This window comes from Leucopleurus acutus (assembly GCF_964270905.1).
Source record: "Leucopleurus acutus genome assembly, chromosome: 3".
In the NCBI taxonomy this organism is placed as follows: Eukaryota; Metazoa; Chordata; class Mammalia; order Artiodactyla; family Delphinidae; genus Leucopleurus; species Leucopleurus acutus.
In genome coordinates, this window is record NC_139145.1 from 149064503 (window position 1) to 149136591 (window position 72089).

Sequence of the window (72089 nt, forward strand, 5' to 3'; positions counted from 1 at the left end):
GACGAACCTAGGAGCAGGACAGGAATAAAGACTGAGACGTAGAGAATGTACTTGAGGACACAGGAAGTGGGAAGGATAAGCTGGGACGAACTGAGAGAGTGGCATGGACATGTATACACTACCAAATGTAAAATAGATAGCTAATGGGAAGCAGCCACATAGCACAGGGTAATCAGCTCAGTGCTTTGTGACCACCTAGAGGGGTGGGATAGGGAGGGTGGGAGGGAGATGCAAGAGGGGGGAGATAAGGGGATATATGTATATGTATAGCTGATTTGCTTTGTTATAAAGCAGAAACTAACACACCATTGTAAAGCAATTATACTCCAATAAGGATAATAAGCAATTATATAATAAGCAATTATACTCCAATAAGAAAAAAAAGTAATTACTGAAAGCTATCATGGCACGATTTGCTGAATCACTGAATTCAGATTTTTTTAAATAGACCTGTTTATTTCTAGAGAACTGTTTATTTTTAATAGAGATGTGACTGTTTGAATCCAAGTGGGGTTTTTTGGTCCATTTATATATCCTAATGCTAAGGCTGTGTCAAATTAACAGTTAGCTGTGTATCAGACACAAAGAAATAGTAAGAAAATAGACTAAGTTTAGGGGCACTCTTAGCTTTATCAGAGTTCTTTAGTTGAAGAATTCATGTGCTGAATATATTGCAAAAGACTTTTTAACTTAGGATCAAGACAGATTTAACCCTGGCCCCTCTACTTAGTAGCTGTGTGACCTGGGCTGGTCACATATTGTTTCTGATCTCCAATTCCCTCATCTGGAAAATGAGAATGAAAATGCATGTCCTGTATCCCTTAGGTCATCGTTGAGAGACAAAAGGAGATCATGTGTGGGAAAATACTTCTAAATTATCAACTGCTTTTCTGTGGAAGAAGATGGCCAAAGAAGAATGTACACTTCCTCTGGAATTATGCCAGAGGCCTTAACATGCTAAATATCTAAAAATTGAACTCAGCCTTCTTCCTTTCCTGTCCTCGGAGTCTTAAGTTTTCTAAAAGTAACTCATAAAATTAGTGCTCCACTGGAAATGCAATTTGATTTGAGTAATATCAGCATTGAGATGCCCCTTGGAGGCCAAGGGTGTTTCCTCTTTCACACTGCTGTGAACGACATTCATGTGGTCCTGAAAATTACTCCAATATCCCATGTCTCTAGACTGCAGGTTTTTTCTTCTGATTTACCTAGGTATTACCTTCCCCATATCTCTGCTTGTGAATTATTCTCTCCTGCCCAAGCCACATTCTTGACAGTAGACATCAAGTTAATTGCTATTCCTTCATGTATGATGCTCCAAGCCCTCTGAGTAACAGCACTTCATTAAACAGAGCTACTCTAGTCTTAGTAAAATGACAATGGGTCACACCATAAAGATGGAATTTTTCCAGAGATCTGAATCATAGCATCAGAATTGACTGCAGAAATCATTTCCCGAATGGTTTATAAGATTTTTTAATAGGACATGCCTTTTATAAAATGAAATCATGGGTAGCGCACCATATAAAAATAGATATAGTCAAAAATGCTTTGGCTGAAGAGGGAGGCAGAACCCTAACATATTACTCAGTCTTCTTGTTTCTTTGAAGATACTAAGGTTCCACTAAACCATTTGAAAACTACTTTGTATAGTCCAACCTCCTCTTCCCTCCAGTGTTTCACTCCCTCCTACAATATTCAACCTTTTAGCACTCCCAGTGATGTCTTTCTTCCCAAGGAAGGCCATCTTATTTTTGGACAGCTTTAGTTGTTTGTTCAGAAAGTTCATTTGTATGTTTTGTTGGTTTCCTTATAACTTCTGTTTGTTGAACCTAGAACAAAACTAGATTGTGCTCTATTTAACATATTTGAGTCAATGATCATATTTCTCTGAAAACTTTTTTTTTTTTACAAACTAAGTATCTCTGATTTTTTTTCAAATTTCTCATAATGAGAGAATATATGGTACTAATCTCTTTATTCAAATCTGTTTCCTTTGGGTTTGCTTCAGTTTGTCAATGTCAGTTTTAATTTGTTGCCCAGGACTGTGAACAGTAATTCCTATCTTGACTGCAACCATCAACTTTTTCATTTTGAACATTCTGTTTCTGTTAATGTGGCCTATAATTGCATTTGATTTGGAGGAGACTCATAGAGCTTAGTCACCAAAACCCCAATAATCTTGAATAGACTACTACAGAGCAACGTGTCTCATGTTTCAAACTTGTAAAAAATGTTTTTATGGTTTCATGTGGTCGTTTTCCTTTGCTCTGGTTCATAATGTCAGTCACACAATTTTGTTAGAAAGACTTCCAGATCCTTGTCATTTATAGCATCTAGTTTATGGGATTTGGTAAATTTATGACTGTATATTTGTTCACATTTTATTCTGTCACACAGACACCATCTTCTTAGTAATGTCCTATAGATCTTTGTTGGTATAAATTTTGTTGTAAAAAGATTTATTATTTCAGGTTCAAACTATATAATCATGGCTACCCATTTATGTCTGACACAAAGAACTTTCCTACTATAGAATTTTTAAGGTTTGGAGAGGGCCAACTATAAGCCTGAAAGAATAGGAAACCTGCTAAGCTGATTTGGTTATACTCCCATGGTTCTATGAGTATGTAATTTCAAAAATCCACCTCCAAACCAGGGGTTTTATCTACTGTTAAGTAGATGAATTTTTAAGCACCAGAAGATCAGTTTGAATTATTATTCTTCCCTAGGAATTTTCTCAACTGTGGGGGTTTCAACCAGATACTTTGCCTTCCTTGAACGTACTTTCAAGTGGTTTTATAATATTTATTCAACATTATTTTCCATTAGTTCTCTATTTTTAATTGTTGCTAACCATTTCAATGTGTAGCTATTACATGGTGCAGAACTGAATTGTCCACATTAATGTCTAAGGAGACCATGAACCATTTTGTTTGCTGCGTGGTCAGACCTGGTATTCATGGCAGGTTTTCTGAATATTTCTGATGAAGTCTTTAAGCACATGTAATTCTGAAAACACACTCCCATTCAGTAAGACTTATACAGGATGGTAAGCCCAACATGGCAGAATGTTTCTAAAAAATTCCATAAACATTAAGCATATTTATGTCATAGCATTAAATTTGGTCAGTTTGAAACTTACCGTATTGTAGTATAAGAGGCATTTTGTTTGCTTGTGTTTACTTTCCCAGTAGTAAATGCATTTTGGTTAACCACAATGGCATACTTAGTCAAGACATTTATGTCAACAAATCCTACTGCTTAACAAAGTCACATTCTTAGTTTCTAGGACAGCAGACTGGATTCTAAGTAATAAGGTGTTTATAAGGTGTGCTGTAAATCTGAGACTATAAACATGTCTACTTTCTGTTAAACCTGCTGCTGTGCATGAGGTACAATAAGCTCCCTCTTCAGCTTTACGGTGGCCAGTAAGTTAGCTTGCCAGTCTTGATTGCTGTTGATTCTACTGTTCCCAAAGTCTCCTGCCAAGCTCTTGACCTAAGTCACGCTCTCTGGTGATGTCATAATGCTGCTAAGAATTTGCTCATTCACTCTACCTGCAGGGATGCCCCAAGAGTCACATACCTTCCCTATTAGTCACACACTAGTTGGGGAATAACATCTTGAAAAAAGCAACGCCTCTCCTCCTAATTTCAAACGTACCACATTTTTAGATCTTTCATAATGAACTTATGGATATAGTTAGATGATTGTTACCTTTATAGAAATTATTTTTCACATGGCTTCTTCTCAAGAGTTAACAGAACTAATTTTGTTTTTTTGACAAAAACAAGATTTTCTCTGCATTCATAAGCAAAACCTATTTCAATTCAACACATATTTCTAAAACACAGAGCCTGGTATTTGAGATTATCACCATGGTTACTGATGCCAAACATCTGGGGGAAAGAGGGGAAACTGGTAGTAGATCTGAATGTTTAAATTACATGATGTCAAACATACCTTTTTGGAAAAATCTAATCAATTTTAAGTTCTTCATTTTTCACCAAATATTGGGTATTTCTATAGGTATACCTTGCATCTTGCCTTACTTTACACTTCAATTACCTCACCCAAAGTGTTCATAGAATAATGTTCCGGAGATCCTGTTAAATCAAATATAAAAACAAAACCAAACAAAGAACAAAACCTCAACAAAAATTCTCTAAAATCCACTGGATTTGAGCTCAGTCCAAAACAAAGAGCTCGTGTACTTGTACACTTTTTCCTTCTCAGATGGACACTATGAAGATAGCATCAGTGTTTTAACCAGGTATGAACAATGGCCCAAATACAAATGACTAAAAACCACAAGTTAATTCCTCATGGACCATAGACTTGGAGCTTACCTCTGTCTTTGATATGTCAGAATGTTTCCTCTGACACTTTACATTTAATAAAAGAGTGTTTTTTTGGAGAATATTTTCTTCTACCTTCAGGAAGAACATCAGCAACTAAAATCTTTGACCAAAGATTTAAAGGCTATTTCTGGAAAGTTCTTTGATTTATCTTGTCCACAATTATATACCTACACATTTGACACTCAATTTGACAATTAACATGAATTAGGCAAAAAACATTTCCTTAAGCAGTTTTTCAAACTTCAGAGATATATAGATATTTTGCAAAAGAAAAAAGTTCTTGTGGATCCCCCAACATTAAAATATTTTTATCATAATGTTAATTAAATTGATTTTATATAATGAAACCTAAATAAATGTATGAGCAAAAATAAGCTCATGAAATCCATAAAATTCAATATTAATTTAATGTGAGTTATATGGTTTCTTTAGTGATACAGATTTACTATTTAACCTATGAATATGACAAACGTTTTAGTGACTTTATGGTTCATGAGGCCAAATCCATGTCTGCTTTTTCTTACCATTGTGTGATCTTAGGAAATATTTGAGGAGAAAATGAGATAATGGTTCTTATTAATATGGACAACTTTTAAAATATTGAGCAGACCAAAGATGTACAATACCTTTACACTGAAAACTATAGAACATTATTGAGAGAAGTTAAGAGGAGCTAAATAAATAAATAGAAGGACATACCAGTTCATGGATAAGAAGATTCAATATGTAAAGTTTATTACCCATAAACTAATATATCAATTCAGTGTAATCCACTCAAAATCCTAACAGGTGACTTCTCTGCAGAAATTGATAAGATAATTCTAAAATTCATATGTAAATGCAAAGGCTTATGAATGGACAAGTAAATCTTTAAGAACAATAAATTTTAAACCTAGAGGCCTTACTATCATATATTAAGACTCACTATAAACTATACTCATTATAAAAGTGTGGTGTTGATGAAATTATAGGCAACCTGAGAAATGAAACAGAACAGAGAGTCCATAAACAAAGAAATATATGTACATTCACCTGATTTATGGCAAAGGTGATGCTGCAGTGAAGTGCAGAAAGTATGGCCTTTTCAATATATATTGCTGGGTCAATTACATATCCATACCAAAAAAATAAAAATGTTTCTTGACCCCTACTTTACACCATACACAAAAATTAATTTCAGATTGATTGCAGATTTAAATGTGAAAGGTAAAACAAATAAAGCCTTTTAAGTGAAAATAAAGACAATATCTTTGTTCCCTTGGAAGAGTCAAAGATTGCTTAAACAGGACACTAAAAGCCCTAACCATTAAAAAAAGTAAAATCTATAAATCTTTAATAAAGTAAAAACAACATAATAAAAGCATAGTGACTTCTGCTTCTGGAATAGATTGAGTAGCAGGGACAAGATTTATACTCCCAGTTGAAATAACAAAAGAAAAAAAAAGGAAAGAAAACAGAAAACAGACAAAATATATGAAACTACCATTCTTGAGACACTAGAAATCAAGACACAAAGGGTAGTGATCCCTGAGAAATGGAGAGCAAATGAAGCAAGCCCTATTATTACCCTGGCTTACTCCCTTGAGAGAGTTTACAGTCTTCAGTTCAAGTTGGGGGAACCCAAGTGGAGCCTAGAAGACTCCCTGAGTTGAGGAGACAGAACTAAGTGTCCAGGAGGCCAAGGAAGTTAAAGTTAACAGGACAGAGTACTGAAGAGGACAGAGCTGTACAGAGAAATAATTTTAGAGATAAGTATTTAACTGAGTGCTGATTGGTGTATGAATATGAGGAAACCACCTGAATTCAGGAAGAGAGACTATTACAGGATACAGTGCTCAGCCCTTACACAAGGTCAGAAATAGTGCCTTTTTGCACTAGCCAGACTGGTAAACCTGATGATTCACAAGACATGGGAAATAATTCAAAATGAAGTTGCTTCAGTAGAAGGAAAGAAATTTAAAATTAGCCTTAGATTAAATGCTACTCTGATTCCACCTAACAACTCTTAAAAGCTAACGCAAAAGGATCAAGCTGTTTCCAAGTAATTTAAATGCAAAGCTTAAGAATACAAAATATTCAGAACCCAAGAAGGTAAAATCACAATGCCAATTAAGTTGGCATATAATTAAAGATTACTAAGCATAGAAAGAAGCAGAAAAATACATCCCATAATGAGGACAAAAATCAACTCAAACCAAATCAGAATGACACAGATGTTAGAATTAGCAGATGGGCATTACAAGGTGATTATTATAACTGTATTCCAGATGTTTAAAAAATTAAGTAGAGACAGGGAAAAAATTAAAAAAACCTAAAGCAAACTGATAGAGGTGAAAATAACAATGTCTGAGATGAAAATTACACTGTTTAGGATTGGCATTTTAGAAAAGATTAGTGAACTTGAAGAGAAAGTAATGGAAACTATCCAAATGAAAAACAGAGAAATTCTTAAAAATTTAAAAAATTCTCAGTGGGATTTGGCACAAGTTCAAGCAGCCTAATATATGCATAACTTGAGTCTGAATGGGGCACAAGATACAGTTGAAGAAATAATGTCCAAAAATGTTCCAAATGTGATGCAAAAACTATAAACCCATAGAAGCAAGAAGCTTCCTGAGCCCTAAGCACAAGAAACATGAAAAACACTACACCAAGGTATATCATAATCAAGTTGCTTAAAACCAGTAAGAATACCAGTGAGAAAGAGAAAATCCTAAAGTCAGTCAGAAGAATAAACAACATGTTATGCACAGAGAAACACAGATAATGATGACATCAGATTTCTCATTAGAAACAATATGAGAAGACAGCTACATCTTTAAAGTACTAAAAGGAAAAAAAAAAACTGTCAAACTACAAATTTTAACCCAGCAAAAATATCTTTTAAAATAAATATTCAGGGCTTCCCTGGTGGCGCAGTGATTGAGAGTCCGCCTGCCGATGCAGGGGACACAGGTTTGTGCCCTGGTCCGGGAAGATCCCACATGCCGCGGAGTGCTGGGCCCGTGAGCCATGGCTGCTGAGCCTGCACGTCCGGAGCCTGTGCTCCACAACGGGAGAGGCCACAACAGTGAGAGGCCCGCATACCACAAAAAAATAAATAAATAAAATAAATATTAATCACTAGCAGATCTTCAGATAATCAAAAATAATACTAGATAGAAAATTAAATCTACACAAAGACATGAATGAAGAGCATAGTGGTAACTACATGACAAACCAATTGGTAAATAAGTAAGATTTTTCTTATTATTTAAATATCTTATTAAATACAATAATAACGATGTTTGTGTGATGCATATGTATAAATAAAATACAGAACAAAAAACTAGCATTAAAGCCAGGAGGATAAAAATGAAAGTATACTACAGAATAGTTCTTATAATATATGTGACGTGGTATAATATCACTTGAAAGTAGATTGTGATAGATTAAAGATGTATGCTATAAACCCTAAAGCAACCACCTATATGATGAAACAAAGAGTTATAGTTAATAAGCAAGCAAAAGAGATAAAGTGGAATCATTTTAAAAAACTTAATAAAAACACCATTAATTAAAAGGCAAAGGCTTTCATACTGGATTTAAAAAAAGTCAATACTCAACTATATACTGCTTACAAAAAAATTATTTTAAATATAAAGACACAAATAGTTAAAAGTAAAAGGATGAAAAATGATATACCACACTAAAAGTAGTCAAAAGAAAGCTAGAATGACTATAATTATATCAGAGAAAGTAGATTTAAAACAAAGACTATTTCCATGGATAAAGAAAGGTCATTTTATAATATTAAAGTAGTCAGAACATCAAGAGGACACAATTCTAAACATGTATCTGCCTAATAAAAGAGCTACAAAATAAATGTAGAAACAGACATATTCACAAATAGAGATTTCAATACTGTTCTCTCAGTAATGGATAGAACAAGTACACAGAAATTCAACAAAGATACAGAAGATTTTCATAATATTAACAACCAACTTGACTTAACTGACATTTTAAAACACTCTACTCAACAACATCATTCTTTTCAAGTCCACCCAGAACATTTACCAAGATAGACCATATTCTGGGCCATAAAATCAAGTCTCAATAAATTCATAAAGATTCAAGTCATATACAAAGTGAGAGAGTGGCATGGACATATATGCACTACCAAACATAAAATAGATAGCTAGTGGTAAGCAGCCGCATAGCACAGGGAGATCAGCTTGGTGCTTTGTGACCACCTAGAGGGGTGGGGTAGGGAGGGTGGGAGGGAGGGAGATGCAAGAGGGAAGAGATATGGGGACATATGTATATGTATAACTGATATACTTTGTTATAAAGCAGAAACTAACACACCATTGTAAAGCAATTATACTCTAATAAAGATGTTAATAAGTAAAATGAGACCCCCCCCCAAAAACAAGATTCAAGTCATATAAAGTATGTTCTCTGACCACAGTGGAAATAAATTAGAAATCAATAAAAGAAAGAGGTCTGGAAACTCTCTAAAGAAAAAAGAAAAAACAATAGAATCTATATGACACTATTATTTAACTCATGGGTGAAAGAAGAAACCAAAAGGGGAATTAGATAATATTGTGAACTGAATGAAAATAAAAAACACAGTCATTGAATGTTGCTAAAGCACCTATTAGAGAAGAATTTATAGCATTAATGGCCTATTGTAGAATATAAGAAAGGTCTTCAATCCATAACCTCAGCTTCTACCTTGAGAAACTAGATGAAGAACAAAACTAAGGAAATAATAAATATTATAATGAAAATAAGTTAAAAGAAAAACAATGGAGAATATCAATGAAACCAATAGCTGGTTTTTGAGAAGACCAACAAAATTGAAAAAACTCTACCCAGACTGACCAGGAAAAAAGAAAGAAGGCATAAATTGCTAATTTGAAGAATGAGAGATGATATCACTGTAGATTCAGTCTCTACAGATATTAAAAACGTAAGGGAGGAGAGACCTTCAAGATGGCAGAGGAGTAAGACATGGACATCACTTTCCTTCCCACAAATACATCAGAAATACATCTACATGTGGAACAACTCCTACAGAACACCTACTGAACACTGGCAGAAGACCTCAGACTTCATAAAAGGCAAGAAACTCCCATGTGCCTGGGTAGGGCAAAAAAAAAAAAAAAAAAAAAACAGAGACAAAAGAACAGGGATGGGACCTGCACCTCGGGGAGGGAGCTTAAAGGAGGAAAAGTTTCCACACACTAGGAAGCCCCTTCACTGGTGGAGATGGTGGTTGTGGGGGGGGGGGGGAAGCTTCGGAGCAACGGAGGAGAGCACAGCAACAGGGATGCAAAGGGCAAAGCGGAGAGGTTCCCACACAGAGGATCAGTGCCGACCAGCACTCACCAGCCCTAGAGGCTTGTCTGCTCACCCGCCAGGGCGATCGAGGGCTGGGAACTGAGGCTAGGGCTTTGGAGTTCAGATCCCAGGGAGATGACTGGGGTTGGCTGCATGAACACAGCCTGAAGGGGGCTAGTGGGCCACAGCTAGCCGGGAGGGAGTCCGGGAAAAAGTCTGGACCTGCCTAAGAGGCAAGAGACCATTGTTTCAGGGTGCACGAGGAGAAGAGGTTCAGAGCACCGCCTAAACGAGCTCCAGAGACAGGCGCGAACCACAGCTATCAGCGCAGACACCAGCGATGGGCATGAGACGCTAAGGCTGCTGCTGCCGCCACCAAGAAGCCTTTGTGCAAGCACAGGTCACTCTCCACACCTCCCCTCCCGGGAGCTGTGCAGCCCGCCACTGCCAGTGTCCTGTGATCCAGGGACAACTTCCCTGGAAGAACATACGTCATGCCTCAGGCTGTTGCAATGTCACGCTGGCCTCTGCTGCCGCAGGCTCGCCCCGCACTCCGTCACCCTTCCTCCCCATGGACTGAGTGAGCCAGAGCCCCCTAATCAGCTGCTCCTTTAACCCCCTCCTGTCTGAGCGAAGAACAAACGCCCTCAGGCAACTTACATGTAGAGGCAGGGCCAGATCCAAAACTGAACCCTAGGAGCTGTGCGAACAAAGAAGAGAAAGGGAAATCTCTCCCAGCAGCCTCAGGAGCAGTGGATTAAATCTCCACAATCAACCTGATATACCCTGCATCCCTGGAAACCTGAATAGACAATGAAACATCCCAAAACTGAGACAGTAGACTTTGGGAGCAACCGTAGACTTGGGGTTTGCTTTCTGCATCTAATTTGTTTCTGGTTTTATGTTTATCTTAGTTTAGTATTTAGAGTTTATTATCATTGGTAGATTTGTTTATTGATTTGGTTGCTCTCTTCCTTTTTTTTTTTATATAGATGTATATATGTTTTTCCTTTTTCTCTTTTTGTGAGTGTGTATGTGTATGCTTCTTTCTGTGATTTTGTCTGTATAGCTTTGCTTTTACCATTTGTCCTAGGGTTCTGTCTGTACTTTTTTTTTCTATATAGTTTTTAGTTATCATTGGTGGATTTGTTTTATGGTTTGGTTGCTCTCTTCTTACTTTTTTTTTTTTGCCATATGCGGGCCTCTCACTCTTGTGGCCTCTCCTATTGTGGAGCACAGGCGCCGGACACGCAGGCTCGGCGGCCATGGCTCACGGGCCTAACCGCTCCACGGCATGTGATATCTTCCCAGACCAGGGCATGAACCTGTGTCCCCTGCATTGGCAGGTGGACTCTCAACCACTGCTCCACCAGGGAAGCCCTTAATTTTTTTTATTTTTAATAATTTTTTTATTTTAATAACTTTATTTCATTTTTTTCTTGCTTTCTTTCTTCTCCATTTTCTTCTGAGCCATGTAGCTGACAGGGTCTTGGTGCTCCAGCTGGGTGTCATGCCTTGTGCCTTTGAGGTGGGAGAGCCAAGTTCAGGAAATTGGTCCACCAGAGACCTCCCAGCTCCATGTAATATCAAATGGCGAAAGCTCACCCAGAGATCTCCATCTCAAAGCTAAGACCTAGCTCCACTCAATGACCAGCAAGCTACAGTGCTGGACACCCTAGGCCAAACAACTAGCAAGGCAGGAACACAAACCCAACCATTAGCAGAAAGGCTGCCTAAAATCATGACAAGGTCACAGACACCCCAAAAAACACCACCAGACGTGGTCCTGCCCAGCAGAAAGACAAGATGCAACCTCATCCACCAAAACACAGGCAACAGTCCCCTCCATCAGGAAGCCTACATAACCCACTGAACCAACCTTAGCCACTGGGGGCAGACACTAAAAACAACAAGAACTACGAACCAGCAACCTGCAAAAAGGAGCCCCCAAACACAGTAAGCTAAGCAAAATGAGAAGACAAACACACAGCAGCTGAAGGAGCAAGGTAAAAACCCACCAGACCAAACAAATGAAGAAGAAATAGACAGTCTACCTGAAAAAGAATTCAGAGTAATGATAGTAAATATGATCCAAAATCTTGGAAATAGAATGGAGAAAATATAAGAGACGATTAAGGACGATCTAGAAGAAATAAGAGCAAACAAACAATGATGGACAATACAATAAATGAAATTTAAAATTCTCTAGAAGGAATCAATAGCATAATAACTGAGGCAGAAGAACGAAAGACAAAATAGTGGAAATAACTACTGCAGAGCAGAATGAAGAAGAAAGAATGAAAAGAATTGAGGACAGTCTTAAAAAACTCTGGGACAATGTAAAATGCACCAACATTTGAATTATATGAGTCCCAGAACAGGAAGAGAAAAAGAAAGGGACTGAGAAAATATTTGAAGAGATTATAGTTGAAAACTTCTCTAATGTGGGGAAGGAAATAGGCAATCAAGTCCAGGAAGTGCAGAATCTCATACAGGATAAATCCAAGGAGAAACACGCCTAGATACATATTAATCAAACTAACAAAAAATAAATACAAAGAAAAAATATTAAAGCAGCAAGGGAAAAACAACAAATAACACACAAGGGAATCCCCGTAAGGTTAACTGCTATCTTTCAGCTGAAACTCTGCAAGCCAGAAGGGAGTGGCAGGACTTATTAAAAGTGATGAAAGGGAAAAACCTACAACCAAGATTACTCTACCCAGCAAGGATCTCATTCAGATTTCACAACAAAATTAAAACCTTTATAGACAAGAAAAAGCTAAGAAAATTCAGCACCACCAAACCAGCTATACAACAAATGCTAAAGGAACTCCTCTAGGCAGGAAACACGAGAGAAGGAAAAGACCTACAAAATCAAACCCAAAACAATTAAGAAAATGGTAATAAGAACATACATAGCAGTAACTACCTTAAATATAAATGGATTAAATGCTCCAACCAAAAGGATTAGACTGGCTGAATGGATACAAAAACAAGACACGTACATATGCTGTCTACAAGAGACCCACTTCAGACCTAGAGACACATACAGACTGAAAGTGACGGGATGGAAAAAGATATTCCATGAAAATGGAAATCAAAAGAAAGCTGGAGTAGCAATTCTCATATCAAACAAAGCAGACTTTAAAATAAAGACTACTAAAAGAGACAAAGAAGGACACTACATAATGGTCAAGGGATCAATCCAGGAAAAAGATATAAAAATTGTAAATATTTATGCACCCAATATAGGTGCACCTCAATATATAAGGCAATTGTTAACAGCCATAAAAGGGGATATCAACAGTAATACAGTCATAGTAGGGGACTTTAACACCCCACTTTCACCAATGGACAGATCATCCAAAATGAAAATAAATAAGGAAACACAAGCTTTAAATAACACATTAAAGAAGATGGATTAATTGATATTTATAGGACATTCCATCCAAAAACAACCTAATACACTTTCTTCTCAAGGGCTCATGGAACATTCTCCAGGATAGATCATATCTTGGGTCACAAATCAAGCCTTGGTAAATTTAAGAAAATTGAAATCGTATCAAGTATCTTTTCCAACCACAATGCTATGAGACTAGATATCAATTAGAGGAAAAAGTCTATAAAAAATACAAATACATGGAGGCTAAACAATACACTACTAAATATCCAAGAGATAACTGAAGAAATCAAAGAGGAATTCAAAAAATACCTAGAAACAAATGACAATGAAAACACGATGACCCAAAACCTATGGGATGCAGCAAAAGCAGTTCTAAGAGGGAATTTCAGAGCAATACAGTCCTACTGCAGGAAACAAGAAACATCTCAAATAAATAACCTAACCTTACACCTAAAGCAATTAGAGAAAGAAGAACAAAAATACCCCTAAAGTTAGCAGAAGGAAAGAAATCTTAAAGATCAGATCAGAAATAAATGAAAAAGAAAGGAAGGATACGATAGCAAAGATCAATAAAACTAAAAGCTGGTTCTTTGAGAAGACAAACAAAATTGATAAACCACTATCAAGACTCATCCAAAAAAAAAGGGTGAAGACTCAAATCAATAGAATTAGAAAAGAAAAAGGAGAAGTAACAACTGACACTGCAGAAATACAAAGGATCAAGAGAGATTACTACAAGCAACTATATGCCAATAAAATGGACAATTTGGAAGAAATGGCCAAATTCTTAGAAGAGTACAACCTTCCAAGACTGAACCAGGAAGAAATAGAAAATATGAACAGACCAATCAAAAGTACTGAAATTGAGACTGTGATTAACAATCTTCCAACAAACAAAGCCCAGGACCAGAAGGCATCACAGGCGAATTCTATCAAACATTTGGAGAAGAGCTAACACCTATCCATCTCAAATTCTTCCAAAATACAGTAGAATGAGGAATGCTCCCAAACTCTGATTTGGCCACCATCACGCTGATACCAAAACCAGACAAAGATGTCACAAGAAAAGAAAACTACAGGCCAATATCACTCATGAACATAGATGCAAAAATCCTCAACAAAATACTAGCAAACAGAATCCAACAGCACATTAAAAGGATCATACATCGTGATCAAGTGGGGTTTATCCCACGAATGCAAGGATTCTTCAATATGTGTAAATCAATCAATGTGATAAACCATACTAACAAATTGAAGGAAAAAAACCACATGATCATCTCAATAGATGCAGAAAAGGCTTTGGAGAAAATTCAACACCAATTTATGATAAAAACCCTCCAGAAAGTAGGCATAGAGGGTACTTACCTCAACATAATAAAGGCCATATGTGACAAACCCACAGCTGACATCGTTCTCAATGGTGAAAAACTGAAACCATTTCCAGTAAGATCAGAAAAAAGACAAGGATGTCCACTCTCACCTCTATTATTCAAGATAGGTTTGGAGGTTTTAGTCACAGCAATCATAGAGGAAAAAGAAATAAAAGGAATCCAAACTGGAAAAGAAGAAGTAAAGCTGTCACTGTTTGTAGATGACATGATATTATACATAGAGAATCCCAAAGATGTTACCAGAAAACTACAAGAGCTAATCAATGAATCTGGTAAAATAGCAGGATATAAAATTAATGCCCCAAAATCGCTTGCATTCCTATACACTAATGATGAAAAATCTGAAAGAGAAATTAAGAAAACACTCCCATTTACCACTGCAACAAAAAGAATAAAACACCTCAAAATAAACCTACCTATGGAGACAAAACACCTGTGTGCAGAAAACTATAAGACACTGATGAAAGAAATTAGAGATGATACACAGAGATGGAGAGAAATACCATGATCTTGGATTGGAAGACTCAATATTGTAAAAATGACTCTAATACCCAAAGCAATCTACAGACTCAGTGCAATCCCTATCAAACTACAAATGGCATTTTTCACAGAAGTAGAACAAAAAAGTTCACAATTTGTATGGAAACACAAAAGACCCCAAATAGCCAAAGCAATCTTAAGAACAAAAAATCGGAGCTGGAGGCCTCAGTCTCCCTGACTTCAGACTATACTACAAAGCTACAGTAATCAAGACAGTATGTATGGTAGTGGCACAAAAACAGAAACATAGATCAATGGAACAAGATAGAAAGCCCAGAGATAAATGCACGCACCTATGGTCACCTTATCTTTGATAAAGGAAGCAAGAATATGGAATGGAGAAAAGACAGCCTCTTCAATAAGTGATGCTGGGAAAACTGAACAGCTACATATAAAAGAATGAAATTAGAACACTTCCTAACACCATACACAAAAATAAACTCAAAATGGAGTAAAGACCTAAATGTAAGGCCAGACACTATAAAACTCTTAGAGGATAACATAGGAAGAACACTCTTTGACATAAATCACAGCAAGATCCTTTTTGACCCACCTCCTAGAAAAATGGAAATAAAAACAAAAATAAATAAATGGAACCTAATGAAACTTCAAAGCTTTTGCACAGCAAAGGAAACCATAAACGAGATGAAAAGACAGCCCTCATATTGTGAGTTAATATTTGCAAATGAAGCAACTGACAAAGGATTAATCTCTGAATATACAAGCAGCTCATGCAGCTTAATATCAAAAAAACAAACAACCCAATCCAAAAATGGGCAGAAGACCTAAATAGACATTTCTCCAAAGAGGATATACAGATTGCCAACTAACACATGAAAGAATGCTCAACGTCATTAATCATTAGAGAAATGCAAATCAAAACTACAATGAGATATCACTTCACACTGGTCAGAATGGCCATCATCAAAAAATCTAGATACAATAAATGCTGGAGAGGGTGTGGAGAAAAGGGAGCCCTCTTGCACTGTTGGTGGGAATGTTAATTGATGTAGCCACTATACAGAAGAGTATAGCGGTTTCTCAAAAAAACTAAAATTAGAACTACCATACGGCCCAGCAATCCCACCACTGTGCATATACCTTGAGAAAACCATAATTCAAAAAGAGTCATGTACCACAGTGTTCATTGCAGCTCTATTTACAATAGCCAAGACATGGAAGCAACCTAAGTGTCCATCAACAGATGAATGGATAAAGAAGATGTGGCACATATATACAATGGAATATTAGCCATAAAAAGAAACCCAATTGAGTTATTTGTAGTGAGGTGGATGGACCTCGTGTCTGTCATACAGAGTGAAGTAAGTCATAAAGAGAAAAACAAATACCATATGCTAACACATTTATATGGAATCTAAAAAGAAAAAGAAAAAAATTGTTCTGATGAACCTAGGGGCAGCACAGGAATAAAGACAAAGATGTAGAGAATGGACTTGAGGACACAGGGAGGGGGATAGGTAAGGTTGGACGAAGTGAGAGAGTAGCATCAACATATATACACTACTAAATGTAAAATAGATAGCTAGTGGGAAGCAGCCACATAGCACAAGGAGATCAACACCGTGCTTTAGGACCACCTAGAGGGGTGGGATAGGGAAGGTGGGAGGGAGATGCAAGAAGGAGGAGATATGGGGATATATGTATATATATAGCCGATTCACTTTGTTATAAAGCAGAAACTAACACAGCATTGTAAAGCAATTATACTCCAGTAAAGATGTTTTTTAAAAAAAATAAGGGAATATTATGAACAACTTGATGTCAGTGAATTCTACAACAGATGAAATAGGCAAATTACTTGAAAGTACAAACTACAAAAAATGAAGAAAAAATAGATAAGTCAAATAGCCCTGTCTAATAAGGAACTGAATTTGTAGTTAAGCTTTCCTATAAAGAAAACTTCAAGCCCCGTGATTCCACTGGAGAACTCCACTAAACTTTTATGGAAGAAATATCAATTCCACATAAACTCTTCAAAAAACATTAAGAGAAGGGAATATTTCCCAAATCATTCCATGAAGCCATAATTGCCCTAGTACTAAAACCTAATAAGGCATTATAAGAAAATAAATCTTCCGACCAATATCATGAACATAGGCATAAAAATTGTTTACAAATTTTTAGCAAATCAAATCATGGCCAAGTGGGTTTTAGGAATACAGAGTTAGTTTAGCATTTGAACACCAATGAATGTAATTCAATATATTAAAAAAACTGAAAGATAAAAAAACAGTTCATCTGAATAGATGCAGAAAAAACATTTAACAAATCAAATATTCATTCCTGATAAAAACTCTCAGTAAACTAGGAATAGAAGGGAACTTCTTCAGTATGATAAAAGGCATCTACAAAAAAGCTATCACTGGCAGCATACTTTAATACTGAAAGACTAAATTTGTTTCCCTAAATTTAAGAACAGGACATGGATATTCATTCCCACCCCTTGCTATTCAGCATTATACTGGAGGATCTGACCAGTGTATTAAGAAAGAAAACAGCCATCTATATTGAAAGAAAGAAGTAAAATTGTCTTTTTTCCTAGATAAATGATCATCTATGTAGAAAATCCAATAAACTCTACAAAAAAACTAATAGAACTAAAAAGTTAATTTAGCAAGATTTCAGTATGCATAATCAATATATAAAAATCAATTGTAGTTCTGTATACTAACAATGAACAGTTTAAAGTTGAAATAAAAAATATCATTTATACGTGCATAAAAACATGAAACATTTAGGTATACATCTGCCCAATATTGTACAAGACTTTAGTGCAGAAAACTGTAAAACATTTCTGAGAGAAATTTAAGAAAACCTAAATGTACCTGTTCATGGATTGGAAGATTGTTAAAATACCAATTAAGATACTGTTAAGATATCAATATTGTTAACATATCAGTTCTCCCAAATTAATCTGTACATTCAATGCAATCCCCGTCACTATTTTTAAGGCAAATATTTAAGATTTCTGATAATAAACACTGAAGTGGGGCTCAGCTTGCTTGTCTATGTTGGCCTTTTCCATCACTATGGCCTTGGTAAGTGTTGTGGTCACACAGCATATGGCCTCTGATGTAATATTCTTTGGGCCAGCACAATCTTTGATCTTCTTTAATAGGTTATGTTTTGAAGACTCAGCACCCCCAGACACTGCTAAAATACTAGCTTTGAGAGAAGTATTTTTATTTTAACATACATTCTGGACAGCCCTGCACTATACTTTCTCCATCAGAAAGAATGGAGAATATGCAAAAACACAAAAAGGCCAGATTAACAGTTGCATATTTTGTACAGTAACTCAGGGCTGTCCAAGAGAATATAGAAGGGAACTCTCCACCTTCAGTTTCACAATATTGCCTCACACTTTCCCTACTCCCAGAGGATTTTTGTTCCTTTCAACAGATACTGCTGTCCTACACAAATTTTTAAACTTTAATTTGTTTGATGAAAAACAATGCCTTTTTAACTAGAACATACTAATCATATCTCCATCTATTCTAAATGTTGTTAAACAGCTATTATTTCACTGCTCTAAGAGGTTATTAGGATGTTTGCCTCCACCTTAAATGCCTCCAGACTGCCTGTTTTGTTTTGTTTTGTTTGTTCTATTTTGTTTTCTCTTCCTTCCAAGTCCATGTTATTTGTCACTGCGGGTTGCCCAAATTGTTCTTGACTTATAAAAGCCCTCTTTTTGTGTCCTCTAATTTGTTTCCTCCAGTGTACTCTTGGGTTGGAAATCAGACCACTTACCTTATTAAAATTCTATATAAAATAAAAGTTGACCCTGGCTGCATGTCAGAAGATCTCTTCAATGGAGTTGAGGGCCTCAGTTTGTGTTGCTAGAAGCTACTTCAGTAGCTCAGAGGTCTTTCCCCTTCTTTTCAGGTAGTTGTTAGCAATAGCTAGGAATGAAAGATGACTGACAAGTGAGTCACTATCATAATAGAATTATTTAGAAAGCAGGATATTGAAAACTACCAACCATAGCGCTAGTCACACATAGTGTTATAGGCCTTTATGAAGGTCAGGGTAGACTCCCTTTATATCTCCTCTTGGCAAATGCCTATGCTATGAATTGGAAGCCACACTAAAAAGCCCTGTAGGCTTGCTGCAGTCCTCCAAGTCCAACAGAATAGACAGAGATTTCATTGTTCTTAAGTGTTATATTGCCAAGAAAGGTTGAATGGCAAATATTCCTGGAAGTGATATCACATTTAGCTAAATCAGCTGTCAATATCTGACTATGAAGTAGTTTCTCCAATTAGGCACCATACAAAGCCCTCACAGGACATAAGGCTGGCAAATTCTGAGAGAAGGGGGGAAGTGGTGCTTGACAGCCAGCATGAGGGTGCTGGTACCTAGAAATGGGAGGATAAAGAGGGAGTAGTCTCTTTAAAAGGGGAAAGAAAGCATTGTGAAACTTCACTTCCCTCATGATTTTGCTAATGATAACTCTGGATATATGCATGCTTGTTTTATAATCACTTTCAAAGGTTATGTGAAAAAAGTCATTTGCAGTTCCTATAGATCTTATTAGACGGAAAAACTTCTCCCTCTTCAGCATTTTCCTGAGTCCTTATAAGTCTGTTAAACTCATCCAGACATAATTTCAAACCAAAACTACTTCAAAACATAGTTTGCATTAAGGGAGCAGAGGTCTTAAAAGGCTGCTGAGGAAAAGCAGTTCTTCATATTATACATGAAGTATATTTTTATACATATTTAAATAAATAGAAAAAATTTAGTTAGCAGAGACTGACCAAATACTCACCAAATCTGTTTATTCTCCTAGGCACACAGCTAAATTACATTTACCAGACCATTAACATTCTAGACTATCTAACTAATTCTTACTCGTGGAATGAATAAAAGTGAAGAAATTAAGACTGTAACTTTACCATACTTGTTTTCTTTTCCCTCCATCTGCTGGTTAGATGACACTAAGGCAACCTAAATAAGCCAAAAATTGAAGGTAATATGACCACAGCATAGGGAGAGCAGAGCCCCATTACAGAACCTCATTGGATTATAAGTGAGAAATAAACCTTTGCTGGGTCAAGCACTGAGATTTGGTGTTTGTTTATTTCAGCAGCTAGTATTATTTAATGCTGGTTAACAAAACTTTTTAAAAAAGAAAAATATACATCATATTTGGGTAAAGAGATTGCCTCATTCGTGGACTCTTGAGGCAAAATCACAATGTGTGATGAGGCCTGCTTAGTAGGGACTGATATCTTATCCTTCAGTTATTAATGCTCTCAAATAAAACCTCCAGAGACCCACAGAAGAGGCTAGAAGTCACACTATACAATGTCAGATCTGCAGATTGGGAGTAACACAGGAATAGCATTACTCTTAAGAATTGGGCTTCAAGTTGAGACTCTGTTATGTGGCTTGAATTGTGATCATGCCACTTATTAATCATCTTATCTTGGGCATCTGGTTTAGTACCTCTGTGCCTTGGTTTTCTTATCTGCAAAATGAAAAAAAAATAATAGTACCGGGAGGAGTTTCAAGATGGCAGAAGAGTAAGACATGGATATCACCTTCCTTCCCACAGATACATCAGAAATACATCTACATGTGGAACAACTCTTACAGAACACCTACTGAATGCTGGCAGAAGACCTCAGACCTCCCGAAAGGCAAGAAACTCCCCACGTACCTGGGTAGGGCAAAAGAAAAAAGAATAAACAGAGACAAAAGAATAGGGACGGGACCTGCACCAGTGGGAGGGAGCGGTGAAGGAGGAAAGGTTTCCACCCAGTACAAGCCCCTTCATGGGCAGAGACTACGGGTGGCGGAGGGGGGAAGCTTCGGAGCCGCGGAGGAGAGCACAACCACAGGGTTGCGGAGGGCAAAGCGGAGAGATTCCCGCACAGAGGATCGGTGCTGACCAGCACTCACCAGCCCGAGAGGCTTGTCCTCTGGGGCGGGAGGGGGCTGGGAGCTGAAGCTCAGGCTTTGGTCGGATCCCAGGGAGAGGACTGGTGGCGTGAACACAGCCTGAAGGGTCTAGTGCGCCACGGCTAGCTGGGAGGGAGTCTGGGAAGAAGTCTGGACCTGCCGAAGAGGCAAGAGACTTTTTCTTCCCTCTTTGTTTCCTGGTGCGCGAGGAGAGGGGATTAAGAGCGCTGCTTAAAGGAGCTCCAGAGACGGCTCACAGCTATCAGCACGGACCCCAGAGCCGTGCAGGAGACACTAAGGCTGCTACTGCAGCCACCAAGAAGCCCATGTGCAAGCACAGGTCACTCTCCACACCTCCCTTTCTGGGAGCCTGTGCAGCCCGCCACTGCCAGGGTCCCGTGATCCAGGGACAACTTCCCCGGGAGAACGCACAGCGTGCCTCAGGCTGGAGCAATGTCATGCTGGCCTCTGCTGCCGCAGGCTCGCCCCGCACTCCGTCACCCTTCCTCCCCCAGCCTGAGTGAGCCAGAGCGCCCAATCAGCTGCTCCTTTAACCCCGTCCTGTCTGAGTGAAGAACAGACGCCCTCAGACAACCTACACGCAGAGGCAGGGCCAAATCCAAAGCTGAACCCCAGGAGCTGTGCGAACAGAGAAGAGAAAGGGAAATTTCTCCCAGCAGCCTCTGGAGCAGCAGATTAAATCTCCACGGTCAACTTGATGTACCCTGCATCTGTGGAATACCTCAGTAGACAACAAATCACCCCAAACTGAGGAGGTGGAATTGGGGAGCAAAGATTTTTTTTTCCCCTTTTTCTCTTTTTCTGTATGTGTATGCTTCTGTGTGTGATTTTGTCTGTATAGCTTTGCTTTTACCATTTGTCCTAGAGTTCTGCCTGTCCATTTGTTTGTTTGCTTTTTAACTATAGTTCTTAGCATTTGTTATCATTGGTGGATTTATTTATTGGTTTGGTTGCACTCTTCTTTCTCTCTTTTTTTTATTTTTTAAAAAAATTTTTAATACTTATTTTTTATTTTAATAACGTTATTTTATTTTATCTTCTTCTTTCTTTCTTTCTTTCTTTTTCTCCATTGCAGAAAAAAGAAAAAAGAATGAAAAGAATTGAGGACAGTCTCAGAGACCTCTGGGACAACATTAAATGCACCAACATTCAAATTATAGGGGTCCCAGAAGAAGAAGAGAAAAAGAAAGGGACTGAGAAAATATTTCAAGGGATTATAGTTGAAAACTTCCCTAATATGGGAAAGGAAATAGCTAATCACGTCCAGGAAGCACAGAGAGGCCCATACAGGATAAATCCAAGGAGAAGCATGCCAAGACAATTATTAATCAAACTATCAAAAATTAAATACAAACAAAAAATATTAAAAGCAGCAAGGGAAAAACAACAAATAACACACAAGGGAATCCCCATAAGGTTAACAGCTGACCTTTCAGCAGAATTTCTGAATACCAGAAGTGAGTGGCAAGATATATTTAAAGTGAGGAAGGAGAAAAACCTACAACCAAGATTACTCTACCCAGCAAGGATCTCATTCAGATTTGACGGGGAAATTGAAACCTTTACAGATAAGCAAAAGTTAAGAGAATTCAGCAACACCAAACAGCTTTCAACAAATGCTAAAGGAACTTCTCTAGGTAGGAAACACAAGAGAAGGAAAAGACACACAATAACAAATCCAAAACAATTAAGAAAATGGTAATAGGAACATACATATCAATAATTACCTTAAATGTAAATGGATTAAATGCTCCAACCAAAAGACATAGACTGGCTGAATGGATACAAAAACAAGACACATAGATATACTGTCTACAAGAGACCCACTTCAGACCTAAGGACACATGCAACTGAAAGTGAGGGGATAGAAAAAGATATTCCATGCAAATGGAAATCAAAAGAAAGCTGGAGAGGGGCTTCCCTGGTGGTGCAGTTGTTGAGAGTCGGCCTGCTAATGCAGGGGACACGGGTCCGAGCCCTGGTCTGGGAAGACCCCACGTGCCACGGAGCAACTAGGCCCATGAGCCACAGCTACTGAACCTGCGCATCTGGAGCCTGTGCTCCACAACAAGAGAGGCCACGATAGTGAGAGACCTGTGCACCGCAATGAAGAGTGGCCCCCACTTGCCACAGCTAGAGAAAGCCCTCACACAGAAACGAAGACTCAACACAGCCAAAAATAAATTAATTAAAAAAAAAAAAGAAAGCTGGAGTAGCAATTCTCCTATCAGAGAAAATAGACTTTAAAACAAAGACTATTACAACAGACAAAGAAGGACACTACATAATGATCAAGGGATCAATCCAAGAAGAAGATATAACAATTGTAAATGTTTATGCACCCAACATAGGAACACCTCAATACATAAGGCAAATACTAACAGCCATAAGAAGGGAAATCGACAGTAACACAATCATAGTAGGAGACTTTAACACCCCACTTTCACCAATGGACAGATCATCCAAAATGAAAATAAATAAGGAAACACAAGCTTTAAATGATACATTAAACAAGATGGACTTAATTGATATTTATAGGACATTCCATCCAAAAACAACAGAATACACATTCTTCTCAAGTGCTCATGGAACATTCTCCAGGATAGATCATATCCTGGGACACAAATCAAGCCTTGGTAAATTTAAGAAAATTGAAATCGTGTCAAGTACCTTTTCCAACCACAACACTATGAGACTAGATATCAATTACAGGAAAAAGTCTATAAAAAATGCAAACACATGGGGACTAAACAGTACACTACTTAATAACCAAGAGATCACTGAGGAAATCAAAAAATACCTAAAAATAAATGACAATGAAAACAGGATGACCCAAAACCTATGGGATACAGGAAAAGCAGTTCTAAGCGTGAAGTTTATAGCAATACAATCCTACCTTAAGAAACAAGAAACATCTCAAATATACAATCTAACTTTACACCTAGAGCAATTAGAGAAAGAAGAACAAAACAACCCCAAAGTTAGCAGAAGGAAAGTAATCTTAAAGATCAGATCAGAAAAAAATGAAAAAGAAATGAAGGAAATGATAGCAAAGATCAATAAAACTAAAAGCTGGTTCTTTGAGAAGATAAACAAAATTGAAAAACCATTAGCCAGACTCATCAGGAAAAACAAAGGGAGAAGACTCAAATCAATAGAATTAGAAATGAAAAAGAAGTAACAACTGACACTGCAGAAATACAAAGGATCATGAGAGATTACTACAAGCAACTATATGCCAATAAAATGGACAACTTGGAATAAATGGACAAATTCTTAGAAATGCACAACCTGCCAAGACTGAACCAGGCAGAAATAGAAAATATGAACAGACCAATCACAAGCACTAAAAGTGAAACTGTGATTTAAAATCTTTCAACAAACAAAAGCCCAGAACCAGATGGCTTCACAGACGAATTCTATCAGACATTTAGAGAAGAGCTAACACGTATCCTTCTCAAACTCTTCCAAAATACGGCAGAGGGAGGAACACTCCCAAACTCATTCTACGAGGCCACCATCACCCTGACACCAAAACCAGACAAAGATGTCACAAAGAAAGAAAATTACAGGCCAATATCACTGATGAACATAGTTGCAAAAATCCTCAACAGAATACTAGCAAACAGAATCCAACAGCACATTAAAAGGATCATACACAATGATCAAGTGGGGTTTATCCCAGGAATGCAAGGATTCTTCAATATGTGTAAATCAATCAATGTGATAAGCCATACTAACAAATTGAAGGAGAAAAACCATATGATCATCTCAATAGATGCAGAGAAAGCTTTTGACAAAATTCAACACCCATTTATGATATTAACCCTCCAGAAAGTAGGCATAGAGGGAATTGTCCTCAATATAATAAAGGCCATATATGACAAACGCACAGCCAACATCATCCTGAATGGTGAAAAACTGAAACCATTTCCACTAAGATCAGGAACAAGACAAGGTTGTCCACTCTCACCATTATTATTCAACATAGTTTTGGAAGTTTTATCCACAGCAATCAGAGAAGAAAAAGTAATAAAAGGAATCCAAATCAGAAAAGAAGAAGTAAAGCTGTCACTGTTTGCAGATGACATGATACTGTACATAGAGAATCCTAAAGATGCTACCAGAGCTAATCAATGAATTTGGTAAAGTAGCAGGATACAAAATTAATGCACAGAAATCTCTTGCATTCCATACACTAATGATGAAAAATCTGAAAGTGAAATTAAGAAAACACTCCCATTTACCATTGCAACAAAAAGAATAAAATATCTAGGAATAAACCTACCTAAGGAGACAAATGACCTGTATGCAGAAAATTATAAGACAGTGATGAAGGAAATTAAAGTTGATACCAATAGATGGAGAGATATACCATGTTCTTAGATTAGAAAAATCAACATTGTGAAAATGACTATACTACCCAAAGGAATCTACAGATTCAGTGCAATCCCTATCAAACTACCACTGGTATTTTTCACAGAACTAAAACAGAAAATTTCACCATTTTTATGGAAGCACAAAAGACCCTCAATAGCCAAAGCAATCTTGAGAAAGAAAATCAGAGCTGGAGGCCTCAGTCTCCCTGACTTCAGACTATACTACAAAGCTACAGTAATCAAGACAGTATGGTAGTGGCACAAAAACAGAAACATAGATCAATGGAACAGGATAGAAAGCCCAGAGAAAAACCCATGCACCTGTGGTCACCTTATCTTAGATAAAGGAGGCAAGAATATACAGTGGAGAAATGACAGCCTCTTCGATAAATGGTGCTGGGAAAACTGGACAGCTACATTTAAAGGAATGAAATTAGAAGACTCCCTAACACCATACACAAAAATAAACTCAAAATGGATTAAAGACCTAAATGTAAGGCCAGACACTATCAAACTCTTAGAGGAAAGCATAGGCAGAACACTCTACGGCATAAATCACAGCAAGATCCTTTTTGACCCACCTCCTAGAGAAATGGAAATAAAAACATAAATAAATGGGACCTAATGAAACTTCAAAGCTTTTGCACAGCAAGGAAACCATAAACAAGATGAAAAGACAACCCTCAGAATGGGAGAAAATATTTGCAAATGAAGCAAGTAACAAAGGATTGATCTCCAAAATTTATAAGCAGCTCATGCAGCTCAATAACAAAAAAACAAACAACCCAATCCAAAAATGGGCAGAAGACCTAAATAGACATTTCTCCAAAGAAGATATACAGATTTCCAATTAACACATGAAAGAATGCTCAACATCACTAATCATTAGAGAAATGCAAATCAAAACTACAATGAGATATCATCTCACACTGGTCAGAATGGCCATCATCAAAAAATCTACAAACAATAAATGCTGGAGAGGGTGCTGAGAAAAGGGAACCCTCTTGCCCTGTTGGTGGGAATGTAAATTGATATAGCCACTATGGAGAACATTATGGAGGTTCCTTAAAAAACTAAAAATAGAACTACCATATGACCAAGCAATCTCACTACTGGGCAAATACCCTGAGAAAGCCATAATTCAAAAAGGGTCATGTACCAAAATGTTCATTGCAGCTCTATTTACAATAGCCAGGACATGGAAGCAACCTAAGTGTCCATCAACAGATGAATGGATAGAGAAGATGTGGCACATATATGCAATGGAATATTACTCAGCCATAAAAGGAAATGAAATTGAGTTATTTGTAGTGAGGTAGATGGACCTAGAGTCTGTCGTACAGAGTCAAGTAAGTCAGAAAGAGAAAAACAAATACTGTATGCTAACACATATATATGGAATCTAAAAAAAAAAAAAAAAAAGGTCATGAAGAACCTAGGGGCAAGACGAGAATTAAGACACAGACCTACTAGAGAATGTACTTGAGGATACGGGAAGGGGGAAGTGTAAGCTGGGACAAAGTGAGAGACTGGCATGGACATGTATACACTACCAAACAAAATAAATAGCTACTGAGAAGCAGCCGCATAGCACAGGGAGATCAGCTTGGTGCTTTGTGACCACCTAGAGGGGTGGGATAGGGAGGGTGGGAGGGAGGGAGATGCAAGAGGGAAGAGATATGGGGACATAGGTGTATGTATAACTGATTCACTTTGTTATAAAGCAGAAACTAACATACCATTGTAAAGCAATTATACTCCAATGAAGACGTTTAAAAAAAAAGTCATAAAAAAAAATAATAATAGTAGTACCAGCCTTCGATAGTGAAGGTTAACTGAGTGATATTTGCTAAGTGCTTAGAATAGTGCATGGCACATAGTAAATATTATATGATGTTTTTTTACTATTATTAACTAGCCAAATGGCCCTAGGAGCTTATATATTTCTGAATCTTAATATCTATATCTGAAAAGCAAATCTAGTAAAACCTCTCTGTCATTGATAGAGGGGAGTAATGTTACAATACTTTGGTAAATTGTCCATTAATGGACCTCAATGAATCATATGTTTGGTGTCTACATCCTTGTGTGACCCTCTCCGTAGGCTCTGGGTTTGGCATTTGACTTGCTTTTGGTCAGTGAGATATTGACAAATGTGACACAAGAAAAGCTTAATAATCATGGCTTGATCTAAAGATTCAACAGAATCCCAATCAAAATCTCAGCAAGTTATTTTGTGGATATCAGCAAACTCAGAATAATCAACAGAATATTGAAGGAGAAGAACAAAGTCAGAGGACTGACTCTACCCAATTTCAAGACGTACTGTAAAGCTACAGTAATCAAGACAGTGTGGTATTGGTGAAAGAATAGACAAATGGATCAATGGAACAGAACAGAATCTAGAAATAGACCCACAAAAATATAGTCAACTGATCTTTGGCAAAGGAGCAAAGACAACGCAATGGAACAAAGATACTTTTCAAATGGTGCTAGAATAACTGGACATCCACATGCAAAAAAATGAATCTAGACTCAGATCTTACATCTTTCACAAAAATTAACTCAAAATGGATCAGACCTAAATGTAAAATGCAAAATTATAAAACTCCTAGAAGATAACATAGGAGAAAACCTAGATGACCTTGCATACTGCAATTACTTTTTATGTACACTAGAATGACTTTTTTTTTGTATGCTAGAAGTACAATACATGAAAGAAATAGTTGATAAAAGGTAGATTTCATTAAAATTAAAAGCTGCTCTGTGAAAAATACTGTCAAGAGAATAAGAAGACTAACCACAGACTGGGAGAAAGAATTTGCAGAGGACACATCTGGTAAAGGACTGGTATCCAAAATATACAAAAACTCATAAAACTCCACAATAAGAAATCAAACAACCCAATTTAAAAATGGGCAAAAGATCTGAACAGACACCTCACCAAAGAAGGTATGCAGATGGAAAATAATCATATAAAAAGATGCTCAACATCATATGTCATTAGATAATTGCAAATTAAACCAACAGTGAGATAACACTACACAGCAAAATTCAAAACACTAACAATACCAAATGATGACAGGGCTGTAGAGCAACAGGAACTCTCATTCTTTGGTAGTGGACTACAAAATGGTGCAGCCACTTTGGATGACAGTTTGGCGGTTTCTTACAAAACTAAACATAGTCTTATCATATGATCCAGCAATTGTGGATTGCTGGATCATATGATACATACAAAACATGCACAAGGATGTTTACAGAAGCTTTATTCATAATTGGCAAAACTTGGAAAGCAACAAAAATGTCCTTCAGTAGGTGAACAGATAAACTATGGTACATACAGACAATGGCATATTATTCAGCACTAAAAAGAAATGAGCCATTAAGCCAAGAAAAAACACGGAGGAAACTTAAATGGATATTAACTACATGAAAGAAGCCGATTTGAAAAGATTACAACATATGATATCAACTCTATGACATTCTAGAAAATGCAAAACTATGGAGACAGAAAAAGGATCAATGATTACCAAGGGTTGGCAGTGAAACTACTCTGTATGATACTGTAATGGTGGATACATATTAATATTGGGTGGGCCAAAACATTCTTTTGGTTTTTTCCGTGAGATGGCTCTAGTAACACTTAGTTGTCTTTAACTTCATTTGAAACAATTTTGTTAGATTGTATTGTGACAGCTGTCATATCAGCGTGCATTTTTTAAAAACTTATCAAAATTGGTGAATTTTTGTGTGGCCATCTTAATACTGAAGACGGAAGAAAAAAGGCAACATTTTCGGCATATTATGCTTTATTATTTCAAGGAAGGTAAAAATGCAACTGAAATGCAAAAAAAGTTTTGTGCAGTGTATGGAGAAGGTGCTGTGACTGATCGAACGTGTCAAAAGTCGTTGCGAAGTTTCGTGCCAGAGATTTCTCACTGGACAATGCTCCATGGTCGGGTAGACCAGTTGAAGTTAATATCAATCAAATCAAAACACTAGTTGAGAATAATCAACGTTATACCACATGGGAGATAGCGACATACTCAAAATATCCAAATCAAGCGTTGAAAATCATTTGCACCATGGTTATGTGAATCACTTTGATGTTTGGGTACCACATAAGTTAAGTGAAAAAACCTGACCATATTTCTGCATGTGATTCTCTACTGAAATGTAATGAAAACATTCCTTTTAAAAACAAATTGTGATGGGCGATGAAAAGTGGATACTGTACAACAATGTGGAGTGGAAGAGATCGTGGAGTAGGTGAAATGAACCACCACCAACCACACAAAAGGCCGGTCATCAGCCAAAGAAAGTAATGTCATATACATGGTGGGATTGGAAGGGAGTCCTCTATGATGAGCTCCTTCCAGAAAACCAAATGATTCCAACAAGTACTGCTCCCAATTAGACCAACTGAAAGCAGAACTCGACAAAAAGTGTCCAGAATTAGTCAACAGAAAACGCATAATCTTCCATCAGGATAATGCAAGACCACATGTTTCTTTGATGACCAGGCAAAAACTGTTACAGCTTGTCTGGACAGTTCCAATTCATCCACCATATTCACCAGACATCACACCTTTGGATTTCCATTTATTTCGGTCTTTACAAAATTCTCTTAATGGAAAAAATTTCAATTCCCTGGAAGACTGTAAAAGGCACCTAGAACAGTTCTTTGCTCAAAAAGATAAAAAGTTTGGGGAAGATGGAATTATGAAGTTGCCTGAAAAATGGCAGAAGGTAATAGAACAAAATGGTGAATATGTTGTTCAATAAAGATCTTGGTGAAAATAAAAAATGTGTCTTTTATTTCTACTTAAAAACCAAAGGAACTTTTTGGCCAACTCAGTATATAAACCCATAAAATGTACAACACCAAGAGTAATGTAATGTAAACTGTGTAATGTAATGTAATGTAAACTGTGGACTTTGAGTGATAATGATGTGTCAATGGAGGTTCAGCAATTGTAACAAATCTACCACTCCAGTGGATTTTGCTAGTGAGGGAGGTTGTGCATATGTGGGGGTAAGGAATATATGGGAAATCTCTGTACCTTCTGCTCAATTTTTCTGTAAACCCACAACTGCTCTTAAAAATAGTCTATTAAAAAATACCAAGGACAATTTATGAAATATACTGAGCCCCTAATATGTAGCAAGAACCCTGGCAGACATAGTAGGGGGAAGGGAAGGAAAGGAGTTATAAATGCAAAGGGAAATAGATGATTTATGTCCTAAGCAATCATTTTCTAGTTAGGAAGACAAGACACAGTAAAAAGAAATGAAACAGCTAGTCCAGCTGCACCTCCTCCCAATCCCCACAAAGACACTTCTCTGGATATGTGACATTTATTTGTAACGTACAACTTAGAATTTTATTCAGTAACCTCTAAAGCACAGAAAATTACACAATGAGTTGAAAACTCAAAAGCACACGAGGGCCGGTTACAGAAGTGAGTAAAGCAGGGCAGTATATAATATAGTACGGACTTGCAGAGAAGGGTGGAGTTAGGGCAGAGCTGTGGTCAAACTGGAACATGCTCACTCTGCCTAAAAGAATTCAAATTTATATTAAAAGCCAAACCAAACTAAAACAAAACAAAGAAAATTTTAAAGTAAAATTCATAACTCATTGCACAGTTGATTATGGACTTATTTTCCCTAAATATAGGCTTTAAAGTATCTCTCAATACAAGGCATTTTGATAAACAGACTACTGCTGGTAGTGAATTTAGAAACAGTGAATTTAACACTCATATATTGTACATAATACAGTGGGTTTTTACTTAGTTCTTCTGCTTCTGTGTATCAACCAGAATAACAACTACAATAATGCTAATAATAAAAGACCTTAAGAATTGAAAAAAAAAAAAAAAAAGCTCATACCTGCTGAACAAAATAAGTCTGTCAGATGTGATCTCTGTCCTTAATTCTGTTCCTTGAAGACTAGGCCACCAATGAATTAAGCAGTATGTATTGACCAAACATTTACTTGCTTGGGGGAAGAACTGGCAGAGTAGATAAAGCACATAAGAATCAAGAGATTAAATAACTTGGGTTAAAAAATGAGTTGTTTCACAGCCAAGAGACATGATGACTACATGTAATGTGGCATCCTGTATGGGATCCTGGAACAGAAGAAGGGCATTAGATAAAAACTAAGGGAATCCGAATCAAGTATGGACTTCAGTAAATAATATATCAATATTGGTTCATTCATTAAAACAAATGTACCTGTACTATAATATGTTATTTATAGATGGAACTGGGTGCTGAGTATGTGGGAACTCTCTGTACTATCTTTGCAATTTTTCGGTAAATCTAAAATGTCCTATAAAGGTGAAGTTTTTAAAAAATGAATAATGACTCTTCTGGGGTAAATCCAAGCCTCTTGATTCCCAGGCCTCCTTGCTTTTCCCACAGATAGGAGTTTGTAATCTGTTTCTGTCTTGGAAATGTTTGGCAATCTGAGAAGCATAACTGCATAAAAGAAAAAGGATTACAAAGGAAGTAACTGCTTTCAAAATACATTATAATTATAGTTATAATGGTAAAAAACAAGTTTGTGATATACTAATATGTGTGTTGTCATTAGTGCATCAAATACAAGATCTAGTGACAGGTTTCTGACTATGATTTGGAAATGTGATGAGTGTAAATGATAATTCAAGATACCTGCACCTACTGAAATATGATATGAAATAATTTTTATCTCTATTTGTTGAAAGTCATAAGTATTAATACTGCTGTGCTTTGTTGCCTCCCTTCATAATTTAAGGAAAGTTAAATTTCAGTTAGAAGTTGTGAAAAACAGTTGTACATTGTTCTCATCCAAGTTCATAGGACTCACAGACCTTCACCATCTCCTGCATTCTGTGCACAGTCCAGGACATAAGAGACCCTGGACTAAGGAAGTACTTGCACTTTCAGCCTCTCTAAGGATAAAAATGATGAGGTTCTATGAAATCAGTGGACTGCAGTCTTAGACCTGTGTCTCTGTTTGGATACTGAAAGAAATTTTTGGAAGAATGCTGTATTGTAGTGTCTCTCTGCTTTACCCTCTACAGCCTCACCTTTGCTCATCTTATCCTCCTCCCTGGTCTGATGTTCTTGGTACCCTTATGAAAAAGTTAGAGGTGATTCTGAATATGCATTACTTTTCTTGTGATTCACAACATGAATCTAGCCCTTTCTCTAGTTTGTTTATATTTTCTTCCTGTCCTAACTCTCCAAGTAGCAAGTTCCACACGCTTAACTAGATACTTTATTATAGGAGTACTTTAACATGTCCCTAACCTCTCCACACAATAGTTTCTCTGAGAAACGGTGAAAAACAGCCCATATTCAAATCAAGTTTCTAAAGAAATTACTTTCATAAATTCTGTTAACCTGTGATCAGTTTAGACCTTATCAGTCATGGATACTTAAATATCCCTCCGAGATGTGGCTTTCTAGATTTCTCTCTGCTGCCTCATCCCCTCTTACCAGGTTACTAGGAAAAGAAATCCCATGGTATTCAAACCATACCATCCAAAAAATGCATAGTATCCTGCTCAGAAATAGCCGGTGACTAGCAGCTCGGCAGTGCCAAGTAAAATTTTGTAGGTAAACACTTAGAAGTATTCCCCTGGTGGCTTTCTTCATCTTTCCACAAACTTTCCTGTTGATGGTATCTGTCAGTGCCTCCTTCCCAGTAGAGCAGTGTTGGCCCCATGAATCAGAATTTCTATTTGCTGAGAACAGAGTCTGGCAACCATTCAACCACAAGTAACCTGAAAACATTTACCTGCCTAAACCGATCTTCCTTTTGACATGCCGGCTTGGGTGTTGCCAAGCTCGGAGACATCTCAAACAATGTGTTTTGTTTCTGAAAAACAGAATTAATCTACAATGATTAAAGTCTGACAAGATGTCCTCAAGCCATCCTTTATTTTGTTTTATTATGAGCAACTTTGCGTAAGCAATTTAATAGTATAAAGTTTGAAAAAGACTAAATGAATTCAAGGAGCTAGTTGACTTGATTCTATTTGATTTTGACCAGGTACTTCCAACTAATTACTAATTCTTGGTAATGCTGTTAAAATACCTATATGTGGATTTATAAGAGCAGTGTATTTGATGTTGTTTTTCTACTCAAGCAGAAATATGCCTGGGCTTGTGGAGTATCAGTGCACTTAGAAAAACTTGCTGTTTGGCTGCCTTTGTCCTGAAATACAAAAATAATATGTATCCTTGAGTGGATTTTTTACTTTTCTGTGAGCCAGTGCTGGGGATCAGTGAAAGAATGCCACATTAGTCAAGTCAAGCTGTTAGCTCTGCTTTATGCCAGTGGCAAAAGCATCCTTCTGCATTTGCCTCCTTCCTCGTGGTTTCAGAGTCTAGAGCCTTACACACAAAGCAAAGGGGAGAAGTGAAGTTAATCTAGAGCATTTCAGACTCTACTCCAAAAATAATCAACTTTTTCTTTTCTCCTAAAATAAGAATCAGTGTTTTTATCTCTAATATGAGGGAACTGGACTCACCAGTTTTCATAAGATTATCTTGTTCCATATTCACTGACTCTCCCTTGTGGAGCCAGAGTGTGGATTTGCAGGTCACAGAAACTGGCTGCAGGGAGAGAGCCAGAGGGTAATGCAGGAGCCAGAGCTTGGGTCGGGCAGGCTGTGGGACAGACAGACTAAAGACAGCTCCTCCAGACTCCCCATAGCTCTAGGGGCTCTAAGGTGTCTGGTCAGTGTCAGGCTACAATGGATGTGATATTTGATACTGATTATTTCCCTCTTATGTCTGAGAAGAAAAAGAAAAAACTATTGACAATAAACCTTTTTCATTTGAACTGTGCTTTATGGCTTGCAATTTTCTTAGAGCTGTGAATCCTTGTCTCTTTGACCTACCCAATAAACTGTGTTGGGACTTCCATAGAAATGCCCACTTTTAAATGTGCCAGTTCTAATATCACTTTCATTTCATTAAAAATCAAAGGGTATTTTAATGCTCAAAAAAAAGGTAAGGAAGGACATAAACTAAGAACAAGGAACAGTTGTTTTAGTAAGTTTTCTGAAAAACTCATTATGTATCCTTTTTTGGTTTGCTTTGGTTATGTTCGTTTGTTTTTTAATTTCACCACTGTCTAGTCTAAATTTCAGGAATTATTGCGTTAGACTATAACTTGGCTAGGACAGTAAATCAGGAAATAGTGTGCAAGCCCGTGGCATCCATAAAAATGTGCTCCTCACATGTCCTTACTGCAGGAGTGTGGCTGAGAGAAGACTGAGCTATGGCCCCATGAACCCACACCCAGGCCACGACTGCACACAGCAGGAGTGACAAGGCAAGTCCGTTCTGTCAAGATGCAGGACTCCTCGGATACATGACTTTGGCTGAAGGACTCCCCATGGGCTGGCAGAAACTTTCTTAGAACCGAGGTACACTCTGAACCCCAACCCTCCCTCCTTCCCTCTCTCCTTCACTGGGAGGAGTCACACCTACATCCCAGTCTCAGGGCACAAAGCCCTTTCCCACCCACTACGTCGTTCACTGGTGCCTCACACCACCACTGGGAGAATTCAGGGATTGGTATAGAGGACCAGAGACTTGGGTGTGTATCATTCATGCCAAAGCTAGGACTGGAAGCCAGGAGTTCCGGCTCCTAGACTAAGCTTTCCATTGTATGATAAGATTTCTTCTGAAGGAATCACTTCTCAATACAAAGTATCCTGTTTGAGAAGAAATATCTAGGTTATAAGTACTCCAAAGAATTTTCCAATGATAATTTCCAAGTGATTATTCCATCTCTCCAGACTAGTGGTTTTCAAATATTTTTAAGCCATTGACTCCTTTCTTCAAGTTAAACCCTTACTGAAGCAGAGGCAGGCCTAAGGCACAGCTGGCATGGTAGGTGAAGTGGACATATGGAGACCTAATATCAGCTGCTAGGCCTCCTGTCTCCTCACCCCCCATCACTGCTGCTTGAGATGCCCTTTCCAAGAACCCCTGAGCTCTACTCAGCATGGTAATGAAACCCCTGCTTAAACCACTGGTTTGTAAATAGTATTTCACAGAGAGGCCCTTTCAGTCTAATCACAAGCGAAAAAGAAGGTCAAGCCAGGGGGTTCTGGCTCCCAGGCTACCTCAGAGGGAGCCACTTTGATATAATCTGTTAGTCTATGATTCATCATAAGAGTTCCTTTGAAGCAAGTGTTCTGTAGCCAAAATACACATATTTTTTCAAATATATATTTTTGAAATATATGTATTTGAAAAGCCCCTGCTCCAGGACACTGTTATAGAAAGGACCTCTCATAAAATGTAGTCTCTCTTCCTTACTTTGTGACTACATCTATGAATATCTGGAACAGAGGAACTGGAACACAATCCCAGCCATTTGATTTATCCCAGTGTAGTCCAATTGAACTGATAGGGAGTTCTGCAGCCAGCTGGACAGAGGAGCCCTCCTTTTCTGGGCCTGATTCCTTTTTCTTGGGACATGTCAATAGCTGCCTTGGCTTGATAGTCTGTTAGAGGAGTCTGTCTTCAGGTACCCTCACCAAGTGCTCTGGCTCAAGTTCTCAGCTCCTGCTATTGCCCTTCCTGGAAATGCTTTCCTGCAGATTTCTGCCCGGCTACCTCTTTCACTTCCCTGTGTCTCTACACAAAGGTCACCTCAGCAGAAAGACACCCCTGATGACATCCCATCAAATAACAGCCCACCTTATCTCCTGCACCCCACTTACTCCCCATCAACTTTTCCTATCTACCTTCCTCAGCTTTGCTCTTCTCCATGGTATTTATCCCATCTGACATATTGGATACTTGTTATTGACTCCCCCCTCCACAAAAAGGAATACTCTACAAAGGCAAGGAGTTTTTCTGCAGAGCTACTTCCCTCATGCTTAAGAGTAGTACCTGACACAAAGAAAGCACTCAAACATTTGTTGAATGATTAAATGAATAAATGGTGGTGTCATGGAATTTTTAAGCAAAAGTAATTTGTTCAGGGTTGCATCTGTGTAACAGGGGAGAGGAGTGGGTTAGGGGAATCTGAGCTGAGAAAAAGAAGATTGCAGGAAGGTCCTTGCTGTATCCAGTGAGTTAGCCTGCATCTCATCTTTACTCCACACATATGGCAACCATTTGTCCAGGACTTGAGGATCAGACCTGATTTCAGAGATTCTATTGAGTTCCCCTATGGTTAATTTAATCCCTTCCAGACCATATATCAGCAACATTGGATTAAAAAACTATGTAGTCACCACATCCATATGCATAGATAGTTGCAAATTCCAGGTCTACAAACATGAGCAGCAAAAATATGATACACATTATGTTTGTCTTTACATTGAAAAGACTCAAGACATCTTACATACTGAATTTTTTATTTTCTAGCCACAGCGAAGTCATTTTTGATTGTCTGTTGGCCCAGCTGAGTCTCTCTCCCCCAGAACCTCTGTAGGAAACCTACTACAATGATGCTTCAGCCAGTCATTCAGAGACAGTAGCCTTTGCAAGCTGGAATACTCTGCCAGAATGTTATATTATGAATATGTTAATAGTATTAACATACAAATATTATTAATAATATTATTCACTAGTATATTTTTTCACTAACATATTCTTCCAGAAGCACACTAGGATTTAATGCCAGGCCACATCAATCTGTACTTAAGAGAATCCAAGTTGGAGTGTTCTACGTAGTAGCCCAAGGGACAAAAAGCCTTAAGCAAATCAACCAAATTAAAAGGGATTGCACTTTGTAGACAATTTCAGATAACTTCTTCTATTACTCTAAATCCCTCTTTCATAGCATTTGCTTTCTTTAGGAATTAATAACATGAGAGAAATAAGGAAGAATTCAGGAGAAGCAGTATGGGTAAAGGATATCAACCTATTTAAATCTTGTTTTGGCTTTTTCTTGGTCCTGTGTTGGAGTCTGTCATTTTGATTCTCCTAGATTGGCTTCCTTTAGGTTTCCTTTTCCTTTTCCTCTTAAGAAAGAAGGAAAATCTCTTTATAGGCAGAGATCCTGTCTCAAATGTCTTTGTCCAGAGTCCATACTCAATAGATGTTTGTTAAACTCAAGAAGCCTCCTCCCCTGTAAGAGGTGAAAGTGTCAGTACTTAGAGGCTAGACAACCCAGCCAGGCCTTCATAGTGGCTTTAAGCACCTTCTTTCACCTTCTTTGACTTCAGTAGTGGAAGCGGGTTTCATTCTGTCTTAGATTTTTAGAAACAATAAAGAAGCAATGATTTGGTAGCAAGATACTTAACAATCACCCTCGGATCACATTGAGATCTCTCTCTGTCTCTCCTGTTTACCCTCTGCCTCTCTCTTCATATTTCATCTTTCCAAAACTTCTTATCACCAGCACAAAGACCCAGTGCTAGCATCTCATTATTCAAGAGTCCAAGGTCCTTCTGTTGTATTTTGATGGAACTCATCCAAGTGCCTGTTTTTCACAGGGGATTAGATGTGGAATTGATCCCTTCAACATCTAAGGGAATTCAATGAAATCAAACATCATGTTCTTTGGGTGGTTTCATAAGAATTCCTGCAGGCACACCTGCCTACCTGCATTTTTAAATTAATTAATTAATTTACTTATTTATACTGTTCCTGAGATACCCTCCTCTACCTCTGTCCTCCCCCTGGACCCTGACATAGCGGGAGTTATTACAGTTTCAGTTAGTCTTTTGGTTACTGTAAGAATCATTTTCATCTCTTTTTTTTTTTTTTTTTTCTGTATGCGGGCCTCTCACTGTTGTGGCCTCTCCTGTTGCGGAGCACAGGCTCCAGACGCGCAGGCTCAGCGACCATGGCTCACGGGCCCAGCCACTCCACGGCATGTGGGATCTTCCCGGACCGGGGCACGAACCCGCATCCTCTGCATCGGCAGGCGGACTCTCAACCACTGTGCCACCAGAGAAGCCCCACCTCATTTTTTAAAGTTAATTTTGTTTTTGATTTAGAGAGCTTCTGAATTCCATTAAAATCACAAGACTGAGTCACAGAGTCATAAAAATATAAAGCTAAAATTAAAGAATTATCTAGTCCAACTCTTTTATGTTATATATTAATTCATTCAAGTTTTCAAGAAATATATATTTAGCATCTACTACATGCCAGGCTTTGGGCTAGTTACCAAGGTCACATCCTTTCAGGAAAAGGAAACACATAAATAAGTACTAAACAATGCGATTCGAGTGCAAAAGAAGCCCAGAAGAAGGGTCTCCATCTGCCTGTGGGGACCAGGGAGGGCCGATATAGAAAAGGACACCTAGAAAGATGCAGGTGCTTGATGCTGAGTGTTTCTTCTTCCTATTCTGGGTCAAGCTGTGCTCCAAGTGCCCCATATTTAAGAACTCCTTCATGCCTCATACAACCCTATGAGGTAGAGACTATTGTCCTCTCCATTTTAGAGATGAGAAAACCCGGGGACAGAAAATGTTAAGTACATGTCTGAGTAACACATCAGGAAGTGGCAGAGCCAGGAGTGTACCATCCAGTGTTCATCCTCTTAACTGCTGTGCATCCTGCCACTGTGACTTTGCTAAATTTCCCTGGCTAAACATCAGGTGAGGATTGAATCAAGGTGTTATGATTCCCAGATTAACATTAAAGTCTAACTCCTAAGACCCCAAGTAAGTGTCTGTTTTTCTTAGTGCTCTGTCAGAGGCTGATGATTCTCAAAGTAACTTCTTAAAAAAAGGTAAGACATTCCCTAGAATAGCAACTTTGGGGTCCTTGTTTAGAAGTGTCAGGGCTTGGGATAGGGAAATATGAAAAATCTAAGACTGAACTTCCATTAACCAAAAATGTACTGTGAGCAAAATTCTGGTGTGTTTGGGCGAATAGTGAGTTTCTACCACATGCCAGGTATAATAATAATCAGGTTTTCAAAATACTCAGCCAGACTCCACTGACCTCTTTAAGATAGAAATGCACAGACAGATAGAAGACTATGTTCGGGTTTTATTTTAATCTCTGCCTCCCTGCTTGTGGTCTTAGACCTTAGTATTGAAAGCAAATGATATTTCTACCTTCTTCCCAAGACAAGAATTTGCATTTTAAGTTTGGAACACTTAGGGAAAAATCAAATGAAATGCTTTACTTACTTTTTTGAGACTTTTTTCCCTTCTTTCCAGGAATAAAGCTTATAGCTTACTGAGTTGTAGACTAAATACCATAAGTCCCAAGACAGGCTGGTTACTGGAGCTGTAGAAAATGTGTCTGTGCTTTGCCCAGGAGGAAGGAGCCCAGCTTCAAGGGGCTCCGGCATGAAATGAATTTTTATCAGAGCATAGGAGTTAGTTTACCTTAAACTGAACTTCAATTCAGGAAGTTTATACATAAACAAGACGAAAATATACTTTAGTATAGATTTGCTGAGAGTCCTGCTTTGATAAAGAAAGTTGTTTATGTGTATTTATCACCTTATTGGCAATTCTGAAACCTTCCAGACTATGAAAATGATGACAACATAGGTACCAGTGTATAATTCTTAAGAGTTTGTCTACCAGCCTAGCCTCTGTAAGGTGGCCATACAATTTATCATACAAGCTAGACACTTAGAAAGCATAAGTGAGTGCCATTATTATCTACATTGGGACAATGTATAAACCAGGTCTGAACCAGCGAACTAGCATGAATAATCAACCTAATCATGGGCAAAATTCCCTTTTCAAGCAAAGAAACTAAATCAGCATGGAATCTGCAGACAGAGCATGACAGCAAGTACAGAGTCACATAAGTGGAGGGCCAGGAAGATGAAGTTTGCCACCTGAGACTACTTTGAACACAGAAATTGAGAGCTGGAAGGGACAGTGTAGTCATCTGTTCAACCAGATGAGGAAGTGAAAAGGAATTAGAGATTCATGTAGGTTCCTTACAAAATAGAGACAGAATCCAGGAGTCCTGACTCAGCTACATCAAGCTGTCACTTGGGTAGTTTCTGAGGCTCAACTGTAAGTTGAGTGGCTAAGGACCGAATAGAAGGAATATCTGGGCTTAATCACTTCCCCTCCTAGCATCAGTGCTCTTCCTCAGCCTCCCATGAAATGCCCTCTACATTTTCTGCCAGCTCTGGCAATAAGAACAATTTTAGCTCTCATTGTTGAAGAACTAGTTGATAACAGCAGTAGTTAATAATAGCACCAATCACTTGAGCAGTACACTTGGAATTGAGCAGGTTTATTCTCATTAATTATCATATTCATTGCTCATTTATCTGGAAAACCAATTACCACTCATTATCACCCAACAGAAAACAGTGGTCGAAGAATAATGACACCTGGGACCGGTCAGTTTTTATAAGAGATGGAAAGGTCTCTAGAGAATCTGATACTGTAAATAAGAGCAGATGATAGAGGATGTTCAACAGAATGCCTGAGATAGTGAAGGTGGACCATGTGGAGGTTCTGAATGTTGGAGAGTAGATGATTAGAGTGACTGAGAAGGGCATGAGAAGACAAATTTTGCATGGCGTCTACTGTAGCAAAGGGATATGTTAAAGCATCTTTAAAGTTAATTAGAAGCATGAGCTCACATGTAGAACAGGTGTGGGGTACTCAGAGCACCCAAGAGTGTTTTCTCTGCCTTTGATTATAGGCAGGAAATTAGGAATCAAAGACCAGGAATTAATTATTCCCTTGAAGGCAGGTTCCACTGCGTATCTCTCTCTAGTTCTTTACTCTTTCCCCGCAAGTCAAGGTGAGTTGGCAGGAAGAGGGAGATGAATTAATTCCAAATATAGAATTAATTTTTTTTCCTATCACTCATGAGCAGCACATTATGTTTTATACAATGAGCCCAGGAGGATTGGAATGGATGCCTTTTGCAAATCTAAGAGGAAAAAAATAATGAAATTCTGGCATTGTTTGGAATGAGAGAGCAAGTGTCAAAAGAGTATCAGTTTATGTGTGGCAATATCTTTACTGCAGGAAACCGATGTTTATATGAAGGGGGAAAAACAGTATCAGTCATTTAGAATTTTAGTCGCACTATAATCTATATTGCCTTACTGCCTATTGCATATTTGGGATTTTATGGACAAATATTTCAGTTTTCATGAAGATGTTGAATGCCATGGAAGACAGATAGCTCTGCAATGAGCTCTTAACATATTTCTCAAGTCTTTTACATTAGATCTTCCAGAGTACCACTTAAGAAGTTCCCTTTTATTGGGCAGTATCCAGTAAATATGCATTAAGTGTTAGTTTGTTGCACCTGGTCTGAACTAAGCTATATGTTTTCATACATATCTTTGGGAATGAAGCACTAGTACAGTGCTTTTAAAACTTTTTTTTTCTGCAGGCTACGTAAGAAATATATTTTAGGGGGAGTTCCCAAGATGGCAGAGTAGAAAGATCCTGAGCTTACCTACTCTCATGGTCACATCAAAATTACCACTATGTACAGAAAAACTATCAATGAAAAAGATTGGAACCTACCAGAAAAGATCTTCTACAATTAAAGGTATAAAGAAGGAACCACAACAAGACAGGTAGGAGGGGCCGAGTGGTGATATAGTCAAGGCCCATACGCCCCAAGTGGGCAATCCACAAATAGGAGATTAATTACAATTGCAGAGGTTCTTCCCAAGGAGCAAGGGGTCTGAGCCCCACATTGACTCCCCAGCCCAGGGGTCCTGTGCCTGGAAAATGAGCCCCCAGAGAATTTGGCTTTGAAGGCCAGCGGGGCTTACTTTTGGGAAACTCAAAGACCCTACTCTTAAAAAGAGTGCACACAAAATCTCACATGCTTCAGAACCAGGGCAGGAGCAGTAATTTGAAAGGATCCTGGGTCAGACGTACCCGCTGATCTTGGAGAGTCTCCTGGAGAGACAAGAGGCAACTAGAGCTCACCCTGGGGAACAGACACTGGCAGCAGCCATCTGGGGGCACTCATTCTACCACGTGGACACTGGTGCTGACAAGGACTGTTGTGGAATCCTCCCTCCAGCTTACTAGCCTCAGGACCCAGCCCTGCCCCCATCCACCAGCCTAGAGGCACCAGCACTGGGACGCCTCAGGCCAAGCCACTAATTAGTTGGGTGGGGACACAGCTCCACCCACCAGCAGACAGAATGCTTTAACACCCCCTGAACCCACAGCTGCCCGTGGACACAGCCCTGTCCTCCAGAGAGGCCAGGACCTAGCTCCACACTCCAGTGCACAGGCACCAGTCCCAGAAACCCAAGGGCTCTGCAACCAGAGACTCCGGGACCCAGCTTTACCCACCAGTGGGCAGGCAACAGCCCCAGAATCCTCTGGGCCTCAGCCCCACCCACCAGCAAGCTTGCTCTAGCCTCTGGACCAGCTCACCTACCAGCAGACAGACAACAGCCCCAGGACCACCAGAGGCCCACAGCCCTCCTTGGCAGGACTCAGCTCACCCCCTAGCAGGCCAGTACCAGCCCTGGGACCAGCTGGGCCTGAACCAGCAGGCCAACACAAGCTACAGGACATCCTGGACCCTATGGCCAGATGTGTCAGGAACCAGCTGCACCCACCAGTAGTCCAGTACCAGCTCTGGGACCCCTGGGTCCTGCAGCCAAGACCCCAGGATACACCTCTGCCCACTAGTGGGCCAGTCCTATCCCCAGGACCTGGCCTCACCCACCGGTGGGTGGGCACCAGCCCCAGGATCTCCTGGACTCCCGACTCCATCTACAAATGAATCAGCACTAGCTCCAGGGCCCCCAGGGTTCTGCAGATAGCTACCTCATGACCTGGCCCTGCCAATCAGTGCCAGCAGCCCCCACACAAGGTAGGACCTGGCAACGAACAGGACCAAAGACCAACCACACCTACCAGACCACCAACATTAGTCAGCCACCACAGCAGGACGCATGCATCTAACATAAGGGACACCCCTAGAGCATATAGCTTTAGTTACCGGAGAGGAGTGTGCTGCTGTGACACATAGGATTTCTCCTTCAAAAGGCCACTTCTCCAAGGTCAGAAAATGTAGCCAACCTACCAGATACTTAGAAATAAAAACAGCAAGTTAGGCAAAATGAGGCAACAGAGGAATATATTCCATTTGAAGGAACAATGTAAAACCCCAGAAGAAAAACTAAGTGAGATGGAAGTAGGCAATCTACTCAAGAAAGAGTTCAAAGTAGTGATTGTAAAGATGATCAAAGAATGTGGGAGAAGAATGGATGAAGAGAGCAAGAAGTTCGAAGTTTTTAATAAAGAGTTACAAAATATAAAAAACAACCAAACATAAATGAAGAGTAAAACTGAAATGAAAAATGCCCTAGAAAGAAGTAACAGTAGGCTAAATGATACAGAGGAACAGATCCAGGAGCTGGGAGACAGAGTAGTGGAACAGAAAAAGAAAAAAGAATAAAAAGAAATGAGGACAGTTTAAGAGACCTCTGGAACAATATCAAGCATACTGTTTTCTTCTAAGAGTTTTATAGTTTTAGCTCTGTATTATCCATTTTGAGTTAATTTTTGTGTATGATATGAGGAAGGGGTTCAATTCATTCCTGTGCATGTGGATATCCAGTTGTCCCAGCACCATTTCTTGAAATACTGTTTTTCTCCATCAACAGATCTTGGCAATATGCCTATCCTTATGCCAGGACCACACTGTCTTGATTACTGTAGTTTTGTATTAAGTTAAAAGTTGGGAACTATGAGTTTTCCAACATTTTTTTTCTTCTTTAAAATTGTTCAGCAAATTTAGGACCCTTAAATTTCTATATGAATTTTAGGATCATCTTGCCAGTTTCTGGGGGGGAAAAAGGAAGCTGGAGTTGTGATAGACATTACATTCAATATAAGAACATTTAGACCAATTGGGGAATATTGCCATCTTGACAAAATTATGTTCTCCAATCCATGAACATGGGATTTCTTTCCATTTACTTAAATTTTCTTTACTTTCAACAATGTTTTGTATTTTTCAGTGTAGAACTCTTTTACTTATTTTGTTGAATTTATTCCATAAGTATTTTTTAATACTTTGATAAATGAAATGGTCTTATAATTTCATTTTCAGGTTGTTCATTGCTAGTTTATAGAAATACAGTTGATTTTTTGCATATTGATTTTGCACCCTGCAACCTTGCTAAACTCACTTGATACTTTTAGGGATTTTTTAAATAAATTATTTAAGGTTTTCTATATGTAAGATTATGTCCCCTGAACATAGAGATATATATGGAAAGTCCTAATCTAGATGACTTCCATATCCTTTTCTAGACTCATTTCCATGGCTAGACCTTCCAATGCAATGTTGAATATGTGTCAAGAGCAAAAAAAATTTTTTTGATCTAAGAGGAAACCATTGTCTTTCACCAGTAAGTATGATGTTAACTGTATGTTTCTTCCTGGTTGCCTTTATTAGGTTGACGAAGTTCCCTTCCATTCCTAGTTTGATAAATGCTTTGTAATGAGAAGGAGTTGGATTTTGCTTCTGCATCTATTTGGATATTCATGTTTTGTACTTTATTCTATTAATATGGTGTATTACACTGGTTGACTTTCAGATGTTAAACCAATCTTGCAACTTGGGCTAAGTCCCACTTGGTCATGGTGGATAATTCCTTTTATATTGATATGTTTGGATCTGATCTGCTAGTATTTTGTTGATGACTTTTGTGTCTGTAACCATAAGGGATACTGATTTGTAGTTTTCCTTATTTGTGATGTCTTTGTCTGGTTTTGATATCAGGGATACTGGCCTCATATTTTGGGGATAATTTTGTGAAAGATTCATAATAATGAATCTCTGTTAAAGGCTGGGCAGAATTCACCCGGGAAGCCATCTTGGTCTGGGTTTTCTTTGTGGAAACTTTTAAAGAACTCATTCAACCTTTCATTATTATAGGTATATTCAGACTTTCTATTTTTTCTTCAGTCAGTTTCTGTGGTTTGTGTCTTTTTAAGAATTTGTCCTTCACATTCAGGTCTTCCCATTTGTTGGCAAATAATTATTTATAGCATTTTCTTATATTTGTTTTTATTTCTGTAATTCCAGTAGTGATTTCCCTTCTTTCATTCCTGATTTTAGTAATGTGAGTCTTCTCTCTTTTTTCTTTGCAAGTCTAGTTGGATTTGTTCATTTTGTTATCTTTTCAAAGAACCAGCTTTTAGTTGCATTAATTTTTCCCTATTGCTTTTCTATTCTCTATTTTTGCTCTAATCTTTTTATTTCCTTCCTTCTGTTAGGTTTGGATTCTTTTTCAAGTTTCTTGGGATAAAAGGCTAGGTTATTTATTTGGAATCACTGTTTTTTTAATGCAGACATTTACAGCTATAAATTTCCTTTTGAGCACCACTTTAGCCTCATACCATATGTTTTGTTATGCTATGTTTTTATTTTCATTCATCTCAATGTATTTTCTAATTTCCCATGTGATTTCCTCTTTGATCCATTTGTTATCTAGTACTATATATTTGTGAGTTTCCCAAATTTCTCTGTTATTGATCTCTAATTCAATTCCATGTGTTCAAAGAACATATTTCATGTTATTTAAATCCTTTCAAATTTATTGAGGCTTATTTTATTTCCTAACAGATGACCTGTTCTGGCAAATTTTCCATGGTCATTTGAGTAAAATTGCTATTCTTCTGTTATTGCATTGACTCTTCTATAGATTCAGCTGGATTATATTCTTATTCAAGTCTTCTGTTTTCTGGTCCATGTTCTGCCTAGCTGTTCTATCTATTTTTGAAAGTGGGATATTAATGTCTTCAACTATTTAGCAGAATTTTCTGTTTCCTCCTTGAGTTCCTTCAGTTTTTGCTACATGTATTTTGTGGCTCTGTTGAAAGCTGAATATATATTTATAATTATTTTGTCTTCATGATGTGTTGACCCTTTATCATTATTAAATGTCCTTCATTGCCTCTAGTAACTGTTCTAGTCTTAAAGTCTATGTTGCTGATATTAAGTTAACCACTCCTACTCTCTTTTTAAAATTTTTTTATTTGAATTTTATTTTATCTTTGTACAGCAGGTTCTTATCAGTTATCTATTTTATACATGTTAGTGTATATATGTCAATCCCAGTCTCCCAATTCATCCCACGACCACTACCGCCACCCCCACTTTCCCCCTTGGTGTCCATAAGTTTGTTCTCTACACCTGTGTCTCTATTTCTGCCTTGTAAACCAGTTCATCTGTACCATTTTTCTAGATTCCACATATATGCATTAATATATGATATTTGTTTTTCTCTTTCTGACTTATTTCACTCTGTATGACAGTCTCTAGGTCCATCCATGTCTCTACAAATAACCCAATTTTGTTCCTTTTTATGGCTGAATAATATTCCATTGTATATATATACCACATCTTCTTTATCCATTCGTCTGTCGATGGGCATTTAGGTTCCTTCTATGATCTGGCTATGTAAATAGTGCTGCAATGAACATTGGGGTGCATGTGTCTTTTTTTTTAAACAACTTTATTGGAGTATAATTGCTTTACAATGTTGTGTTTGTGTATAACAAAGTGAATCAGCTATATGTTGTGTTTGTGTATAACAAAGTGAATCAGCTATATGTATACATATATCCCCATATTCCCTCCCTCTTGTGCCTCCCTCCCATCCTCCCTATCCCACCCCTCTAGGTGGTCACAAACACCAAGCTGATCTCCCTGTGTTATGCAGCTGCTTCCCACTAGCTCTATATTTTACATTTGGTAGTGTATATATGTCAATGCTACTCTCTCACTTCATTCTAGCTTACCCTTCCCCCTTCCCATGTCCTGAAGTCCATTCTCTATGTCTGTGTCTTTATTCCTGTCCTGCCCTTAGGTTCACCAGAACCATTTTTTTTTAGATTCCTTATATATGTGTTAGCATACGTATTTGTTTTTCTCTTTCTGACTTACTTCACTCTGTATGACAGTCTCTAGGTTCATCCACCTCACTACAAATAACTCAATTTCGTTTCTTTTTATGGCTGAGTAATGTTCCATTGTATATATGTGCCACATCTTCTTCATCTATTCATCTGTCGATGGACACTTGGGTTGCTTCCATGTCCTGGCTATTGTAAACAGTGCTGCAATGAACATTGTGGTACATGTCTCTTTTTGAATTATGGTTTTCTCAGGGTATATGCCCAGTAGTGGGATTGCTGGGTCATATGCTAGTTCTATTTTTAGTGTTTTAAGGAACCTCCATACTGTTCTCCATAGTGGCCGTATTAATTTACATTCCCACCAACAGTGCAAGAGGGTTCCCTTCTCTCCACACCCTCTCCAGCATTTATTGTTTGTAGATTTTTTGATGATGGCCATTCTGACCAGTATGAGGTGATACCTCATCATGGTTTTGATTTGCATTTCTCTAATGATTAGTGATGTCGAGCATCCTTTCATGTGTTTGATGGCAATATGTATATCTTCTTTGGAGAAATGTCTATTTAGGTCTTCTGTCCATGTTTGGATTAGGTTGTTTTTGTTTTTTGTTTTTGATATTGAGCTGCATGAACTGTTTATATACTTTGGAGATTAATCCTTTGTCTGTTGATTCATTTGCAAATATTTTCTCCCATTCTGAGGGTTGTCTTTTTGTCTTGTTTATAGTTTCCTTTGCTGTGCAAAAGGTTTTTAGTTTCATTAGGTCCCATTTGTTTATTTGTTTTTATTTCCATTACTCTAGGAGGTGGGTCAAAAAAGATCTTGCTGTGATTTATGTCAAAGAGTGTTCTTCCTATGTTTTCTTCTAATTTTATAGTGTCTGGTCTTACATTTAGGTCTTTAATCCATTTGGAGTTTATTTTTGTGTATGCTGTTAGGGAGTGTTCTAATTTCATTCTTTCACATGTAGCTGTCCAGTTTTACCAGCACCACTTACTGAAGAGACTGTCTTTTCTCCACTGTATATCCTTGCCTCCTTTGTCATAGATTAGTTGACCATATCATGAACCACTCCTACTCTCTTTGGGTTAGGGTTTTCATGGTAAATCTTTATCCATCCTTTTACTTTCAACCTATTTATGGCTCTGAATCTTACACCTGTCTATTGTAATATCTATGTAGTTGGATATGTATTTTTTCCATTTTGCCAGTTTCTCCCTTCTGATTGGAGTGTGTAGTCCATTTATATTTAATTTACTAACTGATCAGGTAGTTTTAAGTCTGCCATTTCACTATCATTTTCTGTATGTCTTATGTCTTTTTTGTTCTCCATTACTGCCTTCTTTTGTGTCAGCATATATTTTCTAGTTTACCATTTTAATTCCCTTATTGTTCCTTTCACTACATTTTTTAGTTATTTATTAGTGGTTTCCTAGGAGATTAAAAATAACATCTTAGCTTAAAATAATCAAATTAAGATGAATTCCAACTTAATTTTAATAGTATATAAAAACTTTACTCTGGTAGACCTCTGACACCTCCCCTCTTTTCTGTGCTATTATTGCCAATCAAACAAAATCTTTATACATTATAAGCCCATCAATACAGTGTTGAAACTATTGCTTATGCAACCATATTTTTTTATCAGATTGAGAAGAAAAGAATTACCAAAAAAGGTATATTTATACTGTTTTTTATATTTACCTGTATAATTACCTTTATCTGTGCTCTTTATTTTTTTCATTTGCATTTTACTCATTGGCTAACGTTTCATCTAAGACTAAAAGACTCTAGTTTTTCTAATAGGGCAAGTCTTCTAGTGATTAATTCTATCCGTTTTTCTTTTTCTTTTTTTTTAATCTACAAATGTCCTAATTTCGCCTTCATTTTTGAAGGGTAGTTTTGCTGGATATAGAATTCTTTGTTGACTGTCTTTTTTTTTTTTTTTTTATCCCTTTCAATATGTCATCCTACTGCCTTCTGGACCTCATGGTTTCTGATGAAAAATCAACTGTTAATCTTTTTGAAGACTCCTTGAACATGATGTGTGGTTTTGCTTTTGCTGCTTTCAAGATTTCTTTTGTCTTTGTCTTTTGACAGTCCTACTCTAACGTATCTAGATGCGGATCTTGTTGAGTTCATTTGATCTGAAGTTTGTTAATTTTCTTGAATGTGTAGATTAATGGGTTTTTTAAATCACATTTAGGAAGTTTAGGGCTATTATTTCTTCAAGTATTGTTTATACTTTTTCTCTCTCTTTTCTCTTTCTCCATGTTAGTATGCTAGATGGTGTCCCACAGGTATCTGAGACTTGCTTTTAAGCTTTGTTATATGACACCATGACAGCATTCATTCTAGAGGTAATTCTACCACATTACTGACTCAACAATCTTCTGAGTAACTTATCCATTTCCTTGTGAATGATGAGGTTTTATACTCTGGCTGGTTTAGAAAGGAACTATTTCCAGTATAAGATATGTAAATTGTTCCCTCTGCTCATTTCAGGTAGTCCTTTCCTCAGCTTTGTGTAGTTTTCTCATATGCATATGCTGATTAGTATTCTAATGAACAATTTAATGGGACATTCTGCAGAGATTCAGAGCTCCTTCTCTTTCTGTGCAACTTGCTTCTCTAAGGCACTCTGCCCTGTGAACTATGACTGCTTTGGTTTTCCCAGACTCCCAGCTCTGTCTACTCAACTCAGATGATCACTGGGCTCTGCAGTGAACAATCCCCAGAAAGTATATAGAAATGAAGTCAAGGGAAATAAAGTATAAAGTATATAGATCATATTTGATACATTCAGGACTAACTTTACCTCTCTAACATCCACTTCTAGTTATCTTTCCTTTGCAATATGGTTCAGGAAATTTTTCTCCTAAGGAATGTAGATGATTTTTACACATGCCCCCACTCCCAACATGTACACTTCTAGTTCTTGGTGAGAAGAAAATATTCAAATGCCTAGTTTGGTATTTTTATTAATCTTTAGGTCTCTATGTTTAAAAATACACATTTCAGCTTTTTCACTGGTATCTGTTTCTTTTATGCCCTTATAGGCCATTTCCCAGTGGGGTTGCTTTTGAGATGATAGGACATATTTTGAATTTTCCAAGGACTCACATGTTAACATATGGAATTATTTTGAGGACATCTTACCACTTCCTCTTCTCTTAGAACAAACAGTTCTAACTTATCTATCACTCTGAAAAATCTCATCAACTTCAACAAATGCAAACATATTCAATTTACAGAAAGACTCCACTCCAATATTTTCTTTTTGCATTTTTTCCTCACAGGGAATTTTTCCCCTGACAGTTTCCAAGATGTGAGGGACTCTTAGTTCCTTGCTCAGAAAACAAACAAAACAAAATTACTTTTTTTTAAGTAATAATCTTTAGTTCAGCAGTTGACCTCTGGGACTCTGGTTAATTCATTTTTAAAATGGTTTAGAGAACAGGTGACTACAAAATTCCTAAGCCTGAATGGAGCTAATTTTTCTTTCAATTTTAAAAGCTGAGATATTTTGGATTATTTTTTTTCCTTAGCCTCCAAAATCCCATTCTCTTTCTTTTCTCTGGATGTTGCTGTCTTTTACCTCTCTGATTGCAGCAGTTTATTCAAGAAGAGGGCTCATAGCAAGAATCAGTCTTTCCTTAAAATCCTACTAAAGAGACTGCATTCAAGAGAATATGTTCAGCAAATTTATTGCATCCATCCATATCTGACGGAAATAAAAGTATTAATTATCCCTTAGTTTGCTCTAAGAAGTAACCAGGAAGAAAAAAATTTTTTTTATTAAAGTATAGTTGATTTACAATGTTGTGTTAGTTTCTTGTGTACAGCAAAGTGATTCAGTTATACATATTCTTTTTCATATTCTTTTCCATTATTACAGGATATTGAATATAGTTCCCTGTGCTAAACAGTAGGTCCTTGCTGTTTATCTATTTTATATATAGTAGTTTGTATCTGCTAATCCCAAACTCATAATTTATCTCTCCCCCACCCCTTTTCCCCTTTGGTAACCATAAGTTTGTTTTCTATGTCTGTGAGTCTATTTCTGTTTCATAAATAAGTTCATTTGTATCATATCTTAGATTCCACATATAAGTGATATCATACAGTATTTGTCTTTTTCTTTCTGACTTCACTTTGTATGATCATCTCTAGATCCATCTGTGTTGCTGCAAATGGCATTATTTCATTCTTTTTTTATGGCTGAGTAGTATTCCACTGTGTATATATACCACATCTTCTTTATCCATTTATCTGTTGATGGACATTTAGGTTGCTTCCATGTCTTGGCTATTGTAAATAGTGCTGTTATGAAATTGGGGTGCATGTATCTTTTTGGATTATAGTATTCTCTGGATATATGCCCAGGAGTGGGATTGCTGGATCATATGGAGGTTCTATTTTTAGTTTTTTAAGGAAACTCTATACTGTTTTTGATAGTGGCTGCACCAGTTTACATTCCCACCAACATTATAAGAGGGTTCCCTTTTAAAAGCACTTTGTACGTGCTATTTCAAAGTCTAAAATACTCTTCCTTGCACTTTAGGTATATGTACTCATATCTTATTCCCAATTTAAAAACCCTGCCCCATCCCAAAATGTCCCATTCTACTGTAAGCTCTTAGAGTACTGGAATTTTTTTTCTGCTTATCTTTGCATTTTTGCAGTAGAAAAGTGCTGTAAAGGTTTCAGTAGAGGCTTTTGAGTTGAATTCATGAAACAGAACTCACTGTGTAGACTAGTGGATCTATCTTTGTTGAAGAAGAGAAACCTTAAGGAGGATTGGGACATTTTTTATTTTATCTAGGAGAGATGTTTTTTACAGTGCCTCATCATTCTCATATGTAACAGAAGCCCTGTGAAGAATGATTTGAGAGTCACCCTGCTCCCCAAAACATCCTTCACTGATGCCTGAAACCTGTGATTTAAAATACAATTTTCCTTCAATTTGAAAAAAAAAATCTCAAAAACCCTACACCTAACATCCTACTTAGTGGTAAGAAGACAGATGATTCCCACTAAGACCAGGAACAAGGCAAGGATGTCCACTATCACCACTCCTATTTAACAACATACTGGAAGCCCTACCTGACACAATAAGTCAAGAAAGAAAATTAAAGGTATGCATACTGGAAAGGAAGAAATAAAACTATCTTTGTTCACAGATGACATAATTCTCTATGTAGAATTTTTCCATGAATGAAAATTCCTGGAACTAATTAACAGTTATAGCAAGATTGCAGGATACCAGGTGAATATACAAAAGCCAATTGCTTTCCTATACACTAGCAATGAACAACTGGAATTGAAAATTTAAAACAATACTATTTACATTAGTACCTTAAAATGAAATACTTAGGTATAAATCTAACAAAATATGTACAAGATCTATATGAGGAAAAGTATACAATCAACAGAATAACTTAAAAATTGGAGAGCTATTCCATATTCATGTATAGAAAGACTCAATATTATTAAGATTTCAGCTTTTCCCAAACTGATATGTAGATTCAATGCAATCCCAATAAAAATTCCAGTGGGTTATTTTGTGGATATGGACAAACATATTCTAAAGTTTATATCAAAATACAAAAGACTGAGAATAGTCAACACAATACTGAAGAACAAAGTAAGAGGACTGACACTACCCAACTTCAAGAGTAACTATAAAGCTACAATAATCAAGACAGTATGGTATAGGCAAAAGAATAGACAAATGGATCAATGGAACAGAACAGAGAGCCAAGAAATAGATCTACACAGATACAGTGAATTGCTCTTTGACAAAGGAGTAAAGGCAATTCAATGACAAAAGGGCTCCGGACGCGCAGGCTCAGTGACCATGGCTCACGTGCCCTGCCGCTCCGCGGCATGTGGGATCTTCCCAGACCAGGGCACGAACCCGTGTCCCCTGCATTGGCAGGTGGACTCTCAACCACTGCACCACCAGGGAAGCCCAGAATAGTTCTTTTAACAGTGATGTGGTAACAACTAAACATGCACATCCAAGGAGATGAATCTAGATACAGACCTTACACCTTTCACAAAAATTAACTCAAAATGGATAATAGCCCTAAATGCAATGTGCAAAATTTTAAAAACTCCTAGAAGATAACATAGAATAAAATCTAATTAACCTTAGGCTTAGCAATGACTTCTTACATACAAAAGCACCATGCATGAAAGAAAAAATTAATAAGTGCAACTTCATTAAAAATAAAAGGTTCTGCTCTACAAAAGACATTGTGAAGAGAATGATGAGACAAACCAGGAACTAGGAGAAAATATTTGCAAAACACATATCTGATTAAAGGACTGGTATCCAAAATATACAAAGCATTCTTAAAACTTAACAATAAGAAAACAAATCCATTTTTAAATGGGCAAAAAATATGAACAGAAAATTTACCAAAGAAGATGTACAAATGACAACTAATCATATAAAAAGATGCTCAACATTGCATATTGTTAGGAAATTGCATATTAAACCAATGAGTTAGCACTACACACCAATTCAAATAACTAAAATCCAAAGTACTGACAGTACCAAGTGCTCGTGAGAATATGAAGCGACAGGAACTCTCATTCATATCTGGTGGGAATACAAAATTGTACAGTCACTTTGGAAGACAGTTCGGCAATTTCTTACAAAACTAAACATAATCTTGCCATATAACCCAGAAATCTCACTTCTTAACATTTACCCAAATTAGATGAAAACTCATGTTCGCACAAAAACCTACTATAAAAAGTGTTTATAGCAGCTTTATTCATAGCTGCCAACACTTGGAAATAACCAAGGTTAATGATGAAGGGATAAACAAACTGTGGTACATCTTACAGAGGAATATTATTCAGCAATAAAAGGAAATTAACTATCAAACCACAAAAACACATGGAAGAACTTTAAATGCATAATGCTAAATGAAAGGAGCCAGTCTGATAAAGCTACCTACTATTTGATTCCTAAACTATTAAGACACTGGAAAAGGCAAAGCCTCGGAGACGGTGAAAGGATCAGTGATTGCCAAAGGTTTGAGGGGAGGGAGGAATGAATAGGTGGAGCACAGGGGAATTTTAGAGTTAAGAAGCTATTCTGTATGAAACTGCAATAGTAGATACACAGCATTATACATTTGTCAAAACCCATAGAACTCTACAACGCGAAGAGTGAAACCTAATATAAACTATGGACTTTAGTTAATAATAATATATTAATATTTGTTTATCAGTTGTAACAAATGTACCACACTAATACAAGATGTATTGTATTACATACATCTTGTAATACAAGATGTATAGGGAAAACAGGGGCAGGCAGGGAAGAAAAGAGGTGAATGGGAACTCTCTGCAGTAAAGTCTATTACTTACATTTTTTTAAATTCATCTTCCTGGATAACTGAGACTTTTAAAAAATAATGTTCACTTATAAAATTCCTCTGGATAATAATTAACTAACATTTGGGGGATCACATTAATATTCTTCTACTCAGAAGTCTCCAGGTGGAATGAAAATTCCAGGTTCTGTGAGAATGGGGGTTCCTGAAATGGAAAGTAGTTCAGAGAAGGCCGCTAAGTCAAATGTCACCTTCACATTCTGGCTGTGAGCTGTCACAGTACAGGTTTTCCATAGAAGAAACATCCTCTCCTTATCCTTGACAGCATTTCTGAGTAGGGGGCTAGTTAGAGAGTTTAGAGTTTTCCTGATACCTATAATTGATGAAAATTCTATTACCTTGTGTACTTACAGGCAGCAAAATAACATCAGTATGTATTAACAGCATGTATTACTTAGGTTTGCATCTCACTTGAGCAAATTACTCTAACCTCTCTCTAAAATAAGGATAAAAATTGTTGTTTAGATTAAAGAGTTATCGTGACAGTTAAATGAGGTAATGCAGGTATTTAGTGAGGTCTCAATAAAATATTAGCAATTGTTGTTGCTATTGCTATTGCTGTTTCTCACCATTAGAATGCTTTCTGATGGAATGCAGATAAAATGCAAATTTCAAAATGTTCAGTCTGAGTTAGAGAGCTAACTGTGAGTTGTAGGAGATGAAGTAATAGAGATGGGAAGGATATCTGGATCATGAAGTAAAGAAGCTAACATTTTTTAATGGCAGCTATAAATTAAACATTGCATGCTTTATCTCAGGAATCCTCATGGCAACCTCACGAATTATCCCTTTTTATAGATAGAGAAACTGAGACTCAAGGTAGTTAATTTCTCCATGGTAGCATAAGTGTTACAACTGGTAGTGCTGGAGTCAAACTCAAATTTTTTCCTTAAAACATGTGAACATTTTGTATGGCATATGATGCCACATGGGCTTAGAGATTCAGCTCATTAGTTACTTGGGGCTGCTTGAGACTGCTATAATCATGTAGTCTTTACTAAGCCTTTCTCGTGGTCATGTTTGATAAGTATCAAATTTGTTGAACAGATTTTTAAACAAATAGGAAATTGAATGAGTGGATGAATTAGAAGAACAAACTATACCAAATTGCAGAGTATCACACCATGGATGTGTGCTCAAAAGTTGCAGAGCTTCTGAAAATATATTTTAAATGCTCTAAGGAACCTCTCTATATGAACGTAATAATTTTGTAAAGAGAAAATTCCTTTTGAAACGGGTAATTACCTCATGTGTCAGTAGGTTTTGATTTCAATGGGTTGAATTTTTTCAAAATCCGTGTGTCTCTGTAGAGGATTGAGTCAACAGTCTTAAAGGTTCACTTGAAGATCACCCCATGAAATGAGCACAGGTCAGAGCTGGGTCACTGAGGGCTTTTGGTTTTTCTCAAGCACTTTGTTCTCACCTTATCTAGGTGTGCATCTGCTCAGGTAACCAGTTCTATTTTTTTTTCGAAGTCTGTTCCAGGGTCCTGTTCTCTTCCATTCTCATAGGAAGACAAACATGTTACTTTGTATCTGAATCTAACTTGAATTTGCTTTTCTGATTAGAACTACTAATGAAAGGCAGTCCTGCTGCTGAAGGTGTTTTAATTATTCAATTAGCAGGCATTTGTGAAGCCTACTATGTGCTAGGCAATAGAGGTAGAGATGAAAAAGACAGTCTGTGTCCTCTATGAACTGAGTCTAATGAGTAGGATTGCTACACAATTACTATTTAAAGATTATTTCTATCTTCATTATTAATAATAACATTTATATTTTTCTGCAACAACATGGTAAAATCTTTACATGTAAAATGCCATGGAGAAGTAGGGGAATAGTCAAGATGTGAAGGGATTGGTGAGTGGGAATACACATCTATTGAGTATTGACTATGTACCAGGCTCTATGCTCACTAAATTGTTAAAACTATTCTTTGAGACATACATTTTTACCCCTATTTTACAGATGCGGAAAAGTACCAGTTCCAGTAAGAGGCAAAAATGGGCATTCAGACCCAGTTCTACTAACTCATATTAATATAGAGTTTTCCTTCTACAGTAGCCACCATTTTCTGAATACTTAGTATGCCCCAGGAGTAGGCAGTTGAATATATATAGATGGTTCAAGTGATATGCCTGGATTTGAGCAAACTCTAATTCTTCTCTGGGAAGTGAAGAGTGACAGCTTCACCCCCAATATCAGTTGGTCTCTTCATGGGAAGCATTTCTGGGGTAGTATAGAGTTGTGTTTTGTTTTGTGTTTTACTGGAAGATTGAGAAGAATTTGGGGCAGGTGCCTAAGGGGACAGAGCAAACTAGGACAATGGAGGGGAAGAACTGGCCTCCTTTCATCCATTCACCTCTCCCCACCCCCACCTTGAGCCTGATTGGTTGGTTTTCGGGCCCAAAATAGGAAGAATTAGAATTTCTTCCATGAAATTCTGTGTAAGAGTCAGGGCATAAACAGTGCTGAATTGGGACTCAGATGACCAAATTGAATCCAGAATGGAGCATGCCCCATAGTGTCTGTTTGTGCCCTGCAGAGAAGGAGGGAACACTGCTCTCCCAGTGTACTAGTTTCCTAAAGCTGTTGTAAAAAACTACCTCAAACTTAGTGGCTTAAAACAACAGAAATTTATTCTCTCATGCCTCTGGAAACCCGAAGTTTGAGATCAGTACCACGGGGTCAAAATCAAGGTGTTGACAGGGCAGCTTTCCCTCTGGAGACTCTAGGGCAGGATCTGTTCCTTGTCTCTTCCAATTGCTGGTGGCTGCTAGTATCCCTTGGCTGGCATCTACATCATTCCAATCTTCAAAGCCAGCATCTTCAAATCTCTCTCTGCCTCTGTCTTCACATCACCTTCTCCTCTTCTGTGTCAAACCTGCCTATCTCTCTTTCTCATAAAGATACATGTGATTGTGTTTAGGGTCCACTATGTTAATCTAAGACAATCTCCCAACTTAGTCAATCCGATCATCTTAAAAAAATATGACCCTATTTCCACATAATATAATGTTCACAGGTTCCAGGAATTATGAAGTGAATATCTCTGGGGACTAGCCTACCACATGCAGGATTTCTGTCTTCCAAGGTAGTAGATGAAAGCTTCACTCAGGATCCACAAGCCATATACTTCCCAGAGGAAGTACAAACAGAAGGAGAAGAGCAGTCTGTGAGGCCCAGAGAATCTCTTTGAACCTGGAAATCTCTTTGACCATGGAAAACTCCTGACTGTGACCCACAGAAACCTTGATTGAGTGGGTGGGTAGGTGATAACCTGAAGAAGCAGGTGTGAGCTAAGAGCCATGGCAATTTGGAGCTTGAACTTCATGTGGTTAAACAGAGTCACACAGACTGGTAGAGGCTGAGATATTTGGATGAGCTGGAACCAGTATTTAATGGGGCAAAATGCAAAAAGGTGTACTCGTAAAACAACTTAATTTTCTTCAGTGCTCCTCTTCACACTAGCTCAATTGGTTAATAGTTAGCATTTCTTTCCCAACCTGGGAAAGAACTCAGGCAGGTCCCATAATTTTCTGATCCCTTTTGAATATTTAAAGTCCTCTGATCGTTAGGTGGTTCAGTAGAAGGACGTGCACTCACTCGCTCTTGCAAGAGCAGTGGAATCACAACTAACTGCTGAACAATCATCAACAGGAAGACACTGGAACTCACCAAAAAACATACCCCATATCCAAAGACAAAGAAGAAGCTGCAATGAGATGGTAGGGGTGCAACCACAATAAACTCAAATCCCATAACCGCTGGATGGGCTACTCACAAACTGGAGAATAATTATACCACAGAAGTCCACCCACTGGAATGAAGGTTCTGAACCCCACATCAGTTTTCCCAACCTGGGGGTCCAGCAACAGGAGGAGGAATTCCCAGAGAATCAGATTTTGAAGGCTAGTGGGATTTGATTGCAGGACTTTGACAGGACTGGGGAAACAGAGGCACCACTATTGGAGGCCACACACAAAGTAGTGTGTGCATCAGGACCCGGGGAAAGGAGCAGTGACCCCATAGGAGACTGAACCAGACTTACCTGCTAGTGTTGGAAGGTCTCCTGCAGAGGCAGGGAGTGGCTGTGGCTCACCGTGGGGACAAGGACACTGGCAGCAGAAGTAGTGGGAAGACTCCTTGAGTGAGCCCTCCCAGAGTCTGCCATTAGCCCCACCAAAGGGCATATAGCCTCCAGTATTGGGTTACCTCAGGCCAAACAACCAACAGGGAGGGAACTCAGCCCCACCTATCAGCAGACAAGCAGATTAAAGTTTTACTGAGCTCTTCCCACCAGAGCAACACCCAGCTTTACCCATCACCAGTCCTTCCCATCAGGAAGCTTGCACAGCCCTCTTAGATAGCCTCATCCACCAGAGGACAGAGAGCAGAAGCAAGAGGAACTAGAGTCCTGCAGACTGTGAAATGAAAACCACATTCACAGAAAGACAGACAAAATGAAAAGGAAGAAGACTATGTACCAGATGAAGGAACAAGATAAAACCCCAGAAAAACAACTAAATGAAGTGGAAATAGGCAATTTTCCAGAAAAAGAATTCAGAATAATCATAGTGAAGATGATCTAGGACCTTGGAAAAAGAATGGAGGCAAAGATTGAGAAGATGCAAGAAATGTTTAACAAATATCTCAAAGAATTAAAGAACAAACAAACAGAGATAAACAATACAATAACTGAAATGAAAAATACACTAGAAGGAATCAATAGCACAATAACTGAGGCAGAAGAATATATAAGTGACCTGGAAGACAGAATGGTGGAATTCACTGCTGCAGAACAGAATAAAGAAAAAAGAATGAAAAGAAATGAAGACAGCCTAAGAGACCTCTGGGACAACATTAAATGCACCAATATTCGCATTATAGGGGTCCAAGAAGGAGCAGAAAGAGAGAAAGGACCCGAATAAATATTTGAGGAAATTATTGTCAAAAACTGCTCTGACATGGGAAAGGAAATAGCCACCCAAGTCCAGGAAGTTCAGAGAGTCCCAGGCAGGATAAACCCAAGGAGAAACATGCTGAGACACATAGTAATCAAATTGACAAAAATTAAAGACAAAGAAAAATTATTAAAAGCAACAAAGGAAAAACGACAAATAACATACATGGGAACTCCCATAAGGTTAACAGCTGATTTCTCAGCAGAAACTCTACAAGCCAGAAAGGAGTGGCATGATATATTAAAAGTGATGAAAGGAAAGAACCTACAACCAAGATTACCCTACCTAGCAAGGATCTCATTCAGATTCAACTGAGAAATCGAAAGCTTTACAGACACACAAAAGCTAAGAGAATTCAGCACCAGCAAACCAGCTCTACAACAAATGCTAAAGGAACTTCTCTAAGTGGGAAACAGAAGAGAAGAAAAGGACCTACAAAAAACCCCAAAACAATTAAGAAAATGGTAATAGGAGCATACATATCAATAATTACCTTAAATGTGAATGGATTAAACACTCCAACCAAAAGACACAGCCTCGCTGAATGGATACAAAACAAGACCCATATATATGCTGTTTACAAGAGACCCACTTCAGGCCTACAGACACATACAGACTGAAAGTGAGGGAATGGAAAAAGATATTCCATGCAAATGGAAATGAAAAGAAAGCTGGAGCAGCAGTACTCATATCAGAAAAAATAGACTTTAAAATAAAGAATGTTACAAGAGACAAGAAAGGACACTACATAATGATAAAGGACACTACATAATGATAAATTGGATTCTTCAATCCAAGAAGAAGAGATAACAATTATTAATATATATGTACCCAACATAGGAACACCTCAATACATAAGGCAAATGCTAACAGCTACAAAAGAGGAAATTGACAGTAACACAATAATAGTGGGAGACTTTAACACCTCTCTTACACCAATGGACAGATCATCCAGACAGAAAATAAATAAGGAAACACAAGCTTTAAATGACACAATAGACCAGATAGACTTAATTGATAGGACACTCCATCAGAAAACAGCAGATTACACTTTCTTCTCAAGTCACACAGAACATTCTCCAGGATTGATCACACCTCGGGTCATAAATCAAGCCTCAGTAAATTTAAGAAAATTGAAATCATCTCAAGCATCTTTTCTGACCACTACACTATGAGATTAGATATAAATTACAGGAAAAAAAACATTAAAAAAAGAAACACATGGGCACTAAACAATACATCACTAAATAACCAAGAGATCACTGAAGAAATCAAAAAATACCTAGAGACAAATGACAATGAAAACACGACAATCCAAAACCTATGGGATGCAGCAAAAGCAGCTCTAAGAAGGAAGTTTATAGCAATACAATCCTACCTCAAGAAACAAGAAAAATCTCAAATAAACAATGTAACCTTACACCTAAAGGAACTAGAAAAAGAAGAACAAACAAAACCCAAAGTTAGTAGAAGGAAAGAAATCATAAAGATCAGAGCAGAAGTAAATGAAATAGAAGGAAAAAAAACAGTAGAAAAAATCAATAAAAATTAAACCTGGTTCTTTGAGAAGATAAACAAAATTGATAAACCATTAGCCAGACTCATCAGGAAAAAGAGGGAGAGGACCCAAATCAATGAAATTAGAATTGAAAAAGGAGAAGTTACAATGAACACTGCAGAAATACAAAGCATCATAAGAGACTACTACAAGCAACTCTATGCCAATAAAATGAACAACCTGGAAGAAATGGACAAATTCTTAGAAGGTATAATCTTCCAAGACTGAACCAGGAAGAAATAGAATATATAAACAGACCAATCACAATCACTGAAATTGAAACTATGATTAAAAATCTTCCAACAAACAAAAGTCCAAGACCTGATGGGTTCACAGGTGAATTCTATGAAACATTAAGAGCAGATCTAACACCCATCCTTCTCAAACTCTTCCAAAAAATTGCAGAGGAAGGAACACTCCCAAACTCATTCTGCAAGGCCACCATCACCCTGATACCAAAAACAAAGATACTACAAAAAATGAAAATTGCAGTCCAATATCACTGATGAATATAGATGCAAAACTCCTCAACAAGTACTAGCAAATAGAATCCAGCAACACATTAAAAGGATCATACACCATGATCAAATGGGATTTATCCCAGGGATGCAAGGATTCTTGAATATATGCAAATCAATCCATGAGATACACCATAATAACAAATTGAAGAATAAAAACCACACGATCTTCTCAATAGATGCAGCAAAAGCTTTTGACAAAATTCAACACCCATTTATGATAAAAAAAAAAAAACTCTCCAGAAAGTGGGCATAGAGGAAACCTACCTCAATATAATAAAGGCCGTATGCGACAAACCCACAGCAAACATCGTTCTCAATGGTGAAAAACTGGAAGCATTTCCTCTAAGGTCAGGAACAAGACAAGGATATCCACTTTTGCCACTCTTATTTAACATAGTTTTGGAAGTCCTAGCCACAGCAATCAGTGGAGAGAAAGAAATGAAAGGAATACAAATTGGAAAAGAAGAAGTAAAACTGTCACTGTTTGCAGATGACATGATACTACACATAGATAATCCTAAAGATGCCACCAGAAAACTACTAGAGCTAATCAATGAACTTGGTAAAGTTGCAGAATACAAAATTAATGCATAGAAACCTCTTGCATTCCTATATACTAATGATAGATCAGAAAGAGAAATTAAGGAAAGAATCCCATTCACCAGTGCAACAAACAAATAAAATACCTAGGAATAAACCTACCTAAGGAGGTAAAAGACCTGTACTCAGAAAACTATTAGATACTGATGAAAGAAATCAAAGATGACACAAACAGATGAAGAGATATACCATGTTCTTGGATTGGAAGAATTAATATTGTGAAAATGACTATACTACCCAATGCAATCTACAGATACAATGCAATCCCTATCAAACTACCAGTGGCATTTTTTAGAGAACTAGAACAAAAAATCTTAAAATTTGTATGGAGACATAAAAGACCCCGAATAGCCAAAGCAACCTTGAGGGAAAAATGGAGCTGGAGGAATCAGACTCCCTGACTTCAGACTACACTACAAAGCTACAGTCATCAAGACAATATGGTACTGGCACAAAAACAGAAATATAGATCAATGGAACAGGATAGAAAGTCTAGAGTTAAACCCACGCAACTGTGGTCACCTAATCTACAACGAAGGAGGCAAGAATATACAATGGAGGAAAAACAGGCTCTTCAATAAGTGGTGCTGGGAAAACTGGACAGCTACATGTAAAAAAATGAAATTAGAACACTCCCTAACACCATACACAAAAATAAACTCAAAATGGATTAGAGACCTAAATGTAAGACCAGACACTATGGAACTCTTAGAGGAAAACATAGGAAGAACACTCTTGGACATAAATCACAGCAAGATCTTTTTTGATCCCACCTCGTAGAGTAATGGAAACAATAAAAACAAAATAAACAAATGGACCTAATAAAAATAAACAAATGGACCTAATAAAAATAAACAAATGGACCTAATGAAACTTAAAAGCTTTTGCACAGCAAAGGAAACTATAAACAAGATGAAAATACAACCCTCAGAATGAGAATAAATATTTGCAAACAAATCAATGGACAAAGGATTAATCTCCAAAATATAAAAAGAGCTCATGCATCTCAATATTAAAAAAACAAACATCCCAGTCAATAAATGGGCAGAAGACCTAAACAGACATTTCTCGAAAGAAGGCCAGATGGCCAAGAGGCACATGAAAAGCTGCTCAACATCACTAATTATTAGAGAAATGTAAATCAAAACTACAGTGAAGTATCACCTCAACCAGTCAGAATGGGCATCATCAGAAAATCTACAAACGATAAATGCTGGAGAGGGTGTAGAGAAAAGGGAACCCTCTAGCACTGTTGGTGGGAATGTAAATTGATACAGCCACTATGGAGAACAGTATGGAGGTTCCTTAAAAAACTAAAAATAGAACTACCATACGACCCAGCAATCCCACTTCTGGGCATATACCCAGAGAAAACCATAATTCAAAAAGACACATGCGCCCCAATGTTCATTGCAGCACTGTTTACAATAGCCAGGTCATGGAAGCAACCTAAACGCCCATCAACAGATGAATGGATAGTGAAGATGTGGTACATATATGCAATGGAATATTACTCAGCCATAAAAAGAAACAAAATTGGGTCATCTGTAGAGACGTGGATGGACCTAGAGACTGTCATACAGAATGAAGTAAGTCAGAAAGAGAAAAACAAATAGCATATACTAACACATATATGTGGAATCTAGAAACATGGTACAGATGAACCGGTTTGCAAGGCAGAAATAGAGACACAGATGTAGAGAACAAACGTATTGATACCAAGGGGGGAAAGTGGTGGGGGGTGGGGGGGGTGGGGGGATGAATTGGGCAATTGGGATTGACATATATACACTAATATGTATAAAATAAACAACTAATAAGAACCTGCTGTATAAAAATTATAAAATAAAATTCAAAAAAAAAAAAAAACCCAGCACAATGTTTTACACATAGTAGATATAAAGTCAATATTTAATGGCCTATTGACATATAGGCAATATTATAACTTTTTCTTGGGTGGATAAAAAAAAATAAAGTTCTCTGATCAGTCTTAATCTAGTACTTAAATGCCCAGTCCCCTATTATAATCACAATTTCATACTTTATTTAAGGGTAAAGCTTCTACCTTCCTCTGGTTTAGTGCCACTTCTGGCTGAGACTCCTACAGTGGGGAAAGGGGACAGGATCCACCTTTCTATTTCCCACCCTTGCACTTTCCTCCTTCCCCCACCCACCCTAAACCCTCCAGGGTTAGTTATGGAGGTAGGAATAGCTAAGGGAAAGTTTTTACTGACTGGAAGACATATCTGACACTGGTGCCTTCAGTGCATGGCAAATTCCCAATACTAATTCTTTTTCTCATGAGCAGTTTTCTTCTGGGTTTCTCAAACATTCTCCCACTAGGAACAAGAAATAGCAATTCTTAAGAGACTGGCAGTCTGACTGACTGCTAAAGAATCAGCCCTCCAGCCCTGGAAACCCAGCAGTCACACACACACACACACATGCAGTCACCACACATAGGGTCCATTGTCTCACCAGTGGCTCTACTGGACAAAATCCATTTAAGCTACCTCTAGGGCAACTCTCTCCCAAAGGGTCTCCATCAAGTCCAAAGTAAGCTCTCATGTTATCTGCCTGTGCAGCCCCCCAAAAGGCAGTTACCCAATGCAGCCTGCATTCCTCTTCTCTACCACCTCAAGCTTCTAGAATCTAAGAAATTTATGACTTTGGGACAAAAGCTCTGCTAAAAAGGGATATCTCTGCAGTTATTGAGATACTTCTCCATAAAATCCTCTCTCTCTTTTTCCTCTTCCTGTACACTTGGTATTTGAAACCATAAAGAATATAGCATGTAATTTTGACTTTCCAGAACTTGTACCAACCTATGGCCTTCACCCAATGGATCCAGAGCATGTTAGACTGAGTTCAATGAACCCCAGGTAATATTCTACCCTTTTCCTCAGTGTGAAGGTTTTTTCACTGCCTCAAAGGCTATATCTTCCCTTTCCAACTACCAAGCGCAGAGCTTTGGTTCAGCAAAATGCACATTCTTAGTCAAATCTGAGTCCCTGCTCCAAATCCCTATCTCCCTACCCTGGTAAGAGTAAACTATCTAATCTAGAAACCATTCCATTTATTCTGTCTTAAAACTTACACCAGTTGACCTAAGAGACCCCCTCTTTCTTATTTCCTTTTCTCCTGTGTAGCAACAACACATGAGAAAAAAAGTCAAGTCTATTTAGAAGCCAGATGGGCTCAAGGGCACTCTTGATGCAAAAACGCTTCCGTAACCTCAGAAACCCTGCTTTTCAGACCATAAAGCCATAGTCCATTTTGTCGAAGAAATGTCTTCTTTTCATCTTTTTTTTTTTTCCCCGGTACGCGGGCCTCTCACTGTTGTGGCCTCTCCCGTTGCGGAGCACAGGCTCCGGACGCGCAGGCTCAGCGGCCATGGCTCACGGGCCCAGCCGCTCCGCGGCATGTGGGATCTTCCCAGATCGGGGCATGAACCCGTGTCCCCTGCATTGGCAGGCGGACTCTCAACCACTGCGCCACCAGGGAAGCCCTTCTTTTTAGCTTTTGCTATTTTACCTTTCCTATAATATTGATTTCCATTTTAATTTAGCTCATCACTGCAAATGCAGATGGAAATATTCTGATTTTTCTGCTAGAGAAAGTATTCAAGTTTCTTATCAGCAAAAATAAGCAGAGAAATTGTTTTTCTAAATACACATATGTCTTGTGGTTAAGGAAAGAAGAACTCTTCTTCAGTATTTAATAATATTTTAAAGCTTAGTCATCTTGATAACAATGTATGTCATATAATATATATTTGTTTACTATTTAAAGATCTATATAGATTTCCAAAATATGTCATCCATGAAAGGCAAATAACATATGGTGGGATTTACTAATTATATGGCTTTATGGAAAGGAGTTCATTGTTTTGCAGTGGAAGTTTAATGGATGATAAATGAAATTTGAAGCAAAACTGAATTTATTTAAAATGATTTCTGGATAAGGAATGAAGAAATAGCAGGAGATTAAAAAAAATTAAGATTCAACTTTTACTTATACCTTAAAAATAACCACTTATTGGATTATATTAGACTTTCATGTTAAAGTACCATTATTTTATAAAATACTGATTGCTAGTCAATACCAGTAAGGAATTATAAAACTGTAAATCAAAATACTTAGGAAACTGAAACTAACTATATTTTAGTAAAATTAATTAAAGACTGCTATAAAACAGAAGGTCTTCCAATTTGCAAACATGCATTTATACTTAATGAAAAGTATAAGTATGATTGTCAGTAATAAATCTTATAGTGTGTTCCACTTAGGGGATATTAGCCAAAATTGCTTTTAGCTAATGTAAATAGCATGAGGTTTTTTGTTTTGTTTTGTTTTTGAGACAGAAAGATATATGTTCAAATTCTAAGTTTGCCACTTTCTAAATGCAACCTTGAGCAATTTACTTGGCTCGTCTGAGACCAGTTTCCTCACCAACAAAATGGAATAATAATGATACTCTACCATTTGTAAAAATTAAATGACTTCTCTCACTTCTAATGAAGGCAAACTAAGAAATTCAGACCAACCTTTTCAAACAAACAACTAGAAAATAGTTTTTAAAGTATTCTGCTTAAAAGCTCGAGAGCCAATAAGACAGTGAAGATTTAAAGAGACAAAAATCTCAGGAAAGAAAGAAACCTATAGAAGTAAGCTCAGCTTGAGGACTCTTTCCTCACCAGTATCTGCTGGTTCTGGAAGAGGATACTGAGGAGCCTAGAGGTAAGCAGAACTTTGAACTGACCCACATCAGAAAATAGTTGGAGTCTAGAGTGTTTTCAGTAGAGATCCTGAAAGGCAGCTCCTTAGGAACAGTGGTAAATCAGAAGTAGACGAGTCATCACAGGGACTAAAGCCTAGCTTCAAGTCATCTTAATAAGGTAAGAAAGGAGAGTAAATAGGCACACACAGGTAGGAACAAGAGAAATCAAGTCACAATACCAGAGATTTAAACTCAATGTATCAATAATTACATTGAGTAAAAATGAAATAAATGCTCCAATTAAAAGACAAAGAATGGTAGAGTGGCATACAATATATGTATATTTTGCTTATGATGGGCCAAACCTAAAACATAAGGAAATATAAAGTCTGGAAGTACAAGTATGAAAAAAACATACCATGCAAATACTAATTGTGATGGTTTTAAAATAGGCCCACAAATTCTTTGATACTTCTCCCTTCAAAGGCAGAGCCTAATTCCCCTCTTCTTGAGAGTGGGTTGCACTTAGTGACTCACTTCTAATGCATAGAATGTGGCAGAAGTGTGTAACTTCTGAGAGTAGGTCATAAAATACTTTGTGGCTTCCTCCTTGACCTCACTCCCTCAGATTTCTTGCTCTGTGGGAAGCTAGCTTCCATATCATGAGGACACTCAGGCAGCCTTATGGAGAGGTCCATGTGATGAGACACCAAGGCTTCTGTGAACAGCCAGTAAAGAAACTGAGGCCTCCAGCCAACAACCATGTAAGTGAGTCATCTTAGAAGTAGATTGTCCAGTCCCATTCAAACTTCTAATGAAGTTACAACCCCACTTGACATTTTGACTGCAATGTCATGAGAGACGAAGTTGCTCCTATATTCCTGACTCCCTTAAACTGTTAGAAACAATAAATTTTGTTGTTTTAAACTACTAAGTTTTGGGGGTACTGAGCACTGGTATAGCTACATTAATGAGAAAATATATATATACTTTAAGGCAAAAAAGAGAGCCATTATGGAAAAATGGTTTAATTTTATAGACATAATCATTATAAATTTGTGTCACCTAATAATATACCCTGAAAACATTTAAAGTAAAAACTGATGAAATTATAGAAGTAATAGGCAAATTCACAATAATAGCAAATTCATAATAGCACATTCATGCTGGAAGATTTTTTAAATACCTCTGTGTAACTGATAGAACAAGAAGACCAAAAAGTGATATAAAATATTTGAACAACCCAGTTAAAATGTATGTAATTGTATACCCAACAGCTACAAACCACACATTCTTTTCAAATACATGTGGAAAATTTTTTAAATTGCTGGACCATAGAGCAACTCAACAAATTTCAAAGGAATGACATCACATAGCATATATTAGATGACCGCAGACCAATGTATAATAAAAAGATAACTAGAAAATTCCCATATGTTTGGAAAATGCAAAATATACTTCTAAATAACCTCTGGGTCAAAGAGGAGATTAGAATGGAAATTAGAAAATATTTTGAACTTAATGAAAATATATGTGGAATTCAACTAAAGTCATGCTTTAGAGGGAGATATATAGCCTTAAACACATATATTAGGAAAGAATAAAGACTGAGAATCGATGATCTAAGCATCCATCTCAAGAAGTTAGTTAAAGAATAGCAACTTAAATCCCTCACAAGTAGAAGAACTAATGAAGAAAGGAGCAGAAACTGATGGTACAGAAAACTAACATATTAGGATCAACAAAGTAAAAATTAATTTTTTGAAAAGACTAATAAGATTAATAAACTCTGGGCAAAACTTATGAAAAACAAGTAAGGCACAAATTAGTAATATCAGGATTGTAGAGGGTGATGTCGCTATAGACCCTATACACATTTAAAATATAATAAGAGGGTATTATGTATAACTTCACAGATTGGAAATCTGTAATCTCTCCACAATGATGGTTATCTTCTTTATTATTTTTCAGTTTTTTATTAACCTTCTTCACTTTTAGAATAGTTATGTAAACTTTTCTACAAATTACTGGTTCTGTTTTCTTCAATTTCAAGTCTTCTTATGGCCATCTTTGAAAAATGTTATCTCTTTGAATGTTTTATTCTGTTAGTCTCCTATTTTATTTTGGCCTAATATTATTTAATAGAAATAATAACCTATTTCATTTCATTGAGGAGAAAAAGACCACTTGATTTTTTAAAACTTATTTTTCTTTGATGTAAATCGATATTAGGACTTTTCACATGCTGTTAGTTCCTATTCTTTTCACTACAGAATATTTTCTCAGTTCTCAGGTTCTCAGATTATTTTTGTTGCTGTCTTTTTTTTGTAATTTGGTCATCTCTGAGATTTTAATATTTTAAATTCATCCAGAGCATCAAATATAAATGAAGGGGATCTTGCTGGGACCAAGCCAAGGACAGGACTTGTACAGACAAAAGCCCTCAACATGTCTCCCTCCCTCCTTGCTTCCCTATACACATACACAGTTTGGTGTTCCTACTTCTCTCTACCCACATCTGGAGCTGGAAGGCAATTTGGAAGGCAGAAGAGGCAACAGTATCTAGAGGGATGGGATAGGGAGAATGGGAGGGAGACCCAAGAGGGAGGAGATATGGGGATATATATTATCTATAGCTGATTCACTTTGTTATAAAGCAGAAACTAACACGTCATTGTAAAGCAATTATACCCCCATAAAGATATTAAAAAAAAATATTAGCACTCAAGACAAAAGCCAAAATTTACTAAAAAACCACAGATATTTTATTGATCAAACATGAAGATCTTATTTGTAGCTGATTTCCCTTATTCACAGAACTACAACTCAAGTACACTTTTTAATATATCTTTTGTTTCTTTGCCAAAAGGTGAATAAAAGCAACAATCAAAATATTTAAAAAAAAAGAGAGAACTAACTGACTTTGAAATGAATAATTTCCGGCTGCACCATTTACTGTGTGAATAATTTTGGGCCCATTAGTTAACCTACTCAAGCCTCGGTTTTCTCAGTAAAATTGAGATGAATAACAATAGCCTCCTCACAGGTTTGTTGTAATGAGTATATGAAATTAGATGTGAAAGTAGTTATAACAGTGCCTGGCCCATATTTAGTGCTCAATAAATAGAAACTAATAATAATAATTAACCCAGCTCCCCATTCCAGTCTGATTTCAGAGAGGACCAGAGGCAAATAAGAGTAGCTAGAAGGCTAGCTACTCAGACCCGAAGGCCATAACTAAGGCCTTATCATTCACCTGGAAATATTATGCCAAAATTTACAATAAAAAACCAGTCCCTCAAGTTTGCATGTAAAATGACGATACTGATATCCCAAAAGAAGCATTTAAGTCTATAGTCAACTGAAAATCCCTCTCTCTCCTTAAGCAGACTTCATGATGGTAAAACATCTAGTTAACAACACAGTTCACAGTTTCAGCAGTAAGATGCACTGGCCAGTCCCTTTGGTTTTCTTTGTCCATTGTCTCATTATAATCATTAGTATTGCTTTCTCCTCTTGTCAATTATAGCCTCCTCTTCTCTGAAAAATGAACATGTCCAGGAGTTGGTGTCTGCTTTAGATTTGTTTCATTCTATTGTTTTAAGTGAAAGAACAGTTTGAGTCATTTAGATTGCCAAAAGGATCTATTATTCACTTAGTAATTTAACAGATACTTATTTCCTGCTCTGTTCCAGTCATGGCTATAGCCCTGGAGCTACAGAAACAAAATAGACAAGCACTGACCTCAAATAGATCATAGTCTAGGAGAGAAACCAACAAGTAAGCAGATGACTAAAAGACAGTGTGACAAGTTTGACAACAGTGGCAAAAACAGGGAACCATGGGAGTGCATGGAAGAGCTGAGTTTAGAAGGATGAGTGGGATGTAGCTATATGAAACATTAAAGAAAATATGGTCCAGGGGAGAAACAGATACAAAGCTGGCATATGCTGGGACCTGCAAAGAGTTTTATGTAGCTACAGTGTGAGATACAATAAGAGATTTTTACCTTCCAAATGCCTCAAAATTTTCCACTCCATCCATCTCAAATACCAAACCCTTATTCTTCTTTAATGAAGAATAAGGCCATTAAGAAAGGTCTCTTGAAAATGTAACTGGACTAGTTACTGTTCTTTGTTACTATACAAGATAAATAGAGGCCAGAGGACATTTACATTCTTGTGACCATAAAACACAAACATCAGAGGACCAGCAAGGTGGAATGAAGTTCTTGTTTAAGTTAAATATGTACACATCTGTATTGTCATATTTTGTTATCATGAAAGTTTCTTTTTTCTTCTTTTTTTCTGATAATGATAAGAAGATTTCTCCTGATATTCTTCTATTAGCATTTTTTCCACAGCGCATAAAAAGGTGTGATTATTGCAAAATCAATCATTTCAGATATTTTATATCTTAGACTATGTTTAATAGGAAGTTGAATTTAGTCTCTTAAGTGGTAACAAACACACCAGTATCTAGACAATTAACTTATTACCTGTGGGATAACTTATTTTATTCTCTAACTCCATTACTAAGTTGCATATATAAGTGATATGTGTTCATTTGCTCGTTAGAAAGCATTAAGGCCCTTTTGTCTTTGCTTCATACAAGTTTGAGAAAAATAAATGGTGATTTTAAATGATTCAATTTTTAAGTAAAATTTTAACTGAAGTAAAACACATAGAAAATTTTCCAAATTATAAGTCTATCACTAGATGGAACTTTACAAATTGAACACATTCCATATAATGATGATACTGGTCAAGAAACAGAAAGTTATCAGTGTCCTAAGAGATTCCTTTCTGTCCCCTTCTAGCAACCACCTCCCTTAAGGGAGCCACTACCCTGACTTGCAACAACATAGATTAGTTTTTCTTGTTTTAAACTCTATGTAAATGAAATCATACAGTTTTTAGCCATTTAGGTCTTGCTTTTTTGACTCTGCATTATACTTGTGAGATCCATCCACGTTGTCACATATAGCTGGCTCATTTATTCTCATTTTTATATACTGTTCCATTGTATGATAGCAAATGAAAACAAAGGTGGACTTAAATAAGAAAAGACTTCATCCAAAAAGATTATCGCTATGAGAACAAAGCTCTGATCTCAGAA